The following is a 72089-nucleotide window of genomic DNA, read 5'->3' on the forward strand; positions in this document are numbered from 1 at the left end:
CAAAACCACACTAAAACACTAAAATAATGACAACTTCTAGCAGAAAAACATAAAAGCTTAACTAAATAATCATAAAATAATATTTAGTGCAATCGTATTTAAACAAAACGAGATATAAGCCTTCAAAATGCAATAATCTTACCTTCTATGTTCTGTTCCACAAACGTTTTGGCAGCACAATATTTTTGACATGATGTTTGTGGCTCACGATATTTTTGAAACAATATTTTTGAGGAATACTGTAGGTCAGGGTGTGACTTTCTTTGTGGACATCTGCAAAGTTCAACAGAACAACTATGTGTAGGAACACTGCAGATTAACAAGATCTCATTGTGGAGCACATGGTCATTAGTTTGGCAAATTGCAGTTTAATGGTATCTGCGATTGTGATAACAAAAACCTTAGCAGACAACTTATAAGTATTGTATCGTATCTGTGCAGATATAAACTTTGCAGATCCTTAAAATACCTCCAATTAGTTCTAAAAGTTAATAAATAAGCGTATTTGATCATGAAGATAAATATACTTTCAGTTTAAAACACTTTTGTTTTGCAAAAAGTTGCTGCTGCCTTTTTGCCATTTGTATGATTCTGTGCTTTGAAGCAGAACAATTAACAACTGCACTTTCATCTTAAGAATACTAGGAGAATTGAACTCCCTTCAATCAAAGGCACTGCCATGGTATCAGAGATCTCTCAGAGTATTAGGGACAATGAAAATGATGCTAATACCACTGAGATAACCACTGACTTACCAGCGAGGCCTTTAAATGAGTCAGTCATAAGACGATGTCACCTTTACACGAATGCTCAAACATTAGCCAGCAAATTATGTGACCAAGGGTTAAGCCGTGCTGTTGGTGGCGTATCTTCATTTGGTACCTTGAGCATGAGTAAACATCTATCATCCAAATACATGAATGAGTACACAGAAAGAAGCCAGTACCAGTCTGCAACCCGTAAGAGATGAATTGGAAGACACTGTGCCTCAAAAAGTGACTCAGGCATCAGAAAAGTAAATGACCATCGCATGCTGGAGGTTGCAATGGTCTATGTGCATTGCAAAAAACAGTACATCTGAACAATAAACTATAGGCTATCTTCAGAATGGTTGGATCCAAACTTTAAGCTTTCAATTTAGAGTGTCGCACTCTACCAAACTCCCACTGCGCAGGGCCATTCGCTTTGTGCTGGGGCCTTTGCTCACATAGAGACCAAGCATCGGTCCTGCTGAAGGCCATGCCTGCTCTCAACTTCCACCGCACATGGCCTTTGGCCATGCTCAGTGGTTTGTGTAGACATAGGCCATGCTTTGTGTTTGCTTTTCACTCATCTCTCTCTGTGCAACCAAGGCCATGAGCACAGGGTCAAGCCCACAGGACTGATCAGTGCTCAAACCTGACACTGCACCAACTTTGGAATGAAGATTACTGATAAATAATCAGGTAATTTTCTTCACTATGGGGCCGATTCACAAAACTAATCTGAGATAAAATCCTAAATTTACTAGGAGTTACTGTTGTTAAATGTCTTCTGTGAATACAAAAAGTAGTAAGTTTAGTATTTTATCTCCGTTTAGTAGTAGTAAAGTTAGGAGTCCTAACTTAGGAGTCCTAACTTTACTACTACTAAATGCCTTCTGTGAATATCAAAAGTAGTAAGTTTAGGATTTTATCTCAGATTAGTTCTGTGAATCGGCCCCTATGTGGTTTTGCTGCATTTATGTGCCAACAGTTACACCAGTATGCTGTTTAATCTGCACGGCCTTGGGCCCAGGGCCTTTTTAATAATTGATCCACGTCATCGCATTGAGCCAAACCATGAGCCTGGACATTTTAGGGTGGGGTCATCTGATCCTCCCTTGCTGATGGCACACAATGGTAGAGACATCTTACGTCTACCAAATCTACATTTCTCCTATATGTTAACTAAAATTAAAACACCTTCAAAACAAAAGCCCTAGTACACAAACAGGGATGGCAAAGCAGAAAACATGGGAAAGCACATCACATATAGTTCCCATATCACATCACACTTCAGACGCGCAGGTACAGCAGAGATGAAAAACATGGGAAAACACATCAAAATGAGCTTCACTTATCAAATGGTGCTTTAGATGTGCAGGTACCACACAGTTCACTGTCTGGTTGATCTTGAATGTCCTTTCCTGAGGTCAAAAACACCTTCTGCTCATTCATTACGGTTCGTGGTATTACTTTTGTGATGGCGTGGACTTGACTCTCAAATGGTATCTCTGGGCCTGCACTGGAATTGTTCTAGTCTTTGCGTCTATCTCCATCATGTCACACTGACTAGTTCCTCTCGGGTAGGAGGCTTGTCAAACCATCAGCCTCATCCTTTTTTTCTGAATACACATCCTTGCTCACTTCATTGGGGCTTTCTGTTCTGCCTCTACTTTTTTGGATCACTTTCTTTAAGGTCCTCACTAATTATACCTCCTCCTCAATGGCTAGGGGCCACCGCGGCATCAAGCATCAGCGCCATGTGTTCCGGGACCTAAGCTACCCCGCCCTTTCACTGCTGTTGAACGGGGGTCCAGTCTGTGTGCCACCATGATGTTCTCCATATTTGGAATAGCATCCCCCACGGATGTGGAAGGTACCAATCCAAAACTTCCAGATATTTGGGGAAGTCGTCTATGATGATGAGCATGCAGCATGCAAGTCCCATTTGAGAGGCTGCCGAAGTTGGCACTGACGTGCCACTGGGCTCTTGGGCCTTCTTCTGTGAGCACAAGGGCTAGTGATTCAGGGAGGATGGTTGCTTGGCATGCAGTACGGTTGTCTCTACTGGATGGTCCAACTGTGGGAACCAGATTCTGGCTCTGAGGTAATTCTTTGTTTTCACCACTCTCTGATGGGACATGTGGGCAAGATGGACAGGCCTTAGTTGTAGGCTCTGGGTAGCACTAGCGGTGTAACTCGTAGAAGACAACCTTCGGTAGTGACTGACAACTCTTGTCACACATTGTGGATGGATTTCAACGTCTGCTTTGCTTCTTCGGTCCGGTGGGTGGGTTGAATTGACCAGGAGTAGGTTTTCAGTTAGATGTCTGTATAGCTTTGATACCAAGCTGGAGGCAGTTATCCTGAGCAGTAGCATCTGCGACTTCGATTACTGACATCGGGACAGGTCTTGCCCTCTCCAGCATATGCTTCCATCTTGTGTGCATCTTCTTCTTTCGGCCGGGGTGGCCTGTCTGGCATGTCTTGACAGGAAGTCGGCCTGGTTCTGTGTGCCCGGTCTGTACTCGATATTGAAATTATACTCTGGTAACTGCGGAATCCACTTTTCGATTCATATGCGGGTTTAGATGCTGATCCTTTAAAGAGAAGAAATCAGTGGCTTATGGTTGTTGTGAACTGTTGGACTTGGCCCTGTTTGCAGGGTCACCCCTGAATTTTTTGCCTTCCTCCTAACCTTTTTTCTGACATGGTGTTGGTGGTTTTAGGACTCTGGGCACTTAAGCACTGTTGTCCAGTGTAAAGTGTGTGTGCTCTCTGTGGTAAACATGGTCAGATTGGTCTACACCTGTTTGGCATATTTAATTTACCTTTCAGTACCCTGTAATGTGGTATCTCATATACCCGGGGCCAGTAAATTAAATGCTACTGGTGGGCTTGCAGCGCTGATTGCGCCACACACCAAAATAGCCTTTCAAACCTGTCTCAGGCCTCTGCCATTGCAGGGCCTGTGCACGCAGTGTTACTGCCGCTGTGACGTGACACCTAAAGTGTGTGCCACATCTGTGACCCCCCTTTTACTGCATGTCAGTCATCCCTAAGTTAGGCCCTAGCTAGCCCTATGGTCAGGGTGACTTGTAGGTAAAACGTAGGACATGTACCTTAAGTGTGTGACATGTCCTGGTACTGACAAACAGCCATTTTGGTTTCTCACTGCTGTGAGGCTGCCCTCTCATAGGAATGCATTGGGGATTCCGGATAAGTGTTTCAGTGGTAATTCCTGATACGAGAGAAGCAGCGTGGTCAAGTTTGGTACGTTTGGAATAGTAATAATAAATGCTACGCAATGGTGTGCGCAGATTTATTATCACTATTTTGTAAATGACACTTTTGGAAGTTGGCATTTCTGTGTGCTATGTGTCTCAGCCTGCCTGATGTGTATTGCATGTCTGGCTCTGAAGTGACAGGGGCTGATGAGGTGTGTGGCTCCAGGGAGGGCAGGGTGAGTTAGAGCTAGGCTGAATAGGAGATCTGCATTTGGAGTAGTGGGAGGAGTCGTCCGTCTGCCTGGGTGAATGCTGGCTCCGCGCCCCTGGGGTGTGTCTCATGACAGAGCCCAACCTGACAAAGGAGGGTGGAGCACTGTACACAAAGTGCTCCAGTAGCCCCCAGAACTAGCTGAGACAGGTCCCCCAAGCCCTGTGCAGAACAAAGACCAGCCCTGTATCAGCATTGGGGCTGTGACCCCATGTTGGTGTACTGCTTTGGGGTGCTTGCTGGGCCCTAGGAGGAACTGCCACGAGGAACTGCCCCTCTGCTGGAGGGCCCTGTGAGCTTGCCTGCCTGGGCCCAACTGTGTCCCTCTAAATTCCTGGCTCCTAGTGCCTCGTGGGCGCTACCTCTTCCTCCCAGCTGCTTCAGGACGAGGGAAGTGCTGGTGTCCTGCAGCGTGGTTCTGCAGCGTCTTCAGGAGGAATCCCGGTGTGGGGAATCCCCCATGCTGCTGGGAGGTCAAGTGGGAGCCTATCCCGCATTGAAGTGGAGAGGGAGCCCACCCCGCATTGTGGTGTTCCCCAGAGAAGTGGGAGCCTACCCTGCATTTTGGTGGTGCCAGGAAGTGCAGCAGGAGCCTTCCCTGCATGTTGGTGCTGTAGGAGAAGAACCACGGACTGTGGCGGCTGCAGCCGAAGGTCAGGCAGGGATTGCCTGGATGTGGGCTAGCCGGCAGTGGAGACGGAGCCTAGTAGGCTCTTCCTGCCTCCAAGAGGAAGTCAGGCAACACGGTGCATGATGTGAGGCGGGGCTCCCGTATCAGTGAGGGAAGCCCTGCGTGCCACAGAAGAGTCTGGAGCTGTGTGGGCTCCATTTCTGTCCCCCGTCTCTTTGAGAGAGAGAGAGGTGGGTCCCTGGAGGCTGGAGGGATGAGATGAGGCCCTGGGAGCAGGCACATTGTTGGTGCCTGAGAACCTGCTGAGGCACATTGTTGTGTTGGTGCCTTCCTACTGCCCTATAAGGAGGAGAGATACAGCTCCGGTGAGTGGTGCTCAAATTGGGCATAGTTGATGCCAATGCCATTCTCCTTCCACAGCTGCACCGCAGGAGCGCGGGCAGCTGCAATGTGGGAGACAGTTCTTTTTATGGGAAGGAAGGGGTGAGATGGGCCCCCAGTGCATGACGCACATCTCTTCTGTTGCTTTGGCAGCCAGAGGGCTACTTAGAAGGACCTATAATTGCGAGCCCTGACATTTGGGACAGAGGGCATTTGGGCCCCAGAGAAAGGCGAATTGGCCTGGAGTCATTTTGGTGTGTACTGGTAGGGCACAATGCACTAAAAGAATGCATAATGTGTTTATGCTGAAGGTGATGTATGCACCTGGGGAGTGTTACTACAGGGCACTCCTAGATGTGATTTATGCATAATGTGGTTATGCCTAATGTAATGCATATATAATGCATTTATGTTGCTAGTGATAATGCTGAGTACAGTATTTTGCCAGTAGTAACTGGTTGTTTTATATTTGCTACTTGTGCTTTCTAAAGGTTCTGACAGTGGCCCGATTGGGCCTGTCATGTATGTAATCCCCTGTAAATTATTACCTGGTGACAGTTGACACAGTGTATATGTGTGATTATGATTCTAATGTCTTTTGGATAATACAAAGGCTATTTTTTATTATAACCTTGTGTGGAGTTTCTTTTGTAGTGTGCTTAGTGTGTTGCTGCTGTGTGTGTGTTGCGCAAACACTTTACACATTGTCTCTGGGATAAGCCTGACGTCTCGGGCCAAGCTACCAAGGGGGTGAGCAGGGGTTATCTTCAGCGTGTCACTCCCTTGCCCTGACTAGAGTGGTGCTTTCTGCCTGGCTTAGGCGCATGCCCAAGCCAACCAGAAATCCCATTTCTAACATGAACTATAAAACAGGTTGCCTATGTAGGTACAAATAAAAATGGCGGCATCCCCAGTGCAACACAATGGCATCTTTCTCGATCTGTGACCTTTGTTAATTCAGAGTCAGTGCATGGCTGGTGTGAGCAACTGGGTTCCATTCTCCTCTGACTAGGTGCTATGACAGCACTGCTCCTAACCCTGTGGGGCTGGAATCCACCTCCAGTTCTGACTCTCTTTGGGGGCTAAAGTATGCAGCCATGGTTTCCGCAGATAGTGCTGCTTTGAGTTTCTGGGACGCTATCTCTTGATGTTTGCCCATGACCCAAGGGTTCAAGCCCTTGGTAAGCTCTTGGAGCAGTGTTGTGAGGTCAGTGAGGTTTTGTATGAAATGGCCACAATAAGTGACCATCCCTGGAATTGATGTGGGGGCTAGCGCCTCTCGTATGTCTCACACTTTTTCTGGGTCAGGGGCAACCCCGTCTTTCGAGAATTGGTAGCCAAAAAAAGCGTATGTATTCCGAGATGAATTCACACTTTTCCATTTGGAAGATGAGGCAGTGATCTTGTAACCAGAGGAAGACTGACTGAAGCCGTGTCTGATGGCTCTCAATGGTCGGGGCATGCACCAGGATATTGTTGCTGATTTTCAGAACACTAGAGGGCCCAGAGAGTATTTCTCTTATGATATTCTGAAAAACTTCAGCGGCACTGGAGATCAAAAAATCAGTGCATCGAAAAAATAGTTATGTGTTGTGAGTTGGTGTGAAGGGGTATCTGGTGGTATCCCACCTGCATGTCCATCTTGGAGAACAATTTTGACCTGACTAGTTCCCTGATGATATCATTGATAGTGGGGGGTCAAATGTCTTTCATTTGATTGCAAGGTTGGTTATCCTCATGTCAACACATATTCATACAGTCTCAGGGAGTTTCGGTATTTTGACAACTACAATGGGGGCGGCCGAGGTGTGGGTCCTGTGACTTTCTGCCTCTTCTGTTTGGCTTTGGGGCAGAGGTGGAATGCCGCACTTACTGGCAGAGGGCGACTGGCTTGATTCACTTTTCTATGTGAAGGTGCACCAATTTGTCCTTTAGGCACCAAATTCCTTGAAGCAGCTGGGAGATCTCTTGTAACAACACATCTATCTCAGCTGCATGCACAGAGAAGGTAAACTGGACTAGGCTAAGATCCTGTGCAGTTTAGCAGCTGAGAAGTCAGCCTGTTAATTCTTGTGAGACGTACACCTTAGCTCCTGATTTGGAATCACAATGGCTGAGGTTTGCGTGGAATACTCCCAATATTCACAGAGGTATCACATTTCCAAAAGCGTGGACCCTTGTTCTCATGGCCTAGAGAGCTGGTGGCATTAGCAGTGATTTGTACACTTTTTTGACCATCAGATTGATTGAGGCTCCCAAAGTCAAAGTCATAGTCAAAAGGTTTTATTTGTTAAGGAACTCCTACGGAGGTCCACAAAATGCATCAATACAGTAAAAAAAAACAATTTTAAATACAATACAAAGAATATTTCCCTTTTTTTCCCTAAAATACAACAATAGATTAAAAAGTGTGGCAGAAGGATGAATATGCTTTTTATACAGTAATGGCAACTAATAGCAAGATTTTAAATAAACCCTAATAAATAGCCAAAAAGGTTTTAAAAAATTGGAATATCCTATAACAGACCATTTCATTTGGTGGGGATAAAACAAATATTGAGGCTCCCATATCTATGGGGCCCATCACCGGGCACCCTTGAGATGGAGCTGGCACATGGGGGTCAGAGCCGGATTTGACTTTGTGAATGACATGCACTGTCCCTTGGTACTCATCATCCATATCGCTGTTTTCCAGGGCTTCCGGTGTGGCAATGACTGCTTGTATTTGCTTCTGAGGAGGTGTTGCTGAATTCTGGCTTGAGCAGCACACTTTTGCAAATGGATTTCACTTGACACATGCCATGCCTTTCTTTCCAGTCGCTGGGCATTATCCCAGGCATGGGTATGGACCTCCACACCACTGACAGGAGCGTGCAGTCACAGGTGTCTTGCAGGGGCTGTGCTTGGTTTTTGGGCATCTTTGTAGATTGCATTGACAGGTTTGGTTTTCACAGACAGTTTTAAGACCATTTCCATATGTGACGCGCTGCCCGTGGTCAGCTCTTTTGAACAACCCAATGCGAGTATGTCTTCATTGGCATATTTGAAGTTTGAAGGATCTGCTCTCAGAGTTTGGATGAGGTGCAACCCTGTGTGAATTGAGCATGGATTTCATTGTCTTTATCAGGCAGGGTGCAGATGCTAGCCAATTCTTTAATGACTTGAAGAAGACATTTGTGGACTCCTCTGGACATTGGCGGGTCTGCAGGTGAGGAACCTCTTGTAGGCAGGGTTGCCAGATGGTTCGAAGTAAGCCTTGATGGTGTACTTAAGGGTGCCATGTGTATGGGGATGTCTTGACACTGCAAAGTCCTTTGTGATCTTGTTGATGTCCGCTACCACCAAATGCCGAAGGAGAGATCTTTTTCGCTCCTCAGAGATGACAAGAGCCACAAAGTAGTTCTCCAGAAGTTCAACCTTGCCTTTCCATCAGGCCGCTTGAGAGGTTGGGGGCCCAGTGACTGTAAGATGTGACTGTGCAGGAAGGCATCATTGTTTGGTGGTATCGCCAGTGCTGCAATGCTGCAATGCTGGTGAGGGCAGCACATGGTTATGTGGCGGATGAGGCCTGGGTGTGATATCACAGGTGTCCTCCAAGGCAGATGGGGCAGTGGTTGCTCTTTATGCAGCAGCTAGCAAAGCCCCTCCCCTTAAGCCTAACTGCATGTGTTCAGGATCACAAGTGACCTGGTTGGGGGGCTGTCGGGAGGCAAGCTTGTATATGCCACCACTGTTGGACGAGAAGCCTGTGAGGTGCTGCAGCCTTTGCTCCCCCTTTCAGCGTGGAGTATGCCTGGGAAGCTATCTCATCGAGGAACAATGAGGCCTTGGGATGGGTGGAAGCGAGTGTGGGCACCCACAGTCGTTTGAGATGGGGATGCACGCTGGCCTCCGGGCATCTGGCTGTTAGCTGGCTGGAACAGGCCACCACCTCCAGATTCATGGCAAAACAGGTACTGTGACACTGGTGGACCATGGGGAGGGTGGAGAGTGTTGAGCACATGAAGTGCAGGCCGGGACTCCTCATCACCAGTGTAGCATACTTGCTGGAGAGTAACCGTAACACAAAACACAGTTATACCAGTATCCTTGCTGACACACAATGGGAGAGACATCTTACGTCTCCCAACTCTACACCAGATTCTAGTAACAGCTGTGTGACACAGTTGTGAGGCACTACTCCCCTGCACTCTAAGGTATGCCGTCTATGGCAAAATGGTGTAGGCAGCTGTAACATCCTCCTAGACACATTTCCGCACCTTAATTAAGCCACAATATGTAGGTCCTGAACAGTAGCAGAAAGGTAGGGAAAGAATCAGTTATGGGAACATGGGCAGCAGCCACCCACGTACCGATAAATCAGAAAATATATATTAATGCGAGCAGCAGTGAATTAAAGCTGTCATACTGACAAACATGTGCCCCTTTCTTTCTCAGTAGAGGAAACAGCAAACAATGTGGTCTGATAACAGACGCACTGCCTCTCATTGAGCCCACTGGCCTCAGGAGCACTGTGAGAACACATCAGAACACAGCATCAAAGTATGCTGTTCCAACACACCTGCAGTGCAGCCGCTGCTTTGTGACCGCCTTCTGCCCTCTCAACACAGCCTGAAACTTAGAACTAGAGTATTAAAAATTCTGCTTCACAGCCTTCCTCTAACGTCATCTATGTTTGAAACACACATCTACTTTTCTTTGCTTTTTGTGGTTCATTGGTGGGTAAATATTGACGTTCCCTTTGTTTATTAAGATGGCCTAAATCATCAATTCTAAATCCAATTACTCATTTCTCTTGCTTTTGTCTTCATTGAAAACCCAGGTGCCAGAAAGCTTGCCAGAAAGAACCATGCTTTGATGCTCTGTTATTGAAAATTCATTGTGTTCTTTCCTTCTAGACATTTTCAGTTCTAAGCTTATGTTTAAACTTATGGTTTCCCAATCTAGAATTGCAGCTTGATTTATTTTTTGGTTCTCATTTGTCATTTTTTAAATGTTAGTATTTAGCAACTAAACGTATGCATATGAAAAAAACAGTTTCAAAATTATCCTGCTAGTGTCAATTTTTAACGCAGCATAAAACACATACATAATTTCCGCACTAATACCAATCTCATTGGGTTATAATACCTGATGGCCATTTTAATATCATTAATGTTAGCACATTTTCTACATCAAAGTATGCATCAGTTAAAATAATGTGCATTTTTGAGTTGATAGCAGAGGCAAAACCAGTTCTTTTTTTATGGTGCCCTTTAAATCTGCAGGATATGACACCATCATGGCTTGTGTCCATCAGCAATATTGTGCCTATGATATGGAAACATGGTAATATGTTGTGCAAGATCTCAAATTGAAATATAGTCAAGCAATTGGATGTCACTCTGGATTTGATTCCTAAAGGTTGTTTTCTCTGAGTAGTAGTGTCTGGGATTAATTGTGTTTTACTTCAAGACTAAGACGTATTTACTCAATGGAAATGAAATTAGTGGATGTCCAGTCCATATATCTCAATTCTACCCTCTTCAGTATGAGGTGGGTTACTGCTATGTTTCTGATGGAAGAACCTAACTCAGCTCCACTGTCTGAAATAGCGTCACAATGAGCAAGCAGTGCAGTGGGCAAGACACTGCACATACTGTGCCTCACATGGCACTGGAAGATGTGCCATATTTAGGGCAGGGTTTCTTATGCCCTGGCCACCATGTGTCCTGAAATGGGTCTTTGATGCACATCATGGTAGCACAAGGCAGCTCTGTTGATCTGGTTCCACTTGAAGATCGGTGGAGGTCTTCCAATTTGTTGGCTTGTCCTACCTAGCTTCACCTACCTACTGTGGTCACCTGTTGTGCACCTACACCCATGGTAACACAGCGTAAACAAATGCCTCTTTTTGCATGATCCATTCCATTTGTTTGAACTGATGCTGTTCGCCTTTTTTACTCTCTACACAGGGGCCCTGCTAACCAGGCCTCACTGCATGTCCTCTGACAACTGAATACTTGTTTGTCGAATGGATGAAAAATTCAAATTGGTACATCTAACTTAACTATAAGTCCCTAGTGTATGGTACCCAGTGTAACCAGGGCCTATAACTTAAATGTCACAACTGGACTACAGCACATATTGTGCCACCACTAAAGTGACAACGCAAAGCATATCTTCAGGCCCGTCACTGCAGTCTGAGTGTGCAGTTTTAAAACTGCAAACTCGACCTTGCAAAATAAACATTTTTCCAGGTCAAAGCCTTCCCTTTTAATACTTGTAAGTCATCCCAAAGGTAGGCCCTGAATGGTGATAGGTATCATTAACCCCTTCCATGTGGGGGTAATTCCCCTGCAGTGCGGGGGGAGGGGGACGGCGGCGGTGGCGCTGTGCTCGTGACGAGCCCAGCTCGTCATGAGGCACAGTGGAGCTGTGCTCATGACGAGCTGAGCTCGTCACGACCCCGCCCACTGATTGATTCTCCCGTACAGGCGGGGAATCAACCGCACGTGGGCGGGCCGCGAGGGTTATGACGAGCGCAGCTCGTCATGAGCACAGCTCAACTCTGCCTCATGACGAGCTGGGCACGTCATGAGCACCGAAGCGGTTAATAACAGTGGTTCTCATTGGTATCATCACAATGAAATTCGTCAGCAATTATTGCTGTTCACAGTTAATGCACAAACATAGTAATGTGACCATTACAATGATGAAAGAAAGTCTGCACCTGCTGTTACATCTGTGGAAAGAGACCACAAGGGCAGAACCAGCTTCCACTTGAACCCAGGACTGAGAAGTGCACTCCAAGGGTCAGTTAGCTGACCTCCTGTTAAGCTACAGGGACACAAAAACTACAAGAAGCCCACTTTCTTGAAGAGCTCAGCTGACCAGTTCCAACTAGACTAGCTCTGGAACCTCATGGTGGCTTCCTCTGGAGGGAGTCTGGACCTCCGAGTGGTGTCCCTAATATCGTAGGGCCCTTGAATAAGTATCAGTGTGTAACTCTTCCTGCCTAACTCTAATACCTGACTTAAAATCAATGTCAAGACTTTTTGCTTGGAGAATTGACGAAAGACTGGGACTACCTGACAAGTCAATCGGATGAAGATGAGTTGCAAAGTCCCATTTGAGAGGCTGCCGAAGTTGGCACTGACGTGTCACTGGGCTCTTGGGCCTTCTTCTGTGAGCACAAGGGCTAGTGATTCAGGGAGGATGGTTGCGTGGCATGCAGTACGGTTGTCTCTACTGGATTATCCACCTGTGGGAACCAGATTCTGGCTCTGAGGTAATTCTTTGTTTTCACCACTCTCTGATGGGACATGTGGGCAAGATGGACAGGCCTTAGTTGTAGACTCTGGGTAGCACTAGCGGTGTACCTCGTAGAAGACAACCTTCGGTAGTGACTGACAACTCTTGTCACACATTGTAGATGGACTTCAACGTATGCTTTGCTTCTTCGGTCCGGTGGGTTGAATTGACCAGGAGTAGGTTTCCAGTTAGATGTCTGTATAGCTTGATACCAAGCTGGAGGCAGTTATCCTGAGCAGTAGCATCTGCTACTTCGATTACTGACATCGGGACAGGTCTTGCCCTCTCCAGCATATGCTTCCATCTTGTGTGCATCTTCTTTTTCGGCCGGGGTGGCCTGTCTGGCATGTCTTGACAGGAAGTCGGCCTGGTTCTGTGTGCCCGGTCTGTACTCGATATTGAAATTATACTCTGGTAACTGCAGAATCCACTTTTCGATTCATATGCGGGTTTAGATGCTGATCCTTTAAAGAGAAGAAATCAGTGGCTTATGGTTGTTGTGAACTGTTGGACTTGGCCCTGTTTGAATTGTTTGCCTTCCTCCTAGCCTTTTTTCTGACATGGTGTTGGTGGTTTTAGGACTCTGGGCACTTTAGCACTGCTGTCCAGTGTAAAGTGCGTGGGCTCTCTGTGGTAAACAAGGTCAGATTGGTCTACACCTGTTTGGCATATTTAATTTACCTTTCAGTACCCAGTAATGTGGTATCTCATATACCCGGGGCCAGTAAATTAAATGCTACTGGTGGGCTTGCAGCGCTGATTGCGCCACACACCAAAGTAGCCTTTCAAACCTGTCTCAGGCCTCTGCCATTGCAGGGCCTGTGAACGCAGTGTTACTGCCGCTGTGACGTGACACCTAAAGTGTGTGCCACATCTGTGACCCCCCATTTACTGCATGTCAGTCATCCCTAAGGTAGGCCCTAGCTAGCCCTATGGGCAGGGTGCCTTGTAGGTAAAAGGTCGGACATGTACCTTAAGTGTGTGACATGTCCTGGTACTGACAAACAGCCATTTTGGTTTCTCACAGCTGTGAGGCTGCCCTCTCATAGGAATGCATTGGGGATTCCGGATAAGTGTTTCAGTGGTAATTCCTGATACGAGAGGAGCAGCGTGGTCAAGTTTGGTATGTTTGGAATAGTAATAATAAATGCTATGCAATGGTGTGCGCAGATTTATTATCACTATTTTAGAAATGCCACTTTTGGAAGTTGGCATTACTGTGTGCTATGTGTCTCAGCCTGCCTGATGTGTATTGCATGTCTGGCTCTGAAGGGACAGGGCTGATGAGGTGTGTGGCTCCAGGGAGGGCAGGTCGAGTTAGAGCTAGGCTGAATAGGAGATCTTTATTTGGAGTAGTGGGAGGAGTCGACCGTCTGCCTGGGTAAATGCTGGCTCCGCCCCCCTGGGGTGTGTCTCATGACAGAGCCCAACCTGACAAAGGAGGGTGGAGCACTGTACACAAAATGCTCCAGTACTCCCCAGAACTAGTAGAGACAGGTTCCCCAGGCCCTGTGCAGAACAAAGACCAGCCCTGTATAAGTATTGGGGCTGTGACCCCATGTTGGTGTACTGCTTTGGGGTGCTTGCTGGGCCCCAGAAGGAACCGCCACGAGGAACTGCCCCTCTGCTGGAGGGCCCTGTGAGGTGGCCTGCCTGGGCCCAACTGTGCCCCTCTAAATTCCTGGCTCCTAGTGCCTCGTGGGCGCTACTTCTTCCTCCCAGCTGCTTCAGGACGAGGGAAGTGCTGGTGCCCTGCAGCGTGGTTCTGCAGCGTCTTCAGGAGGAATCCCGGTGTGGGGACTCCCCCATGCTGCTGGGAGGTCAAGTGGGAGCCTACCCCGCATTGAAGTGGAGAGGGAGCCCACCCCGCATTGTGGTGTTCCCCAGAGAAGTGGGAGCCTACCCTGCATTTTGGTGGTGCCAGGAAGTGCAGCAGGAGCATACCCTGCATGTTGGTGCTGTATGAGAAGAGCCACGGGCTGTGGCGGCTGCAGCCGAAGGTCAGGCAGGGACTGCCTGGATTTGGGCTAGCCAGCAGTGGAGACGGAGCCTCGTGGGCTCTTCCTGCCTCCAAGAGGAAGTCAGGCAACACGGTGCATGATGTGAGGCGGGGCTCCCGTATACGTGAGGGAAGCCCCGCATGCCACAGAAGAGTCTGGAGCTGTGTGGGCTCCATTTCTGTCCCCCATCTCGTTGAGAGAGAGAGAGAGAGAGAGAGAGAGAGAGGTGGGTCCCTGGAGGCTGGAGGGATGAGAAGAGGCCCTGGGAGCTGGCACATTGTTGGTGCCTGAGAACCTGCTGAGGCACATTGTTGTGTTGGTGCCTTCCTACTGCCCTATAAGGAGGAGAGATACAGCCCCGGTGAGTGGCGCTCAAATTGGGCATAGTTGATGCCAATGCCATTCTCCTTCCACAGCTGCACCGCAGGTGCGAGGGCAGCTGCAACGTGGGAGACATTTCTTTTTATGGGAAGGAAGAGGTGAGATGCACCCCTTGGCCCCCAGTGCATGACGCACATCTCTTCTGTTGCTTTGGCAGCCAGAGGGCTACTTGGAAGGACCTATAATTGCGAGCCCTGACATTTGGGACATAGGGCATTTGGGCCCCAGAAAAATGCGAATTGGCCTGTGTTGGAGGGAGGACCACCGGGGAGTCGGAGGGACTACTCCGGGCCCCTTCCTACCGCCAAGTTATAGCCGAGCGCCGCTGAGAAGCCTCCTAGGAGAGGTCCTTCTCCTATAATCGTACTAGGCCCAGTAACACCACCACACAGGACTCCGTATCAGTTGCTTATCTTGGTTCTTTATATATAAAAAAAGGAGAACGTTCAATATGTACAGTGGGATCGAGAGATCCAGCAAGAGTCTCAATGTCTTGGAAGGAATAGGGTAGCGGGACAGTCTTAGTACCCCAGGTACGGGAGGGCTCTGCGCCAGACCTTGGATGCTGGTCTCAGAGCGGCTCGGACGTGGAGAGCTGCGACGGCGTCAGCAGGGCTTGGGTGGTAGTTCCGCTTGGGTCGAGCCGCGACACAGTCAGCAGGGCTCCGGTGGTAGGTCCGCTTCGGTCGAGCCGCGACGAGGTCAGCTGGGCTCTGATGGTCTGTTGCAACAAGGTCGGGCCGCGACGGCGTCAGCAGGGCCCCAAAGGTTCGTGAAGGTCTTGTAAGCACGAAGGAGCCGCGACGTCATCAGCAGGGCTCAGCAGGTAGTTTCAGGAAGAGTCTTTTCTCCGTAGGGTCAGCCGCGATCCGATCAGCAGGGCTCTTGACTCCAGGATACAACTGACATCTTGTTGTCGGGTCGCCCCAGATATAGGTCTTGAGCCCTTTGATGTCCGGACCCTTGCGCCCAGGAGGGCGGAGAGGCCGGGTAGGGCGCGGCCAGACGCCCAGCAGGAGAGGCGCCAGGCCCCAGAGAGCTGTGGGGCGGTCGCACCTAGGTGTGGAAGGACGGTTGGGGGTCCCATCGATACTGCCCTCCGCCGGGAGTGGGAAGGGCTCACGTGGTATCCCCCGGGCCAGGGGTGGGTGCCTCGATGTCGGGCCTCGCTGGGACCGAGGCCGGGTAGAGCAGGGTCACGGAGGTGGTCACGTGGGGTGACGTGTAATCCAAGATGGAGGAGCCCCGAGGTGCATGGGACCTCGTGCAGCTGAGCGAGGGGGAACAGGACCACGCCACGAGGCCGGCTCCAACACGTGTCCCCCCCAGCTGAAGGCAGGGAGAGTCACCCATCTTCTTGGGGGTTCTCCTCGCCGAGGCGGAAGAATCGGGACAGGCCGTCAGCGTTGGCGTGGTCGTTGCCGGGCCGGTGTTCCACGGTGAAGTCCATCCCTTGCAACGAGATGGACCATCGCAACAGCTTGGGGTTCTCGCCCCGCATTTGCATGAGCCACCGCAAGGGCCGGTGGTCAGTCTGGACCCTGAAGTGGGTGCCGAACAGGTAGGGCCGGAGTTTCTTGAGAGCCCATACCACAGCGAAGGCCTCCCGCTCGATGGTGCTCCACCTCTGTTCTCGTGGCAGCAGTCGGCGGCTGATAAAGGCCACAGGTCGGTCGAGGCCCTCGGCGTCCATCTGGGAGAGGACCGCCCCGACCCCGTACTCGGATGCGTCGGTCTGCACCACAAATTCCTTGCTGTAGTCAGGGGCCTGTAGCACAGGGGCAGCGCACATGGCCGCCTTGAGGGCTTCAAAAGCGGTCTGGCAGCGGGGCGCCCAGTGCACCACCTTGGGCTGTTTCTTGGAAGTGAGCTCCGTAAGGGGGCCCACAATGCTGCCATAATCTTTAATGAATCGCCGGTAGTAGCCTGTGAGGCCTAAGAAGGCCCGGACAGCGGTCTGGGTTGCGGGGGGCTCCCACGCCTGGATGGCATCGACCTTCAACTGGAGGGGCGCTACCTGGCCACTCCCCACCTGGTGGCCCAGATAGGTCACAGATCCCTGACCGATCTGGCATTTGCTGGCCTTAATTGTGAGCCCGGCCCTTTGGAGAGCGGCCAGGACCTTGCCGAGGTGTCCCCAGTGTGCGGCCCAATGGTCGCTGAAGACTGCAATGTCGTCGAGGTAGGCCGCGCTGAAGGTTTCTAGCCCGGCCAGGACCTTGTTTACCAGCCTCTGAAAGGTCGCTGGGGCGTTCTTCATACCGAAGGGCATCACCCGAAAGTGGTAGTTCCCATCGGGGGTGGAAAAGGCGGATCGTTCCTGGGCGCCGGGAGTGAGCTTGATCTGCCAGTACCCAGCGGTGAGATCAAAGGTGCTTAGGTAGCGGGTGGCCCCTAAGCGATCGATCAGCTCGCCTGCCCGGGGCAGGGGGTGGGCGTCGGTCTTGGTGACTGCGTTCAGGCCCCGGTAATCTACACAAAATTGGAGTTCCGAAGAAGTACCGGGGGCGGCGGCCTTCGGCACCAAGACCACCGGGCTGGCCCACGGGCTGTCGGAGGGCTCAATGACTCCGAGGGCGAGCATCTTGGTGACCTCGGTCTATATGCAGGCCCGGACTCGGTCAGGTACTTTGTATGCGCGATGTCGCACAGGGGGGCTGTCCCCGGTATCCACGTCGTGTACGCACCAGGGGGTCACCCCGGGCGTGAGAGAGAAGAGGGCAGCGAAGGGTTGCAGCAGCTTCCGGCAGTCATGGCACTGTTCTGGGGTCAGTGTGTCGGAGAGGCGGACTCCCTCCAAGGAACCGTCTTGGCCCGAGGACCCCAGGAGGTCGGGCAGGGGCTCGGAGTCGCTTTCGCCCCCATCATCAGTAGCCAGCAGCAGGCTTAGTTCAGTTTGGGCAAAGTGGGGCTTGAGCCGGTTGGCGTGCAGGACCCGGAGGGGGTTCCTCGGGGACTCCATGTCGACTAGGTAGGTGACGGGGCTCTTCCTCTCAACCACCTTGAAGGGCCCGGTCCAATTGTCCTGCAGGGCGCAGGGGTCCACGGGTGACATGACCCAGACTTGCTGGCCTGGCTCGAACTCGATGGTCGAGGCGTTTGCGTCATACCAGCGCTTCATGTCTTCTTGGCTGGCTTCGAGGTTGGCTTCTGCCAGGGCCCAGAACTTCCGAGTCTGGTTCCGCAGGGTCAGGAGGTACCGGTAGACGTCGGGGGGGGCGTCTGGGACGTTCGCCTCCCAGCCCTCCTTGACCAGGCTGAGGGGCCCTCGGACGGGGTGCCCATACAATAGTTCGAAGGGGCTGAAGCCCAGGGATTTCTGCGGTACCTCTCGATAAGCGAACAGGAGGCAGGGCAGCAGGACATCCCACCTCCTCCGCATGGGCTCTTCCAGACCCTGGATCATCCCTTTCAAGGTTCTGTTAAACCGCTCGACCAGTCCGTTCCCCTGGGGGTGGTAAGGGGTAGTGAATCTGTAGGTGACCCCACATTGTTGCCAGAGAGATTTCATGTACTTTGAAATAAAGTTCGTACCCCTGTCGCTCACCACTTCTCGGGGGAACCCCACCCTGGAGAAGATGCCCATCAGGGCCCGGCCCACCACTGGAGCTGTCACAGTGCGGAGTGGGATGGCCTCCGGGTATCGGGTGGCGTGGTCGACCAGTACCAGGATGAAGCAGTGTCCTAGGGCGGTTCGGGGGTCGAGGGGCCCCACGATGTCGATCCCCACTCGTTCGAACGGGGTGTGGACGGCTGGAAATGGTTGGAGGGGGGCTTTAACTCGACCCCCAGTCTTCCCGCTAGCCTGGCAGGTCTGGCAGGACCGGCAGTGGTGGTCCACGTCTCTCCTCATTCGGGGCCAATAGAAATGGGTCACTAGACGGCTGTAAGTCTTGTCCCGCCCGAAGTGTCCGGCGAGAGGCACGTCATGTGCCAGGTTCAGGAGGAACTCCCGGAACCGGAGGGGAACCACCAACACCCGGCCGGCTCCCAGCTCGGCGACTTTCTGCTCGCTGTATAGTAAGTCATTGTCCCAATAGACCCAGTGAGTTCCCGTGGGGTCCCCCGAGGCCTGGGCGGCCGCTTGCTGTCGGGCCCCCTCGAGGGACGGGCAGGCCTTCTGTTCCTGCTGGAACTGTTCGCGGGTGGGGCCCCCATCGTGGCGCCACTGAGCCAGCTCGGGGATCTCGCTGAGGGAGGCGGCCGGGTCGGGAGACAGTTCGCACGGCCCGGCCTCATCGTCGGGTTCCTCCGCGCCGGAGGAGGGGGATAGTTCTGGGCCCGTAGGCTGGTCGGTGGCCGCGGCAGCGGCGGGTGGGGCGGTCATGGACCGGGTGGTGGCGCAGGCCCACTCAGGCAGCCCTAGCATCCCCAGATGCTCTCGGCGCTCCACCTGGGCCCAGGGGGAGCTCTCTAGGTCATTCCCCAGGAGGCAGTCCACGGGGGCGTCGTCGCGGACAGTCACTTTTAGGGTGCCGGACACTCCTCCCCACTCGAAGGGGATCCTGGCCATCCGGCACATGCTTTTGGTGTTGTCCGCGGTCCGGACCGGGCATAGGACATGTGGCAGGATTTGTTCGGGGGTCACTAGGTGGCAGCGGACAGCGGTCACGCTAGCCCCAGTGTCCCGGAGGGCTTCGGCCCGTCGTCCGTTGATGGTGACCCACTGCTGGTACTTCTGGGTGTTGCTTGGGATGGCCGCTCGGGGCACCATTTCTCGGGAGCCCAGGCAGACGAGCGACATGGCAGCTGATTCCCACTCGGGGGACCCGTCCTCGTGGTTTTCCTCCTCTTCTTCTCCTTCCCCCAGGGCAGCGGCGGCTATTTGTCGGGGAGGGGGCCCAGCGGTCCCGTTTCGTCGGTTCACGGGGCAGGCCGGATCGCTCGCATAGTGGCCGGTCTGCTGGCAGCCGAAGCAGGTCACTGGTGGTCGGGGTCCCGGTCGGGCGATGGGGGTCCCCCTTCGGCCCAGGGTCGGGGACGTGTGGTTGCCGGTTTGGCCTCGTGGCGGGCTTCTGGGCGGTCCGGCCGGGAAGTCTCGGCTGCGGTGGGACCCCCCTCCTCCGCCCCGCTGGCGAGGGGGTCCCGTGGTACTCCGTTGGTCGTCCCCCACGGGGTTCCGGGGGACCCTTGTGTTGACCCATCGGTCTGCTTCGGCAGCGAGCTTCCGGGGCTCGGTCAACTTACTGTCCAGGAGGTGTTGCCTTAGTTCTACAAAGCAGTTGTTGGCGAGGTGCTCCCAGACAACGAGGTCGAACAGTTCGTTGTACGAGGTGACCTTGCTCCCTTTTATCCACCCTTCAAAAGCCCGGCTGAAGAAGTCCACGTACTCAACCCAGGTGGTACCGGGGAGCTTCTTGCAGTCCCGGAAGCGCTGCCGGTACATCTCGGCTGATAGTCCGTAGCGGGTGAGTAGGGCTTCCTTCATGTGATCGTAGGAGGTCATCACTGCGTCGGGGAGTTGCAGCAGGGTATCACGGCCCTCGCTGAGGAACCTCCCCCATAGGCCGGCACCCCAATCCTTCCGGGGTACCCGATGGGAGGTCATGGCTACCTCGTAGGCTCGGAACCACTGCTGGATGTCGTCGTTCTTGTAGTACTCTTTGACGACATCCTTGGGGATATGAACCTTTGGCTCGGTCAGTGGTAGGGCGTCCCGGGCCCCGGGGGTGCTGGTCTCCCCCGTTTTGGATTTCAGTTCGAGTTCTTTGAGGCTCCTCTCGTGCTCGAGGGTTAGCCGTCTCTCTTCGAGCTCCCGATGCCGTTTCTTTTCCTCGATTTCCTCTTGCAGCCGTAGTTGCTCCTGGGCTATTTTCTTCTCCGCTAGCTGGAGCTCACCGTCCAGCCGGAGTCGTGCGAGGTCCATTTCGTGTGCCCGGACCCTCTCCCGTTCTCGTATTTCTTCGTGGGATAGGCGGGCTTCGGGGATGCCTTGCCCCCCATCTGTCGGGGTTGTGGTCGGCAGGTTTTCGTCCCGGGCCGAGGTCCCTTCGGTGCGGGGTGGAGTGGCCTCGGCTTCGGCCCAGGCTTTCAGGGCTTTCTGCATTTCTTCCTTGGTGCCCAATCCTGTGGTTGGGATCCCTTTGTCTTTGCAGAATTGTTTTAGTTCTTTGTGGGTGTATTCTTCCAGCTTTTCCAGCTGGAAGGTTGCGGCCACGGTTGCTTCTTGGCCGTCCATGGTTCCCTTTTTCTTTTTCCGTCTGGTTAGGTAGTGGGTGCGTTACTTGCTTTGTACGATTGCGTCTGGCTCGGATCCCGTCGCTGGCCACCAAATGTTGGAGGGAGGACCACCGGGGAGTCGGAGGGACTACTCCGGGCCCCTTCCTACCGCCAAGTTATAGCCGAGCGCCGCTGAGAAGCCTCCTAGGAGAGGTCCTTCTCCTATAATCGTACTAGGCCCAGTAACACCACCACACAGGACTCCGTATCAGTTGCTTATCTTGGTTCTTTATATATAAAAAAAGGAGCACGTTCAATATGTACAGTGGGATCGAGAGATCCAGCAAGAGTCTCAATGTCTTGGAAGGAATAGGGTAGCGGGACAGTCTTAGTACCCCAGGTACGGGAGGGCTCTGCGCCAGACCTTGGATGCTGGTCTCAGAGCGGCTCGGACGTGGAGAGCCACGACGGCATCAGCAGGGCTCGGGTGGTAGTTCCGCTTGGGTCGAGCCGCGACACAGTCAGCAGGGCTCCGGTGGTAGGTCCGCTTCGGTCGAGCCGCGACGAGGTCAGCTGGGCTCTGATGGTCTGTTGCAACAAGGTCGGGCCGCGACGGCGTCAGCAGGGCCCCAAAGGTTCGTGAAGGTCTTGTAAGCACGAAGGAGCCGCGACGTCGTCAGCAGGGCTCAGCAGGTAGTTTCAGGAAGAGTCTTTTCTCCGTAGGGTCAGCCGCGATCCGATCAGCAGGGCTCTTGACTCCAGGATACAACTGACATCTTGTTGTCGGGTCGCCCCAGATATATGTCTTGAGCCCTTTGATGTCCGGACCCTTGCGCCCAGGAGGGCGGAGAGGCCGGGTAGGGCGTGGCCAGACGCCCAGCAGGAGAGGCGCCAGGCCCCAGAGAGCTGTGGGGCGGTCGCACCTAGGTGTGGAAGGACGGTTGGGGGTCCCATCGATACTGCCCTCCGCCGGGAGTGGGAAGGGCTCATGTGGTATCCCCCGGGCCAGGGGTGGGCTCCTCGATGTCGGGCCTCGCTGGGACCGAGGCCGGGTAGAGCAGGGTCACGGAGGTGGTCACGTGGGGTGACGTGTAATCCAAGATGGAGGAGCCCCGAGGTGCAAGGGACCTCGTGCAGCTGAGCGAGGGGGAACAGGACCACGCCACGAGGCCGGCTCCAACAGCCTGGGGTCATTTTGGTGTGTACTGGTAGGGCACAAGGCCCTAAAAGAATGCATAATGTGTTTATGCTGAAGGTGATGTATGCACCTGGGGAGTGTTACTACAGGGCACTCCTAGATGTGATTTATGCATAATGTGGTTATGCCTAATGTGATGCATATATAATGCATTTATGTTGCTAGTGATAATGCTGAGTACAGTATTTTGCCAGAAGTAACTGGTTGTTTTATATTTGCTACTTGTGCTTTCTAAAGGTTCAGACAGTGGCCCGATTGCCCCTGTCATGTATGTAATCCCCTGTAAATTATTACCTAGTGACAGTTGACACAGTGTATATGTGTGATTATGATTCTAATGTGTTTTGGATAATACAAAGGCTATTTTTTATTATAACCTTGTGTGGAGTTTCTCTTGTAGTGTGCTTAGTGTGTTGCTGCTGTGTGTGTTGCGCAAACGCTTTACACATTGTCTCTGGGATAAGCCTGACGTCTCGGGCCAAGCTACCAAGGGGGTGAGCAGGGGTTATCTTCAGCGTGTTACTCCCTTGCCCTGACTAGAGTGGTGGTTTCTGCCTGGCTTAGGCGCATGCCCTAGCCAACCAGAAATCCCATTTCTAACATGAACTATAAAACAGGTTGCCTATGTAGGTACAAATAAAAATGGCGGCATTCCCAGTGCAACGCAATGGCCTCTTTCTTGATCTGTGACCTTTGTTAATTCAGAGTCAGTGCATGGCTGGTGTAAGCAACTGGGTTCCATTCTCCTCTGACTTGGTGCTATGACAGCACTCCTCCTAACCCTGTGGGGCTGGCATTCACCTCCAGTTCTGACTCTCTTTGGGGGTTAAAGTATGCAGCCATGGTTTCCACAGATAGTGCTGCTTTGAGTTTCTGGGACGCTATCTCTTGATGTTTGCCCCTGACCCAAGGGTTCTCTTGGAGCAGTGTTGTGAGGTCAGCGAGGTTTTGTATGAAATGGCCACAATAAGCGACCATCCCTGGCACTGATGTGGGGGCTAGCGCCTCTCGTATGTCTCACACTTTTTCTGGGTCAGGGGCAACCCCGTCTTTCGAGAATTGGTAGCCAAAAAAAGCGTATGTATTCCCAGATGAATTCACACATTTCCATTTGGAAGATGAGGCAGTGATCTTGTAACCAGAGGAAGAATGACTGCAGCCGTGTCTGATGGCTCTCAATGGTCGGGGCATGCAGCAGGATATTGTTGCTGACTTTCAGAACACTAGAGGGCCCAGAGAGTATTTCTCTTATGATATTCTGAAAAACTTCGGCGGCACTGGAGATCAAAAAATCAGTGCATCGAAAAAATAGTTATGTGTTGTGAGTTGGTGTGAAGGGGTATCTGGTGGTATCCCACCTGCATGTCCATCTTGGAGAATAATTTTGACCTGACTAGTTCCCTGATGATATCATTGATAGTGGGGGGTCAAATGTCTTTCATTTGATTGCAAGGTTGGTTATCCTCATGTCAACACATATTCATACAGTCTCAGGGAGTGTCGGTATTTTGACAACTACAATGGGGGCGGCCGAGGTGTGGATCCTGTGACTTTCTCAATAATTCCTGCCTCTTTGAGTTGTCTTAACTTCTGTTTGGCTTTGGGGCAGAGGTGGAATACCGCACTTACTGGCAGAGGGCGACTGGCTTGATTCACTTTTCTATGTGAAGGTGCACCAATTTGTCCTTTAGGCACCAAATTCCTTGAAGCAGCTGGGAGATCTCTTGCAACAACACATCTATCTCAGCTGCATGCACAGAGAAGGTAAACTGGACTAGGCTGAGATCCTGTGTAGTTTAGCAGCTGAGAAGTCAGCCTGTTAATTCTTGTGAGACGTACACCTTAGCTCCTGATTTGGAATGACAATGGCCGAGGTTTGCGTGGAATACTCCCAATATTCACAGAGGTATCACATTTCCAAAAGTGTGGACCCTTGTTCTCATGGCCTAGAGAGCTGGTGGCATTAGCAGTGATTTGTACACTTTTTTGACCATCAGATTGATTGAGGCTCCCAAAGTCAAAGTCAAAGTCAAAAGGTTTTATTTGTTAAGGAACTCCTACGGAGGTCCACAAAATGCATCAATACAGTAAAAAAGACAATTTTAAATACATTACAAAGAATATTTCCCTTTTTTTTCCTAAAATACAACAATAGATTAAAAAGTGTGGCAGAAGGATGAATATACTTTTTATACAGTAATGGCAACTAATCGCAAGATTTTAAATAAACGCTAATAAATAGCCAAAAAGGTTTTAAAAAATTGGAATATCCTATAATAGGCCATTTCATTTGGTGGGGATAAAACAAATATTGAGGCTCCCATATCTATGGGGCCCATCACCGGGCACCCTTGAGATGGAGCTGGCACATGGGGGTCAGAGACGGATTTGACTTTGTGAATGACATGCACTGTCCCTTGGTACTCATCATCCATATCGCTGTTTTCCAGGGCTTCCGGTGTGGCATTGACTGCTTGTATTTGCTTCTGAGGAGGTGTTGCTGAATTCTGGCTTGAGCAGCACACTTTTGCAAATGGATTTCACTTGACACATGCCATGCCTTTCTTTCCAGTCGCTGGGCATTACCCCAGGCATGGGTATGGACCTCCACACCACTGACAGGAGCGTGCAGTCACAGGTGTCTTGCAGGGGCTGTGCTTGGTTTTTGGGCATCTTTGTGGATTGCATTGACTGGTTTGGTTTTCACAGACAGTTTTAAGACCATTTCCATATGTGACGCGCTGCCCGTGGTCAGCTCTTTTGAACAACCCAATGCGAGTATGTCTTCCTTGGCATGTTTGAAGTTTGAAGGATCTGCACTCAGAGTTTGGATGAGGTGCAACCCTGTGTGAATTGAGCCTGGATTTCATTGTCTTTATCAGGCAGGGTGCAGATGCTATCCAATTCTTTAATGACTCGAAGAAGACATTTGTGGACTCCTCTGGACTTTGGCGGGCCTGCAGGTGAGGAACCTCTTGTAGGCAGGTTTGCCGGATGGTTCGAAGTAAGCCTTGATGGTGTACTTAAGGGTGCCATGTGTATGGGGATGTCTTGGCACTGCAGAGTCCTTTGTGATCTTGTTGATGTCCGCTACCACCAAATGCCGAAGGAGAGATCTTTTTCGCTCCTCAGAGATGACAAGAGCCACAAAGTAGTTCTCCAGAAGGTCAACCTAGCCTTTTCATCAGGCCGCTTGAGAGGTTGGGGGCCCAGTGACTGTAAGATGTGACTGTGCAGGAAGGCATCATTGTTTGGTGGTATCACGAGTGCTGCAATGCTGCAATGCTGGTGAGGGCAGCACATGGTTATGTGGCGGATGAGGCCTGGGTGTGATATCACAGGTGCCCTCCATGGCAGATGGGGCAGTGGTTGCTCTTTATGCAGCAGCTAGCAAGGCCCCTCCCCTTAAGCCTAACTGCATGTGTTAAGGATCACAAGTGACCTGGTTGGGTGGCTGTTGGGAGGCAAGCTTGTATATGCCACCACTGTTGGAAGAGCAGCCTGTAAGGTGCTGCAGCCTTTGCTCCCCCTTTCAGCGTGGAGTATGCCTGGGAAGCTATCTCATCGAGGAACAATGAGGCCTTGGGGATGGGTGGAAGCGAGTGTGGGCACCCGCAGTCGTTTGAGATGGGGATGCACGCTGGCCTCCGGGCATCTGGCTGCCAGCTGGCTGGAACAGGCCACCACCTCCAGATTCATGGCAAAACAGGTACTGTGACACTGGTGGACCATGGGGAGGGTGGAGAGTGTTGAGCACATGAAGTGCAGGCCGGGCCTCCTCATCACCAGTGTAGCATACTTGCTGAAGAGTAAGCGCAACACAAAACACAGTTACACCAGTATCCTTGCTGACACACAATGGGAGAGACATCTTACGTCTCCCAACTCTACACCAGATTCTAGTAACAGCTGTGTGACACAGTTGTGAGGCACCACTCCCCTGCACTCTAAGGTATGCCGTCTATGGCAAAATGGTGTAGGCAGCTGTAACATCCTCCTAGACACATTTCCGCACCTTAATTAGGCCACAATATGTAGGTCCTGAACAGTAGCAGAAAGGTAGGGAAAGAATCAGTTATGGGAACATGGGCAGCAGCCACCCACGTACCGATAATTCAGAAAATCTATATTAATGCGAGCAGCAGTGAATTAAAGCTGTCATACTGACAAACATGTGCCCCTTTCTTTCTCAGTAGAGGAAACAGCAAACAATGTGGTCTGATAACAGACACACTGCCTTTCATTGGGCCCACTGGCCTCAGGAGCACTGTGAGAACACATCAGAACACAGCATCAAAGTATGCTGTTCCAACACACCTGCAGTGCAGCCGCTGCTTTGTGACCGCCTTCTGCCCTCTCAACACAGCCTGAAACTTAGAACTAGTGTATTAAAAATTCTTCTTCACAGCCTTCCTCTAACGTCATCTTTGTTTGAAACACACATCTACTTTTCTTTGCTTTTTGTGGTTCATTGGTGGGTAAATATTGACGTTCCCTTTGTTCATTAAGATGGCCTAAATCATCAATTCTAAATCCAATTACTCATTTCTCTTGATTTTGTCTTCATGGGAAACCCAGGTGCCAGAAAGCTTACCAGAATGAACCATGTTTTGATGCTCTGTTATTTAAAATTCATTGTGTTCTTTCCTTCTAGACATTTTCAGTTCTAAGCTTATGTTTAAACTTATGGTGTCCCAATCTAGAATTGCAGCTTGATTTTGTTCTCATTTGTCATTTTTTAAATGTTAGTATTTAGCAACTTAACGTATGCATATGAAAAAAAACACAGTTTCAAAATTATCCTGCTAGTGTCAATTTTTAACGCAGCATAAAACACATACATAATTTCCGCACTAATACCAATCTCATTGGGTTATAATTAGGGCTCCCGGTTTTATGGTATTTATTTTTTCAACATTTCCGTCTGTATTTATCCATATTTATTTTTTGCACATTTATTCTGTATTTATCCATTTTTATTTTGTATTTTCTGTATATATTAAGCTGCAATGGGTATTTTTCCACATTTATTTAACTGATAAATGTATACTCGCATTTGAATGTCCAGGAGGTTTCAGCAGTATACAGTGCAATAGCATTATCTGAGAACACTTGCATTTTAGAATAGCATGAATAACTGCAGATCTGCACTTAATAAGCTTAATTATGGAATCTACTGTCTTGTATTAATCTGCCCCACCTCTCAATCTGTACACCTAGTGACTTGGCACTCATTGACAGTAGAAAAAATATCCAAAAAAGGCCTATTTTCCACATTTTTCTGTATTTAAAAATAAATACAGACAGGAATCTAAATAGTTTTCTGTCTGTATTTATCTGTAAAAATCAGTAAAAACGGAAAACTGGGAGCCCTAGTTATAATACCTGATGGCCATTTTAATATCATTAATGTTAGCACATTTTCTACATCAAAGTATGCATCAGTTAAAATAATGTGCATTTTTGAGTTGATAGCATAGGCAAAACCAGTTCTTTTTTTATGGTGCCCTTTAAATCTGCAGGATATGACACCATCATGGCTTGTGTCCATCAGCAATATTGTACCTATGATATGGAAACATGGTAATATGTTGTGCAAGATCTCAAATTGAAATATAGTCAAGCAATTGGATGTCACTCTGGATTTGATTCCTAAAGGTTGTTTTCTCTGTGTAGTAGTGCCTGGGATTAATTGTGTTTTACTTCAAGACTAAGACGTACTTACTCAATGGAAATGAAATTAGTGGATGTCCAGTCCATATATCTCAATTCTACCCGCCTCATTATGAGGTGGGTTACTGCTATGTTTCTGATGGAAGAACCTAACTCAGCTCCACTGTCTGAAATAGCGTCACAATGAGCAAGCAGTGCAGTGGGCAAGACACTGCACATACTGTGCCTCACATGGCACTGGAAGATGTGCCATATTTAGGGCAGGGTTTCTTATGCCCTGGCCACCATGTGTCCTGAAATGGGTCTTTGATGCACATCATGGTAGCACAAGGCAGCTCTGTTGATCTGGTTCCACTTGAAGATCGGTGGAGGTCTTCCAATGTGTTGGCTTGTCCTACCTAGCTTCACCTACCTACTGTGGTCACCTGTTGTGCACCTACACCCATGGTAACACAGCGTAAACAAATGCCTCTTTTTGCATGATCCATTCCATTTGTTTGAACTGATGCTGTTCGCCTTTTTTACTCTCTACACAGGGGCCCTGCTAACCAGGCCTCACTGCATGTCCTCTGACCACTGAATACTTGTTTGTCGAATGGATGAAAAATTCAAATTGGTACATCTAACTTAACTATAAGTCCCTAGTGTATGGTACCCAGTGTAACCAGGGCGTATAACTTAAATGTCACAACTGGACTACAGCACATATTGTGCCACCACTAAAGTGACAACGCAAAGCATATCTTCAGGCCCGTCACTGCAGTCTGAGTGTGCAGTTTTAAAACTGCAAACTCGACCTTGCAAAATAAACATTTTTCCAGGTCAAAGCCTTCCCTTTTAATACTTGAAAGTCATCCCAAAGGTAGGCCCTGAATCGTGATAGGTATCATTAACCCCTTCCATGTGGGGGTAATTCCCCTGCAGTGCGGGGGGAGGGGGACGGCGGCGGTGGCGCTGTGCTCGTGACGAGCCCAGCTCGTCATGAGGCACAGTGGAGCTGTGCTCATGACGAGCTGAGCTCGTCACGACCCCGCCCACTGATTGATTCTCCCGTACAGGCGGGGAATCAACCGCACGTGGGCGGGCAGCGAGGGTTATGACGAGCCCAGCTCGTCATGAGCACAGCTCAACTGTGCCTCGTGACGAGCTGGGCACGTCATGAGCACCGAAGCGGTTAATAACAGTGGTTCTCATTGGTATCATCACAATGAAATTCGTCAGCAATTATTGCTGTTCACAGTTAATGCACAAACATAGTAATGTGACCATTACAATGATGAAAGAAGGTCTGCACCTGCTGTTACATCTGTGGAAAGAGACCACAAGGGCAGAACCAGCTTCCACTTGAACCCAGGACTGAGAAGTGCACTCCAAGGGTCAGTTAGCTGACCTCCTGTTAAGCTACAGGGACACAAAAACTACAAGAAGCCCACTTTCTTGAAGAGCTCAGCTGACCAGTTCCAACTAGACTAGCTCTGGAACCTCATGGTGGCTTCCTCTGGAGGGAGTCTGGACCTCCGAGTGGTGTCCCTAATATCGTAGGGCCCTTGAATAAGTATCAGTGTGTAACTCTTCCTGCCTAACTCTAAAACCTGACTTAAAATCAATGTCAAGACTTTTTGCTTGGAGAATTGACGAAAGACTGGGACTACCTGACAAGTCAATCGGATGAAGATGAGTTGCTGGGCCAAAGATTCAGGTTGTTCCCCTCTGAGCTTTTCTGCAGCAGCAAATCGGTTTCAGTGGGACATCATAGAGGAAGTATATGGCCTTGGGAATCCCTGTTCGGTTAAAGCTTGCAGCCTTGCCTGGTACAGGAATCCAAATTCCTAAAATATGACTAAATCCGAAGTTAGAAATCTTCATCAGGCAATGGCACCTTCCTTGGGCACAATTTTTTGATTTCTCCCGCTCTGAGTTTTCTAGCCAAATGTCAACGGCTTCACTGGGACTTTGCCTGAAGTCTTTCCGGCCTCATGGAACCCATCTCTGCCATAGGTTACTTATTTCCTTGCCCTGCAGAGGATTTTTGGCTTCCATTTCAGAGACTAAGTCAGAAGTTAAACCTCCGACCGGGTTGAACATGGTTGATGTATCCAACCTGAGCTTTATCGCAGTCAGCATCAACTTTGACTTTGACCCATTCTGACGCAACCAGTTGACTGCGGTTGGTGCTTTATGCTTTTTGGCACTAAAACCTAGTCTAGACCTTCAAAATTCATATCCCCCTTTTTTTGTTTTTGTTTAAGTCCACATTAAAATGTTCTCTATTTGTAAAAATTGGAATGTTATTTTTATTGTGTTGTATTTTCTACTTTGAACTATTTTAGTCCTGATAAATGTTTTACTCATTTCGTCTAAATTAGGCCTGTCTGCTTTCTGCTACAGTTACCAAGGACTGAGCTCAGGTTTAAACTATTGTGATTTAGCTGGAGCTAATACCGAATTGTGACATTATCTCTCGGTGAGGGCTTCCATCCCCTCCAACTAATAGTCCTCATTCTAACACATAGCATCAACAGGTGTTTGTCACCCTGCTCTAGAAGGGTTTCATGAATACTTCCACTGCCACCAGTCTCTGATCCTACTATTTAGAATTTCTTCCTGCAATTCAAGTTCTGAAATTCAGGTGATTGAAAGGCATTATGTTGTGCTTTGAGTTTGGTCTACAAGGTGATCTTTGGGAGCATAAGAGGGAGCGTAAAGACTCCTTTCCTTCATTGATGAGCCATTTTGGAGTCTCCTTTAGAGTACAGGACAGACTCTGTTTCATGTACAGGAAACCAGAATCTGGACTAGCCACCTCTGCCCTACAACTGGCTGTCCACATCCCCCTCAATGTTGAAACTCGCTTAAGATAACTCTTGTTTCTGTCCAAAAAGATGCTAGTTGGCTCCACAGTTTCTACTGATGCAGCAATTATCCTAAGGTATATAAGAATGGTTCCTTTCCATAGGGGAACAGTGAGCAATGTACTGGTGAATTGAAATTAAATGTGCCCCAAAGTAATCATCGGTGGCCGAAATTAATTCAAGCATTGACCTCTTCACCTTTTTGCTTTTCTGCATGTATTCCGGGGAAATTTGGTTAGCTGCAGCAAGTATCACCCAAACGTGCAGATACAATGCACCTGGATCTATCTTGCTTGCAAGAGGCCCGCCAATGAAGCAATGACCAGGATGAACACCCAAGAGAACTTCTGTAGTTCAAATGGGAGGTCTTGGAACTGATAATGCATGTCAGCTTCTGAAGTCCTGAAAACTGCTGGCACGTCTTTCTGGTGGAAATAAGGAAGAAGTAGTCCTTCAGATCTAAGAATGAGGGACACCTACCAGAGGACAACATCTGTGCCTTCGACTAAATTAAATTCATGTTGAAGAACATCGTCCAGAAAAATCTCCCTATCTTTAACAGGTCTTTTTGGGGGTGATGAATCCTGATATTTTTAAGATAAAAACAAATATAAAAAAACAAGTCACCTGTCCTGTGCAATTACCTTGATTACTGCATCCTCCTCCGACAAGTCCTTGACCAAAAGTGAGGTACTCTTCAATCATTCAAGATTAGAGAAAATGAACCGTTTTTTATGATGATAAAATGCACGTCCATCAACCAATGCCATTTTTTCAGTGATACTCAAGGATCCACGACTCCTTGACAGACCATGCAGTATGCTAATGGCTGGACTTCCTGTTAAAGAATCTATAGTTTATAGGGGCGGAGATCCAAAATACTAAACACTATCAAAAGGACATTTAATGCATGTTAAAATAACTGTGTAGGAGCCATCTGTGCTCATATCCGAGTTTGAAATTTTTAAACAGTGAAATCTGTTCTTGAGGTATAGAAGGTATCTGTGAAACTGAGCCAAAATTCAACAGTTCCCAATCAGGAGGTCACAATAATACATATGAAAAATATAAGTCAGCGTGAAACTTTTTTGTATACATCTGCAAAGTTCATCTGAAGTAGTAACCACATGTGCATGAACAATATGCAGATTATTAAGAAAACAGATTGGAGCTCATGGATTTCTTGCGGAAAACCACCTGGCTAATGGTATCTGAGATTTTAACTTTAGGAGGCCTCTCATGTGTACTGTACCTATATATTCCACACCTGTGAGGAGTCGGACTAAAACTCTGTAGAACCTTAAAATATCTGCAAATAGTTCTGAAATAAAAAAATACGTTGCTTGAATCCCAGCCACTTGTATTACTCTGGGCCGATAATTGACTGAGAAAGAGTTTTATGACGGAACAACGCAGTGAAATACTTTGCATGCATTTTGTAGCCTGCGTTTTTTTAGAACGCATATGCTTTTACAACGCATGCCATTACCATGCAATGTTTATATATAAAGAAAACAATACATTTGTGGGAGGAGACCCCCACACCCTACAACTTACCTTAAATGCGTGGTAAAGGCATGCATTGTAAAGGCATCTACGTGGTAAAAACATGTGTGGTAAAAAATGCATGGTAAAGGCACAACATGGTAAAAACGTCATTGTGAGAGGCCGGCTTGTTCTATGATGCACCTTTATGTAAGTGGGCACCCTGCACCAATCCAGACAACTCTTATGGTGATTTTACTGGTCTTAGACAACCTTAGAAAGCTCTCTAAGTGATAGCTGTGGAGAGCAGCCTTCAGGTTTAGTTCAGAAGTAGTATAAAGCTGCTTGTTTTACCAGAATATAATCTTAATGGTATAGATTAAGAGAAAAAGAACTACACCGTGTAAATATAAAAATATGTATTTATTATGAGACATTCACTAACACATACAGATATCTCCTAGCGGAGATATACACAATGCACACAAAACGTTTTCAATAAAAACAGGTAAGTAGCACAGAATACACAGTGGTCAAAAGGCGGGACCAAACAATATACTAAAATAGTGGTATGCGAACCACGATTTGAGTCTAGACTCTACCCAGAGGATGTAGAAGTGTCAGGGACCCAAGGAACCACCCAAGGTGAGTATCTAGGAGCCCCACGGAGGTCATGTGCAGTGTGGGACCATGACCTCTTTCTCCGTACAAATCACCGTGTTAGTCGGGGTTGCAATTTTAAAGAAGAAGGACCATTTCCAGTGGACCCTGAAGAAACCCCATGGAAGATAAGAGGTTGAAGTGCCACCCCACCTGTGGATACCCTAGGAACCGGATACCTACACCAGGGAAGTCGGGTGAATAGGTGTGAAGTGGCATCGGAAACCGTCATCCAACTCAATGGTAGACTTCAGGAAGATGCCGCTGTTGGAGAAGGTGAAAGTGTCCGGTGGAGCCCAAAGGTGGATTCAAGGTGAGGAGTACCTGCAAGCAGGAGGGACGGAGTCTAGGTCACTCAGTAGTGACCAGGGGGCACGGAAGACGAGTGCCCACCAATGTCAGTTGTTGCAGGGAAGATGACAGTGACCTTGGAGCTGCAGCTGTGAGACCAGGCGACTCTGTGGAAGACAGGAGCCATTCATGAGCTGTGCCATCTTGTATGTCGAGAGTTGGACGGTTGGTGTCCGTCAGCAGCACCAACAAGCCTTGGCAACTGCAAACAACGTAGAAGGCTAAGAAGGTGCAGTGTTGGGACCAGCAAAGTTCAGGTGACTCACAACAAACAGGGGGGTCATTGCAGGCCCTGAAAAATCAGGGAAGCCCACAGAAATCAAAGGGGGGCCTCAACAGGACCCACAGGCCGGAGGCACTGGAGTCGCAAGAGGACCTTGAGCAGCTCACTAAAGATGCAGGCCCATTGTGCAAGTGATGCAGTGAGGACGAAAATCATGGTCACAGGAGGTTTGAGGTGGGGGATACTTGGAGCCCGAAGATCCTGATGGAAGGAAGCCAACAAGCCTTTACAACTGAAGAAACACCACCTATGTTGCTGAGCCTTTCGGAGTCCGTGGATCAGCAGACTGGTCAGCTTAGTTGTGGTGCCTGCAGATGCAGGGAAGTGACTCCTTAACTTCAATGTAGATTCCTTCATGGTTCTCGGATGCCCACAGGCCTTGGAAGGTTCCTGTATGGAGCACAGACATGGTTGTTGCAGCAGATGAGCAGGGCGACGAGATCAGGATTGGCAGGAGTCTTCCCGGTTGCAGCCTTGACACCCAGAGCAAATTCCAGCAAAGTCCAGAGCGCCCAGATGGTCGAAGTTGAAGTGGTGTCTTGAAATTAATCCTGTCCCATTACGAATCTAGGGACCCAACCTCAGGTAAGCCCTTAAGTACCCTAAGGAAAGGGTCGGGCAGATTCATGGTTCCGTCCCAGGGGAGGAGTCAGACAGTGGGGAGGATACTCCCATGTCTTTTCTCCATTTTCGTACCAGAGCGGGAGCCAAAGGCTCTCTGAGCTTGTTTGAACTGAACTATGCAAGGAGGGCACCAAATGTGGCTTTCAAGCATACTGAGTGGTGCTGGCAAGAGCTCCCACCCGGCCCCAATATACTAAACCCTGTCTGGGAGTTAGTCACACCTCCCTGTGACAGGATACCTATTGTTCTGCCTTACCCAGCTCGAGCTTGGCTCAGCAGCAGGAGGGCAGAATCGTGTCTTTGGTCGGCAGCAGCCATGTTGTGCTGTCCAGGTCTAGAAGACTGGTCCCGGGAGCATTGAGGGCCTCCCAGAGGAGCTTTGCAGTGCAAGGATACCAAACATGATAGGGTTTGTTACATCCAGTTTCGAGATGGTCATCGTGTAATGACACGGTGCCCCTCTATATGTTATATGGCTGTCTGACTTACAACCTGGGAGAATGGACTCCGAATGCTGTAGGGGTGTCCTGCTCATGCAGGGGCACCCTCACACTTAGATCCGAGCACCCTGTCTTCAAGATTGAAAAGGCCTGCTTGAGGGGTGACTTATCGGTTTTAAGTGCAGTGACCATCGATATAGGGAAACCTATATTTTTCATAAGTAGTGCTAGCACCAGCTTACACAGGCTGCAATGGCAGGCGTGTATTTACAGTTTGAGTGGTCCCTCAAGGGTGGCATAATACATGCTTCATCCCATGGGGAACCCCTGGTGTACCTATGCCCTGGTTACCTTAGTACCATATGCTAGGGACTGATAAGGGTACACCGGTGCCCAATCTGGGATGTACCTAAGTACTTGTTATACCAGTTTTGGTGATAAAGTAGAGAGGCTGTGGTCCTGATTAGCAGGATCTCAGTCAGACTAGTCAGAAACAGTATAGCACCAAGCAAAAAGTGGTGGTAACCATAAAAGCAGATCCTACTTTCCTACTCCCCCAAACGTAAGGAGATGAGACTAACCTTGCCCAGTTGAGTCTTAATTTTCTAAGTGGAAATATCTGGAGAGTCCATCTGCATTGACACGGTTACTCCCAGCTCCCAGCGCCAGGACATCTCCAGGTAACAGTGCGCTTTATAAATGTGAAAAATAAATAAATAAATATGTTCCACTCTATAGTCCATCCCCTGTAGGGAAATGGACCACTTAAAAAAAAATAGTTTTTCACCCTTCATCTGTTTAAGCCATAAGAGGGGCTTGTGGCCTGTCTCAACAATGAAGTGAGTGTCAAAAAGGTATGGCCTCAGCTTCTTCAGGGCCCAGACCACAGCAAAGGCTTCCCTCTCAATGGCTGGCCAACGTTTCTCCCTTGGGGTCAACCTTCTGCTGTTAAAACTAGTGGTTGATCCTGGCCCTCTGCATTATGCGGTGATAACACAGCCCCTACCCCTATCTCAGATGCATCTGTCTGGACAATGAAAGTTTTGGAGTAGTCAGGACTTTGCAAGATGGGAGCAGTGCACATGGCCAGCTTCAGGTCATCAAATGCCTTTTGACAGCTGACTGTCCACAGGACGCTAGGGGCATTGTCGACATCTTTAGGTTAGCATGAGCCCTGAAGCCATGATGCTCCTTTTGCACCCGGTACTACATGCCTTTATTTTTGTAAGGTTCTGTTTATGCCTTTCACATGAGAACTCTCTGCTGTGCTCGTTCTCTGCCGATTACTGGAGTTTAGTCAAAATATTGGGAGCAGTCGATAAACACTGCCTCTTGTTATTCTGTTCTGGTCAGGCCCTAGTACCTAAGCAAAACATGCCAATGCAGCTAGTTTTGCTGGACTCTCGTACTTTGATATTATGGGGATGCATGCTTAGGTAACACACACTTGGAGAGGGACCTTTCCAGGGAGAAGAGCAGCATACACCTGTGATGTAGAAATACGATCTATGGACTGAGGAATGGGGTCTGCTGACAAAACCCAGAGATCTTCTATTATATAATAATACTTCTTTTTGCCAAGGGGAGTGAGCATAGGCACTGTAGTCCTTTCTCAATAGTCTTTGTATAATGACGTCTCCCTTTATGATATATGGGCTTACTGCAATGCTAAAATTATTGGTGTTAAACATCTTTATGTTTGTTGTGGCACATATACTGCATTTTAGAGCATGTTAGTTAAACTAAATACTTTAAACTATCTTCGTGTCTCTGTCAGATCTTATTGTGGACAAGTATGAGAATGTGAGCGAAAAAGTGTGTCTTGTTACCGCAATTCCTGAGAGATCTGTGAATGTTGTATTCTGGGGTGTCTAATCATTTGTTTCTCCATTTGTGAGTAGGAGAGCGAGTGAGACATTATAGCTAGTCGGTCCTGGGCTCGTGGGCACTAAGGGGGTAGGAAGGCACAGCCCCTCTGCACCGAGGTCCCATAATCCTGCTCATAGTTCTTTGTATGTACAGAATCCCTGCAACAGATTTTCTTGGGCATTTTCTTTGATGTAAGATCATTCAGGGGAGTCACAATAGACCCATATCCCTTTAAAAATCTTCTATAGTACCCAGTCAGGCCCAAGAAAGCTCTGGCCTGAGTCTGGGCAGTGGGAGTAATCCAGTCCACAATGATCTGAATTGTGCTCTCCAGTGGTGAACCTGGCCTCCACCTACTAGGTGGCCCAAGTACACAGCCTTGCTCTGCCCTATCTTGATAGTGAGGCCTGCCTTTTGCAGGGCCTCCAGAACATTTCTGAGGTGGTCCAGGTGATCTTCCCAGGCACTGCTAAAGACAGCTATATTTCATCATTTAGTCTTTATTCGATTAAAAATCATAAAAGACACAGCATCACAAATATATAAGCCACATCAATAAATTAAGTAAAAAAGCATTAAATACACCAAGACTAAGATAATAACAGTGAATCAATAATAACAATATGATCTCATAACCCAGTAATAGCTTTTACATTTGCAGATGATTCAGATGATTCCTCCGTATGGCCCAGCACATGGACCAGAACTTCGCCATAGCAACCACAATCACCTCCTTAGTATCACACTTAAAAATACGCAGGGCTGTTTACGCTGAGCTTATGCCAAACTGTTTACACAGAGGCTTGATCCATTTCATACGGGGGGCTCTATATGCTGGGCATACAAATAACACATGTGGAATAGTTTCAGATAACCCAGGGCAACAATGACAGGAGGGATCCGCATTTGAAGCCTGATTGTTTCCCCATTTTTTAGTAAAAGATTTTAGGGGCAAACATCCAACTCTAAATTGATAGTACAACTTCCTGTCAATGGTTCCAATGATAATGTCCCAGTAAGGTTCCAATAAATAATCGACCTTATGGACCATAAAGAGATCAGATAATGAATCCCTGGAAGTCTGGGCAAGGGACCTAAATTGGAGCATCTCAACATACAATCTCTTAAGTTCACTCTTCGACGGAAAGGGAGTTCCTTCTGGATCTGACCAAAGATGGCCTAAGTTCAAAGCCGTAAGGACTACTCTAATGTTATGTAACCAAGAAATTTGACGGGACTTGTCCACCCCTATGAGATATTTAAGGGCCAAAGCGTAGGGAGCTAACTCTGGGGTGGTCCACAAGCGTCTCCAGTATGCCAATGGTCTAAACCCTGCTATCTCTTCGAAGGACACACACCCCAAATCCTGCAACAATGGTTTTAAAGGTGTGGATTGGGGTAAACCAGTGAGAGATCGCAAAAACTTGTTTTGGGCCAGTACCAGAGAACGCAAGTTTTCAAAACCCCAGAGTTCCGCACCATATTGACGCTCTAACCTTCCCATGATACAGCTTCATAACTGGAGCTATAGGTTTTGTTAGGGAGGATCTATGTTCTTTTAAAAGAGCTCCCGCCAGTTGATTATGTTTGATTATTGAGAGATCCAACTGATGGTTCCAATTTAGTCTCCGCCCCAGAGTCACCCCTAGGTATGCGAAAAAATCAGTTTGCTCAATAGGGGCAATATTCATTCTAAGTGTAGTTCTGATTTTTTTCTTCTTATGAAGAACCATAAATTTTGTCTTCCCGACATTAACCTCCAACTCATTATCACTACAAAAGAGTTGGAAGCGATCCAGAGCACGTTGAAGGCCGGGTTTAGTTTTAGACAATAAAAGGGTATCATCTGCAAACATTAAAATCGGGATTCTTAATCCATCAAGTGTGGGGGCATCAGTAGGAAAATCAGTAAAATAGGGAACGACATTGTTAATAAAAAGGGAGAATAAAGTGGGTGCTAGGACGCACCCCTGGCGCACACCTTTGGCGACTTTAAAGCTATTAGTGGTCTCCCCTTGCCCTCCCCATCTCACACAAGCAGAGTTATTTCCATGGAGCCTTACAATAAATGATAAAATCCCTAGTGGCATCCCAGCCCTTTCCAGAGATTCCCAGAGCTTGTTACGTGGAACTAGGTCGAAGGCGGATTTAAGATCCACAAAAGCTGCATATAGGACACCACCGCCCAGCACTACTGTGTTCCAGTACAGCATCATAAATCTAAGACAGCTATATCATCTAGATATGCTGCACTATAGGCTTCCAGACCTGTTAAGTCTTTGTTCACCAGCCTCTGAAATGTGGCAGGTGCATTCTTCAGACCAAAGGGCACCACAATAAATTGATAATGCCCACTAGGGGTTGGGAATGCTGTTTTTTGCTTGGCATCCTCAGCTAGTCTGATTTGCCAGTAGCCAGCTGTCAGGTCAAATGTACTCAGATACTTGGCTGAGGCCAAAGTATCTATGAGTTCACAAAACCTAATCTCTCTTTTTCCACCCTTGCTGCGATGTTTTGGCACAAGGACCACTGGACTAGCCCAAAGGCTAGCTGAAGGCTCAATGACCCCCAATTCTAGCATCCTTTGGACCTCTGTCCTGATGCAATCCCTGACATGATCAGGCTGTCTGTAGGTGTTACTCTTTACAGGCAGACTGTCACCTGTGTCCACTTTTTGGGTACACCAGGTGGTTTGACTGGGTGTCTGGGAGAACATATGTCTGTACTGATTGAGGACTTGCCTGCAATCAGCTTGCTGCTGGTCAGTGAGGCTGCCTACCAAGGCTACTCCATCTACTGACCCTTCATCAGGGTTCTGAGAGAGGGTCACTCTCTTCCTCCTGTCCCTCATCAGTTGCCATGAGCAAGCCAATGTCCGCCCTGTCCACAAAAGGTTTCAGGTGGTTCACATTAAGTACCTATGGGGACTTCTTGGAGTGCCTAGGTCCACCAAGTAGGTGACCTCACCCTTTTGCTCAAGTATAGTGTGGGGGTGGTGGACATCCGGAGGAACATGGCGGCGGGCTGACGCCGGCTGCAGGAGCGCTGTCCCGGACCGCGTGAGGCATAATGATGCGGTGAGAGTACGGAGCTTTCCGCATTAAAAAATTAAGCAGAACTATGTGCTTACTTTGGTTTCTTTTTTCCTTTCTCCGGAAAACTTCCGCGACGCTTCTGGCTTTTCCCTCGCTGTTTCGCCGCTGAGCTTGGAGCCTGGAGACCGGAGACCGGAGATCAGAGGATCAAGGAGGAGTTGTCAATGGGCGTTGAGACCCGGCCGTCGCCAGCGAGAGAGGACTGGCCTGGAGCAAGCCTGGGAGCCGGTGTCTGTAGTAGGCGAGGGGCAAGGCTCTGGGGTAGAGCTCGCGCAGCTGTGAGAAGGTTTGATTTTCGGTTTCGGTGCGGCGCTGTGGGCTGTTTCAAACCCGGTGCTGGATTGGAGCCGGGATCGCTGACAACAGAATCAAGGTTGGTGTGGAGGGGGGAGGAGATAGCCGTCTTCGGAGAGGGGAGGGGAGACTGCCGAGGAGGTAACATTTTTGTGTCTGATGTGCCTAATAGGCCCAGGAGGAGGGCTGGAGGGGTGAGAGTGAGAAATCAGGGAGGTAGAGGAATGGACTTGTTGACAGTCCAGCCCCAATTGATCTCCCCCAAAGAGCAAGTCGTGGAGCATACATCATACCTGGGAGGGACAGCGGATGAGGTTGGGGAAGGAGCCTGCATAGGCAATACACAGAAGCAGCCACCTCTCCCCCGAGTAGCTCCATTGGAAGCAAGAAATAGATACTCACTTCGTTCTCAACCTGAGAAGGACTTGTTAAACCCCCACTCGGGGGGACCTATCCTTATCCCTATTATTCCTCATCAGAAAAAGAGTCAAAAGAGTGAAAAGAGCAAGGCTGGTGAGGTAAAGAGATCGAAAGTCCGTCCAAATACAGTTAAGCCCACACCGTCGCTTAAATCGTATTTCAGGATAATGGAAAAAATGACGACTTTGAAGACCCCTGTAAACACCAAACCCAATACCAATCCCAACACTGCTACCTGCAGAAGTAAGATGGCTAAGACAGGCAACCAGACTCTCCCTCCCATAACTCAGCCCCTAACTCAGCCCCCGGGTATTCAGGTCACCAACCAAAATAGATATTCCCCACTGCTTTCGGACCCAGAGACAGACCTCGGTGCAACAGAAATAGTGTCTCCGTCCGCAGTAGTAGAGGATTCAAGTTTATTGCTGGGGGCCAGCCTAGCCCCGGATATCCCATCATCATCCATCCAAGAGACCCATGGTGCGGAAGAAGGAACCAGTCAATCCCAGCTCGAGCTGCTCCTTCAGTCCTTACGGGAAGATCTTCTCTCAAAACTATTGCCCAGATTTGAAATCTCGGAGGCTAATCAGAGAGAGATCAATGAGAAATGTTCTAACTTGGAGAGTAAATTAGATGATATTTGCTCTCGTACAGAGGCCTTGGAGGGGGAGGTGGCTGTTCTTACCCAAGCTTCCCAGGATCAAAAAAGAGACATATCGGAGTTGAGAGCTCAGAACAGGTCTCTACAGATGGATATGGAAAGATTGGAGATTCATGCCAGGCGGAACAACTTAAGATTCCTAAAAATCCCTGCGGGGGCGGAAAACGGCGATGTAAAGTCTCTAATATGTAGACTATTGAGAGAGGGAGTATTGAAAGATATGCCTCAGTTAGATATTGAGAAAGAAATACAGCGAGCACATAGAGACCCGTTTAGACAGCACCCAGATAGGAAAGCGCCTAGAAGGATATTGGTGAACTTTCAGACTTATGCAGTGAAGGAGCTGATATTGACTAGGGCACTTACAGATACTTCCTTGCAGATAGAGTCCACCAAGTACCTTATACGCTCCGATGTAGGTAGAGTCACATCACAGAGACAGTGGGAACTGGGATCACGAATGGCCGATATAAGAAGTTTAGGAGGACAGGTAGCAATGAAATTTCCAGCGGCACTGAGGGTGGTTTGGAGGAATAAAACGTATAACTTCACTTCACCTCAGGAGGTAGATATTTTTTTGGCTGGTATGAAGAAGTCCCAGTGATAGCCTCTTTTTGGATGAATGTTGTAATGAATGGTGTGACTTCATTTGGGAATTTGGGAAGAGAAAGGTAGGAAGGAGGAGAAGGGAAAGGAGAAAAAAAAATAAAAAAAATAAAAAATATATATATAATAAATAAATAAATAAATAAATAAAAAAGAGCACATATACACGTGGGGGTTACAGAAAGCTGACGGAAAGCCTAATTATTGTTTAGTTATCTATCTCCCACTCTCACTTAGAATGGGTAGAGGTAGAGCACGCGTATGGGACTTGGGCTCCTAAACGGCGATATGTTCGCCAAGGTTCACAAGGGAGGGTTCCTCAAGGGTGGGGGGAGGGGACAAGGGGGGGGGGGTGGGAAAAAATAAAAAACATTCCTCATATAACCTCGTCCTACGGGAATAACTCCTCGGTAGTAAAAAGTTATGGGCCGTATATGACCCTTTTACCCAAGAATCTTATCCGAAATGACGGATTTGGCTAGAAAAATATTAAAAATAGTAAATTTGAATGTAAATGGATTAAGGGAAAGGAGGAAACTATTTAGGATCTGTGAATTTTTAAATAAATCAAAGGCAGACATATGCCTTCTAGAAGAAACCCATCTGGACCAACAGGAATGTAGGATAGCATTTACGGGACAAAGATGGATACAGGAACTTCTTTGTTCCAACCAGAGCGGAAATACTAGGGGAGTGGCAATTTTAGTACGAGCAAATAGTGGGATTAGGGTGGAGAAGTCTGAAACTGATTGCTCAGGTAGATGGCTGACCGCATCCTTTGCAGTAGATAGGTCACGATTCACCTGCGCAGTATATTACGGTCCCAATTCTGATTCTCCAGGGGCTCTATCTAGCTTAAAAATGAGTCTTTTAAATTACGAAACACCTGTTATCTTAGGAGGGGATTTTAACCTAATCCTCAATGAGGATCTGGATCGTACCTCAAGAGTTAAATTCACCCCCCCACGTAAAACACAAACAGAGCTTAAAAATATTATGAAGGATTTGAATTTACATGACATTTGGAGGGTCAGAAATGGCAGCAGTAGGGAGTACTTGTTCTATAGTCATAGATATAGACATCACTCTAGAATAGATTTTTTTTTGTTAGATCAAACATTAATATCGGGGGTCGTCACCGCATCCTATATTCCTGCCATACTTTCAGACCATTCCATGGTTGAGCTAAAGGTTAAGCTTGGACAGGAAGACCAAGTGAGGAGGTGGACCTTAGACAGGTCAATACTTTTAAAAGAGGAAATGAGAATAGAGTTGGTGGCCGAAGTCGCTGAATTTTTTAAGGCAAATAGTGGTACTGCAACAGATCAATTGGTCTGGGAAACCTTTAAGGCGTGGTTGAGAGGGTATTTAACCTCCTTTATGATTAGGAGAAATAAGCTACGAAGAAGAGAGGAAGAAGATCACCTTACAAAAAATTAAACTAAAAGAACAACAGCTGCAGAAGGCTTCACTAGACCTTCAGCCTAATATAGCCACTATACAGAACGAATTTGATGCTCTGAAAGCCGAATATCAGGCTAGGATAGACAAAATAGTTAAAGACAGATGGGACGCTAGTAACTTACAAAACTTTTCGTATGGGGAGAAATGTGGCCGATTACTCGCCTGGAAGGCTAGATCAGACCGCGCTAGGAATATGATTAAGGGATTAACCATAGGTGACACTGGGGCCATCTCCCATGACAATGATATAATCTCCGGGGAGGCAAAACGGTTTATGCAGGACCTATATACTGAAGAGAGCGGCTCCCCAGTACACGATGCAGAGCATTGGTTGAATCAGCTCGAACTACCACAACTATCAGAGGCTGACAGAAGATTTCTGAGCTCTGAAATACAAGAGGGCGAAGTTTGTACTCAGATTAAAAAAATGAAAAAAGGGAAAGCAGCGGGTCCGGATGGACTCCCTGTAGAGATTTACCATCTGGGATTGGATAAGGTTGCCCCGATCCTCACTACACTGTTTAATAAGATACTGATATCGGGTGAGGCAATTCCACAAACCTGGTCAGAGGCAACAGTTACGCTGATCTTAAAACCCGATAAGGACCCTGCAAGGGTTGAGTCATATAGGCCAATCTCACTACTGAACGTAGACTACAAGATTTTTGCAGGGGTCCTGGCGGCTAGAATGGCTAAAGTTATAAAATCTATAGTACATGGAGACCAGAGAGGTTTTATCCCCGGTAGGCAGCTAAATGAACTAACATTCCAGGCTATCGCTGCTATAGATGTAGCTACAGATAAAAAATCTCCTCTGACTATTGTGGCAATCGATGCTGCCAAGGCCTTTGACCAAGTGAATTGGTCATACTTATGGTTGGCTCTGTCCAGGTTTGGAATCCCGGAAAATTATGTAACAGCAGTCAGATCGCTTTATCTTTCTCCTAGGGCAAAAACTCTGATAAATGGGTCACTTACGGATTGGGTCTATATTTTACGTGGAACAAGACAGGGGTGCCCCCTCTCTCCCCTGTTGTTCAATCTCTACATCGAGCCTTTTGCTTGTCAGCTGAGAGACGACCAGGCAATTAAACCTTTCAATATATCAGACTTTACGTTAAAATTGGCCTTATATGCTGATGATCTTTTATTGTTCACATCTAATCCGGCAGAAGCCATTCCTAGGCTATTCGCTCAGGCAGAGTCTTTTGGGAAGATCTCGGGATATAAGATCAATAGGGAAAAGACCGAGATCATGCAATGGAATCAGGTGGTGGCAGCTCCTGATGTAAAACTCCGCATGAGATATCTTGGTATTCATTTAGCTCAAGATATTATGGAGATATCGAAAGTAAATCTGAGTAGAGTCCATAAGGAGGTGTGTAACCTTCTATCACGGTGGTCAGGCCTCCAGCTGAACATATTTGGGAGAGTAAATTTAATTAAAATGATCATACTACCCAAAATCACTTTCCTATTCAATTCCATTCCACTAATGTTTAACTCATCAGATCTAGCCAAACTTCAGGGGAAAATAGGCTCCTTTATTTGGAATACGAAGACCTCAAGAATTTCTTGGAAGAAAATGAGGAGAACCCTGAAAATGGGTGGGTTAGCTTTACCAGATTTACTTATATATTGCCACTCCTTTCATTTTAAAAACTTCAGACTCCTGGCTGATAAGATAGATGCCTCCTCTTTTGGCCTTCTGTTTCGGGCACTTCTCCACGGTATCCCACAGGGACAGGAATATTTTCTGTTTAAATTTGGAGATTCAAAATACTACAAGAGGGTGAGACTAAAAAATCTAAATACGGCTTTAAAAAATTGGATGTTCATTAGGAAAAGATTGGGCATCCCCTATTATGCCCCTAATGCCCCGATATGGGACTCACCAGGGACTCCGGACTGTCTTAAAGACACCCTTTCATCCCCACTTAAAACAGCAGGATTAGCATTCTGGAGGGATCTACAGAGAGATTCGGAGCTCCTGGATTGGAATTCCCTGTCGAGTCTGACCGGGGGAACACTCACCAGATTTAAATATTATCAGCTTTCGGGGTGGTGGGCTACCATTCCATGGAATATTAACATCCCAAACCCAAAGTTTGATCTGGTTAATAAAAAGGGTAGATGGCCAAAAGAACTTCCTTACTGGTATTGGGCCTTGATAGAGGTGGAGGATGTAACTGAGCCTGAACTCCAAAAGCTGTGGGGTAATGTTATTGGTACAGGCGTAAATCTGCGAGATTTGTGGGTGGACTCTTTTGCAATGCTTTATACAGTGGTTAAGCCTGCCCCCTTAAAAAGAAATCACCTTTTTACAGTGTATAGAGTATACATCTCACCTAAAAAATTAGTCAAAATAACTAGTTTAGATTACTATTGCCCGAGATGTAAACTGTTAGCCGCAGACGATTTGCATATGTTTGTAGAGTGCCCAATGTTAACAAACTACTGGCAGTACAAGGGTTCTTGGCTGAGGTTCTAGGCAGACAATTAGAAGTGACTACTAGGATGATCATGTTTGGAGTAACATCGTACGCTGAACAGAATGATCTGGCTTCTAAATTTATCTTTTATGTTATCATCCTAGCACGACGAGAAATATGTAAAGCATGGAAGAGTGAAAATGCCCCAAACTTTGCAGACTGTCTGAAGTACCTTATATATATAAGTGAATTTGATATGGCATGTGATAGTACCAGCCAAGATAAGATCTGGGCGGCCCTTGTGGCATGGCGGAACAGATGAGCATATTCCAATGATTTTCACCTGGGCACTGTTGGTTCTTTGCCTTCAAAACATTGGGTCAAATGGCCTGAATGGAATGGAGTGGAATAAGAAAACAGTTGCTACTAGAGGGGTATTTCCTTCCCATCTCTCCTCAGACCCTTAAACATCGAGATTGGAATAACGCGGGAAGAGGAGAGGTGGTGGGTTTCCCCATTTGGAATGCCCACCTTGGTATATGAGGAATATGTAAAAAAAAAAAAAAAAAAAAAAAAGTATAGTGTGGGGTCCCCTCCACTTGTCTTAGAGAGCTGCTGTGGCCACAGGCTCCAACACCAACACTTTCTGGCCTGGCTGGTAACCAGTCAATACAGCCTTTTGGTCATGCCAAGCTTTATGAAGTTCTTGGCAGGCCTCCAGGTTTTGCTGGCCTTCTTCATGTACTCAGCCATGTGAGAACACAGGCCAACGACATAGTCCACAATATCCTGTTTAGTAGGTTTGAGAGGTTGCTCCCAACCTTCCTTTGCTAGACACAATGGACCCCTAACTGGATGTCCAACAGAAGCTCAAATGGGCTGTAGTCAAAACCCTTCTGAGGAACCTCTCTGTAGGCAAAGAGAAGGCAGGGTAGTAAGACATCCCATTTTTGCCTAAGCTTTTCTGGGATTCTCATGATCATTCCCTTGAGGGTCTTGTTGAACCTCTCAACAAGCCCATTGCACTGTGGATGGTAGGATGTGGTGAACTTGTAGTTCACTCCACACTCTTTCCACATGGCAGTGTTATAACTAAACATGAGGTGTGTACCTCTGTCTGTTAAAATCTCCTTAGGGAAGCCCACTCTGGAAAAGATTCCCAGGAGGGCCCTGGCCAATACAGGAGCTGTAGTGGTTCTAATGCGAATTGGTTCTGGGTACCTAGTGGCATGGTCCACCGCCACTAGTATGTAACTGTGCCCAGATGCAGTTGGAGGTTTCAAGGGACCAACAATGGCAATCCCTACCCTCTCAAAGGGGACCCCAACTACTGGAAGTGGAATGAAGGGAGACTTTGTGGTGCCACCTTACTTACCACTGGCTTGGCAAGTGGCACAGGTGCGATAAAACTCCTTGGTGTCTTCAGACATTTGGGGCCAGTGTAAGTGAGGGACAAGCCTGTCCCAAGTCTTGCTTTGCTCTAAGTGTCCTGCAAGAGGAATATCGTGTGCCAGGGAGAGTAGGAAACCTCTGAACCTCTGGGGTATCACCGACCTCCTGGTGGCACCAGACTTGGGGTCTACCTTCAGAATGTAGAAGTCCATCCTCCCAATAGAGGATATTCCCTGCTTCCTCAGCAGCAGTTTGCTGTCTAAGGGGTTCAAGAGAGGGGCAGGTCTGCTGCTCCAAACTCAAGGCTGCCCTAGAAGGGCCCCCTGTCCCCAAGAACTCCGCCTTGTCAGGCCCAAGTTCCTCTGGGACAGTTCCTTCACACAGGCTGAGATCATCTCCATCAGGAGGCTGATCTTCACTTGGGAGGTTGTGAGGTGGGCAATTCCACACCCTTCCTGCTACTTCTCCTGGGAAGCACTTGGTCCATTTTTCCAGGATCCAGTGCTTTGTCAGTGCTGAGCTGTTTAGCCTGAGCCCTGGTAACAGCAAATACACTGGCAGGTATGTCCATCATCTCTACATGAGTCCTGAACTCCACTTCAGCCCAAGCTGAAGTTTGTAGATCATTGCCCAACAATCTACAGGTAGGTATCAAATGGGAAACAAGACATACATGGCCCATATCATTTTGAACATCTCTTGGACTCGAGGGAGTTCATGATGCCTGAATAAATGATTACGTTGGCCTTTATCGCTGGACTATATTCCTGGACATGCGACTCCTGTAAATGTATAGTCCAGGTCCATAAGGAAGACGTGACCCATTCAATTATTGAAGGAAGACAATAAACATAGGTATTTGCCTTTTTTGGATGACGCTGTACACCATCCTAAAAACTTATTATGACTTAATAGTCTTGCCCTGATGAAGCCCTGCTTAGGGTGAAACGCATTGGCTGCACAAGTATTGGATTAAGAATATTAAAGAAGAATACAGATATATGATTGAAGTCTCAAGAACCTCTTTCTTATTTATGATTAATTATTCTTGTTGCCTCTGTTTTTGTCATTGCAGGTCTGGAGATACCACAACCTTCTTAGGTCCAGTTACCCCCTCCCCAGCTGAGGTTCTCAATTGCCAAGGTCAGTCCTGACATTGCTAGCATTGGTGACTTGATACATTTGTCCAAGTATAATCTGATCAGGAGACACAAGTTTCTCTGTCACCATTGTGACACTGGCCTCTGTGTCCCTGTAAGTCATTGCTTCTTTTCTTGCCCAAGGTAGTGGGAGTGAACAGTAGGGTGGCAAGATCTATGCCACCATCACAGACTAAAACAGCCTGAGCTGGATTAAGTCAGAACCTACTTCAGAAACCAAGGTTAACCCCACTAATCCATTGTTTTCTGTACTACCACTTGTGCTTGTGCTAGGGAGAGCAGGTGCCTTAGAGGCAGTGGTAGTAGTAGTATAAGTCTCCTTGGCCTTTGGACAATCAGAATCCCTTGCCCAATGGGTCTTCACCTTGCAAAGGTAACACCAAGGTTTCTTTTGCCTTTCTTGGTAGTTTGGGACCCTCAGATGCAGGTTTTTGGGGCCCTTGTGAACACTCTTCCTTGTCTTTAGCCTTTTTCCCACCCTCATCCTGAGATTTAGAAGAATCTTGCTTCTTCTGGTCACCTCCATTACCATGTTTTTTCTGCTTAACCCTGGTGTGAAGTCATTTGTTTGCCTCTTTCCCAATTCACGGGGAGAGGTCATATCAGAGTCCAGCAGGTACTGATGCAAAAGCTGGTTCTGACAATTATTAAGGATATATACCCACCTAATCAAATTGTACAGTCCTTCGTAGTCCCGTGCCTTGCTTCCATGAAGCCAGCCTTCCAGAGCCTTAATAGCACTGTCTACACAATCTACCCAGTCCTGGGTGTGTGCCTTCTGGGTGCCTCTGAACTGAATCCTATACTGTTCAATGGTTAAGCCAAACAATGAGAGCACTCTTGAGTACTGGATAATTGTCAGCATCCTCTTCTCTAACAGTGAGGAGCTTATCTTTGCCTTTGTTAGCAAAGGAGAGCCACAGGATAGCTGCCCACTGCTCTTGAGGTACCTTCTGAACTTTACAGGCCCTCTCCAAAGCAGTGATCCATTTATCAATATCATCCCCCTCCTGGTAAGAACGGGCTATCCTGCTCAGGTTCCAATTGTCAAGAGGCATTTCTCTGATTCTAGGGACACTGATGCTTCCACCATGGGACTCTAGTCCCAATTTCTTCCTAGTTTATGGACTTCTAGGGACTCTTTGTCAATGGCCAACTGATCTTTCCCGAGCCTAAGCCTTGCTTTCTCAACTTCAAGTACTTGGAACTCCCTGTCCAAAGAGCTGTCCCTCTTACTAGATGTGGAGGTCCCTATGAAATGTCCTAAATCATTGGATTCTCTAGAGGAGGATCTAGACCTCCTTGGTCTACTCTGGACCCTCCCAGGAAGAACTAAGGGAGACCCACTCCTGGAGGCACCCTCTGTGCTATCTGCACTATCCTCTGGGGGATCTGAGTTCTCCAGGTAAGAGTCAGGTGACTCCTCCTAGTCAGAGTTAGAATCTAGGTCAAAGAGGTGGTTCCCTCTTCTGTCCCCTGCCTACAAACTAGGTCCTGTGATTCTGACCCACTAGCTTTCTGTAGGTCATCCTACAGTAACTCCTCTAGGAGACATTGAATATTAGGGCCTTTCCCTGACTTGAGCTTCCTAGAGGAACACAGGGCCCTCAGTTACTGGAACTCTTAGCGACTGTATCTAGAAGGCAGAGACCAACTGGCTTCTCCTGTAGAAGACATACTAGGTGTAGTGAGGTGTTGCATCTACCTAACCTAGTGGGAACTAAACTCTCTGAGGTTGGAGAAAGGATTGTGTTAGACCCTTAACTACCTAACCCTAAATTCAGTAGAAATTGCTAATTCTAAGCTGCATTATATGTGCCTAATATTAGTGATGGTTTTTCAATTAATCCACACCAAGATTATCTGGTAAAACAATGCAGGCTTGAATCCCAACTGCTGCACACCAATGTGAGAGGCCGGATTGGTATATGATGCACACTTATGTAAGTGGGCATCCTGCACTAATCCAGACAACCCTATGGTGATTTTAGTGTTCTTAGACATCCTTATAAAGCTCTCTAAGTGGTAGCTGTGGAGAGCAGCCTTCAGGTTTAGTCCAGAAGGAGTGTAAAGCAGCTTGTTTTAGCAGAATATAATCTTATTATTATAGATTAAGAGAAAAAGAACCACACAGTGTATTTATAAAAATATGTATTTATTATAAGACTTTGAATTGAATTGAATTGGCACTTACATAGCGCATGGCTACCCGGGAGCATCCCAGCACTGAAGCTGTAACTAGAGGACAGATACCCTAGGGGAAAAGCCAGGTCTTTAGTTGTTTTTGGAACTTCAAGTGATTTGGTTCCCTACGGAGGTTCAACGGAAGGGCATTCCAGAGTCTGGGGGCATTGAATGAAAAAAGCCGTCCCCCACTTCTGGCTTTCTTAATCCTAGGGATCACAGCAAGATGAAGATCATCTGAGCGAAGTTTCCTGTTTGCCCTGTAGGGGCAAATCATGGCTTTGTTAATGGGAGGTCCACGCCCATCCAGCGACTTATGGGCTATGCAGAGAGCCTTAAAGTTGATTCTCTCTTGCACCGGGAGCCAGTGGAGAGAGCGTAGTGCGGGCCTTGCTGAGCATCGACAGGGGGTCTCGGTAAGTAGCTCGCTGCACAATTTTGTATGACCTGCAGTTTCGCGGTCACTGAGTTCAGAGCCCCCAAATAAAGGGCATTTCCGGAATCTATCCTCAACAAGATTAGAGCCTGGATCAGTAGTTTTTTTACTTGGAATGGTAGAAGAGGGAGGATTTTGCGGATCATTCTCAGCAGGCCGTAACATGTGGCAACAGTCTTCCTGGCCTGAACTATAAAGGTAAGGTCCTGATCTAGCCAAATTACCAGATTTTTAATCTCTGTCTTGGGAACTGGCACAGGACCCATAGAGGTAGGCCATATGGTGCTTGGATGCAGACTTCGAGAATTACCAAGGATCATGAGCTTGGTCTTTTCCCCATTGAGTTTCAAGTGGGAAAGGCTCATCCACTTGATGACTTCCTCAAGGCAGGAATGAAGGTCATTGGTCTGCTGGTTGGGATGGCTCAGAACGACGACCAGCTGTGTGTCGTCGGCGCATGTCACCACATGAATCCCAAAGGGGGCTATAACATCCGCCAGCAGGGCCATGTAAACATTAAAAAGAGTAGTACTCAAAGAAGAGCCCTGAGGGACTCCACACTGTAGGGGAATGGGTTGTGATTTAGCGCCGCCTTCAAAGACCTGGAAAAATCTTCCTTCTAGGAAGGATTGTAGCCATAATAGGGCTGTTCCAGTTACTCCTATACTCCTGAGGCTGTGAACCAGGACACGGTGGTTCACCGTGTCGAAGGCCATACTCAGGTCGAGGAGGATTATGGCTGCTGCCCCTCCCACATCAAGAAAGATTCTGGTTTCTTCCACCACTGATAGAATGGCGGTTTCCGTCCCTTGACCAGGGCGGAAACCAGTTTGGGAGGAGTAGAGAACATGGTTGGTTTCAAGAAACTCAGAGAGAGTATGGTTGCTGTGTTTCTCCGCTATCTTGCTGATTCCAGGAAGGAGCGAAATAGGGTGATAGTTGCCCAGATAGACTGGATCCAGGTTAGGTTTTTTTAACATCGCTTTTAATATTGCCATTTTCCACTCAGGAGGGACCATGCCCATTGCGAATGAGGCATTGATCATGCAGGAGGCAGTGGGGGCGATTGTTGGTCCGACCAATTTCAGGATGTTGGGAGGTTCGGGGTCTGGTGGCGGCCCACTTTTTACTGATGATAGGGTGGCTAGGAATGACTCCTGAGTCATCGTGGGGAAAATCTCCAGTTCATGATCCACTGGATGCCCACCACTATTCGTATGCTTGATTAAGATGTTGCTATCTTTTTGAGGGAGATGGTTGAGAATATTTTGCACTGACTAACACAGATATCTCTTAGCCAGAGACATACACAATGCACACAATGCTGTTCAATAGAAACAGGTAAGTAGCACGGAATACACAGTATTCACCAGGGGGAATCAAACCATATACTAAAATAGTGGTACGCGAACCACGACTCGAGTCAAGACTATACCCAGAGGACGTAGAAGTGTTGGGGACCCAAGGAACCACCCAAAGTGAGTATCTAGGTGTTTCGAATCGAAAAATTAATGTGTGCACATTGTTCTATGTATGTTAGCATTCGTGGCACCATTTTCTTTGTGGGCGCTATTTTGTGTTATAATCAAAACTTATACTTCGCTATTTCCAAGAAAAGGCCTCTGCTAGCTTATGTTTAGGCTCTCCAGATTTAGGTTTAAACCTAAAATTACTGATAAAACCCCACCGAAAGGGAAATAGCCCTCACCAATGTACATATATAAACACTGAAAAAACACCTGCATACCACAAACTAAATGTCATTCAAAGAAAGGAAAAGGACAGTGAAAGAGTCATTTTCTTTCTTCCTGAAGGGGCCAATACAATGTAAATTTTTTATACAAGCTAGCAGCAAGAAATACTGGGCTAACATTATTCTGCTTGAGTTTTGTTGTTTAGACATGTCACTAAAATATTGTTTCTTCTTCCTTTTAATTTTTTCAGTTTTGTGGTCTTTGGTCTAAAGATGCAGGGTTTAGAAGCATGTTTTAGGTCTTGTTTAATTATTTATAAACTGTATAGAATCAGGAAACATCAAAATCATATTTGATATTTTAGCTGTGTTTGATTCTTCCACTGATAGGTAAAATGGCTGGTTTCATAAGAATCTTTACAATATCTGCCATCTCATTTACTCACAGAGAATGGGTAAAAACCCTTGATACATCAGCCCCCATTTTCTAGTGAGTCAGTGTTGATGGTAGGTGAATTGCCAACACCTCAGGCTTTAAACATTCAATGCAAGGTATAGTAACAAATATATGTGAAAAGAGGGCTATCACCAAGCATCTGGGACAGTGTTGAAAACATGACACCAGACTTTTGGAAAACATGGAACACTGTGTTACTTGAAATGCTGCTGCAAAAAGGCTCTTTTCCAAGTTCAACAAAGATTGGAGTGATATTGCTTGTATTTGCAGTGATTCAGCTACGTATATGAAAAAGTTGTGTGATGACCTGTCAAAATCGATACCTGAGCTGAAGTGCTTCACTATAAGAGATCCTTGCCACTTGTTAGATGGTATGCTGATAGCATCTTTAAAATCTTCAGAGTTAATGAAGAATGCTATTGACTTTTTAGTCCATTTTGATGCACTGTTTTGTTATGCGCTAGAACTAAAACACAAATATTTCTCATTTTGTGCCTTGTGTGGCATCAAAGAAAGAGTCATCCCAACTGTGTCACTTTGCAGATGGTTCTCAGTCCAAGGGAAGGGTCTGTGAATGTTATATTATCCATGTGGCAACCGTTTGCAGAATTTTGGCTGAGTGATGATGCCACAGGCAAGACATGTGAGGATCTTTGGTCGCATATTGATAGTGATGTGAAACAAAACCTCTACTGCATTCTTAAATTTTTACAGGAAAACATAACTGCTGTAGTGGACATAATAAAAAAACTAGTCTGAAAACACCCTTGTCTGCCAAGTGTTCAGCATAATTGGTGAGGATGTGAAACATCTTCTTGAGAGTAGGCTGGGCGACACCTTTAGTGAATTTCTTAATGCAACATGTTCCATGTTAGAGTGCTTGGCACTTGGTAAGCAAATCAATGTTGAAGAGCAATTCAGGAGCTTTTATTTTACAATGTATGAGAAATGGCTAGCAAAGATGCATAGAAATGTCTCTTCACCAACAGTTTGAAATGCATTGGGTTGTTTTGACAATGCCGGCTTAATGGAATGTTGTAAGCACGTGTCTTTGTTTAAGCTTGTTTGGCAGCAAAAGACATTTGAAAATGCAATATAAAATAAAACATTCTAAGTCATCATCGCTGATTCCGCAGAGATTAAAAGAAGGATGAATGAATTATTGATTAATGTTGTGGATTGCTACAGATTATTTTGGACTACTTGGTAAAAAGTGGTGAACTTGGTTTACTTCAAGAGGGGAGTATCCTCATTATAGCAGTGCAGCAGCAGGGGGCGCAAAGGTCACCCGTTCTGGCAATATCTTTGATATGCTGTGAGGGACGTTCACAGCGCTGTGATGCACGCATGTATTTGGCAATTTAAGCATAAAATTAATTCAAAAGAAGAGAAGGTGTGCACTCGCTATTTCACATTCATTTGCTTCACCAACCATGGCATTTGAAGTCAATGAAACCTCACTGTGGTACTCTGCACAAGTCCTAGATCCCTTCCATAAAGGGAATCTTCTCTGTAGTTTCAACAGTGCTGCTTCATTTTCGACCACTTCAATAGCTCTGAGGGCATAAGCCCCCCGTTCAACGCAAATATTGCAGAACCTGCCCAGAGAATCACAATCTTCAAGTGCACCAGTATTGGCACTGAAAGCTATGTCAGTGACCAGAGTTAGCAAATTGTGTACTGGCTGTTTTGGCATTGCCCGTCTCAATTTCCAATGTTGAGAGTGCCTTTTCATAGAAAAAAGTTTACATGGGAGTGAAAAGAGCAAGCGCACATGACCAAACACTCACTGAAGAAGTGTTGTATGGTGTACTACAATAAGTTTGATTTGCAAAAATGTATTTGGACCTCGTATACAATTTACGTACACTGTCTATATACCATGCACTGTCAGTGCAGAAAGCAAGCAATAATACAAGCAAAACGTTCCATAAACACTGGAAAAACACTGCTCTGTTGTTATTAATGGTGTGAAAATTTGTACCACTGATAACCACTGTTTTTTTAAGGTATTGAAATAACTTGAAAACACTGAAAAAACCCCACCAGAATTTACCAAATATAGTAACTGAAAACAGGAAAGCCTAGTTATGTTTCTCCAAGGCCAGGTTTTGCTTTGCTAATGAATACACTGTTCTTATTAGTGCATACCTTTCTCTTTAGGTAGAGTCATTCTCCTACTTGTCTAGTGGCAGGCACGAGCAGAGTGACCTTGAGTAATAGATAGTGTGTCCCCGGCCTCAGAATCGAAACTTATTCTTTGTACTTCACTATTTTGCTGTATGTGCTTTGAAAATTCCACAATGGGTGTGTCTTCATTGGTTTTGAGATGTACATAATGTATCTTTATGCTTGATGATGTCCTGAATATTCAGATATTGGTTTGTATTCTGTACTGTCTGACCGACATCATTTTGTATGGAAGGCTGAGAGGAGGTTGTGAGTGACCTGGGTGACCCTAATTGGGCCACTTCGCTCATAGGCGCCCCACGTAGGTCATGTGCAGTGTGGGAACACAACCACGTTCTCCATACAAATCAATGTGTAAGTCACAGTTGCAATTTTAAAGAAGAAGGACCCTTCCCAGTGGACCTTGAAGAAACCCTGTGGAAGACAAGAGGTTGGAGCCACCCCACCCGTGGATACCCTAGGAACTGGGATAGCTACACCAGGGAAGCCGGGTGCATAGGTGTGAAGTGGCGTCGGAAACCGTAATCAAACTCAATGGGAGACTTCAGGAAGATGCCGCTACTGAAGAAGGTGAAAGTGTACTTTGGAACGTAAAGGTGGATTCAAGGCGAAGAGTACCTGCAAGCAGAGGGGACAGAATCTAGGTCACTCAGGAGTGACCAAGGGGCACAGAAAACGAGTGTCCACTGATGTTGGGTGTTGCAGGGGAGATGGCGGTGACCTTGGAGCTGCAGCTGTGAGGACCAGGCAACACTGTGGAAAACCAGAGCCAATCTCAAGCTGTCCCATGTCAGATGTCGAGAATTGAGGAGTCGGTGTCGGTCGGGAGCATCAACACGTCTTGGCAACTGCAAACAACGTGGAAAGTGAAGAAGGTGCAGTGTCGGGACCAGCAAGATCCAGGTGACTCGCCACAAAGTAGGGGAGTCAAGGCAGGCCCGAGCAATCAGGGGAGCCCTCAGAAATCAAATGGGGGGCCTCAACAGGACCAGCAGGCCATAGGCACTGGAGTCGCACAAGGACCTTGAGCAGCTCACCAAAGATGCAGGACCACGGTGCAAGTGATGGGGTGAGGACAGCATTTTTTTTCACAGGAGATGCTTGAGGTGGGGGCTACTTGGAGCCTGAAGATCTTGATGGAAGGAAGCAAACATGCCTTTACAACGGCAAGTTGATGCGGTGCACAGGGGTTCGGTTCCTGCGGCTCCGAAGAGGGATACTGGCCTCAAAGTTAGTGAGAGGACAGGGCAGGTCTCGAAGGATGTGAAGAACTGCCACCTGTGTTGCTGAGCCTTTCGGAGTCTGTGGGAGCCCAGGATCAGCAGACCAGTCAGCTTAATTGCGGTGACTGCAGATGCAGAGACGTGACTCCTTCACTTCAAGGGAGATTCCCTCTGGTTTCTCGGATGCCCGCAGGCCTCGGAAGGTTCCTGTATGGAGCACAGGCATGGACGTTGCAGTAGAAGAGAAGGAGAATGAGATCAGGAGCACCAGGAGTCTTCCTGGTTGCAGCCTTGATGGCCAGAGCAAAGTCCAGCGAAATCCAGAGTATCCAGACGGTCGAAGTTGAAGTGGTATCTTGAAATGAATCTTGTCCCACGACGAATTTAGGGACCCACCCTCAGGTAAGCCCTTAAGTACCCTAAGGAAAGGGTTGGGATGATTTATGGTTCCCTTCCAGGGGAGGGGTTGGACAGTTGGGAGGATACTCCCATGTCCTTTGTCCAGTTTCGCGCCAGAGCGGGAGCCAATGGCTCCCTGAGTTGGTTTGCACTGAACTATGCAAGGGCGGTAACAAATGTGCCCTTCAAGAATACTGAGTGGCACTGGCAAGCACTCCCACCCGGCCCCAATACTCTAAACCCTGTCTGGGAGGTGGTCACACCTCCCTGTGACAGGATACCTATTGTTCTGCCTTCCCCTGCTCGAGCTTGGCTCAGCAGCAGGAGGGCAGAATTGTGTCTCTGGTCGGCAGCAGCCATGTTGTGCTGTCCGGGTCTAAAAGACTGGTATCGGGAGCACTGAGGGCCTCCCGGAGGAGATCTACAGTGCATGGAATCATACCTCTCACACAGTTTACAGTGTGGGGGAATGATTTCAAGATGTTTGATACCAAACACGATAGGGTTCGTTACAGCTTGTTTTGAGATGGTCATCGTGTAATGACACGGTGCCCCTCTATATGTTATATGGCTGTCTCACTTACAACCCGAGAGAATGGACTACACAGGCTGTAGGGATGTCCTGCTCATGCAGGGGCACCCTCACACTTAGAACAGAGCACCCTGCCTTCGGGATTGAAAAGGCCTACTTTAGGGGTGACTTATTGGTTTTAAGTGCAGTGACCTTAGATATAGGGAAACCTATATCTTTCGTAAGCGGTGCTAGCACCAGCTTACACAGGCTGCAATGGCAGACCTGTAGTTACAGTCTGAGTGATCCCTCATGGGTGGCATAATGCATGCTTCAGCCATGGGGTACCCCTGGTGTACCTATGCCCTGGGTACCTTAGTACCATATACTAGGGTCTGATAAGGGTACACAAGAGTCTAATCTGGGATGTCCCTAAGTACTTACCATACCAATTTAGGGGTGAAAACAGAGAGACTGGGGTCCTGATTAGCATGATCCCAGTCAGACGAATATAGCTGTTTACAACGAATGCGTTGTTCAGGCATTCCTTTACAACGCGGTTGTTGCAATGACCGCATTGTTACCACTCGAACCATTAAATCGCAAGTTGTTTCAACGACTTGCTGTAGGGGGCACGCTGGACTTAGGAATTGTATTATTTACTATTCCTACTCCAGTTTGTGCAACAGCAGGGAAGGCAGTGGCGGTTACTGCACTAGGTCGCAGGGGCGGCACCCACGCTATTCCAGGCATTTAATAATATTTCCATTACCTTGCACTTACGCAATTCGTAAGTGCAAGGCTGCTTAATACTTGCTCGGATCCTGGACGTCACCAAAGATATTTCGGTAATCTCAATGCACATCAAGTACTTGAGTCTCTCACGCAGGGCTTACCTCTGAGCAGCCCTTAATTTTCATAATAAGTGTGCCCCAGCAGTGACGTAGCCTGCAGCCCATGAAATCCTTACCCACAGGGCGATGCAGACTGAAGCCCTGTATGATGATGTAAGGCCTTTCATGTCAATCGTCATAGAAAATGATACCTTTTAGAGCAGTCCTTCTTCAATGTTTCTGCTAGGATCGGATGTCTAGTGTTTATTAAGTTGCATCCCGCAAGCACAAATCCAAGTTTATCCATTTAAAAATTACAACGAGGTCCTGGAAAAATGACTTTAATTATCCAAAGACAAAATGTGCTTGTGTAGGTATCCTGCGAACAGATAAGAAGGGGTTTATCACCAGCATCCACCATTTTGGAATAGACTACTACAGTTTCGCATCTCTTCACTACTTGTTTTCGGGGTAACAAGAATCTACCGTTCTCTGCCAGGCCTTTAGTGACCCTCGGAGGTCAGTGTTGCAGTTTCTATTGGCACCCTGCTGGGGCATGCCTGCTGGCTCTGCCCGGCCCCGTGGTTGCCCCCTTTGGGAGCCCTGCCCGAGGTGATAGCGTAGTCCCGGAGAGTCAGGTCGGCAGAGGCAGCGGGAGCCTTTTCATCGCACTGAAAGTGTCATAAGTGTGCCTGCGTGGACTTTAAAAGATCTAACAGAAATGGGATTATACACAGACCCAAAAACAAGCTACACTTTCCATCTGAAACTAGGTGTTTGCTGTAAACCTCTAGGTTCCATGCATTTTCCCAGCACTGATTCATATATGGCCGTGGGCTGTGCTCCAGCTGCTACCGGTGCCCAAGGGTAAGCTGTAGGTCACTGGTTCGGTTCCCAGGAACATAGTTAAACGGTGGTGTATTTTGGCACAGCTGTTGGATGCCAGTGATTTTTAAACTTCCGTAAAGGCTTCCGTAGTATGCACTTTATTTAAGATGCTGGAATTCGTGCTTTACAATTTAGATTCACACAGAAATACATCACTACCGTTTTTACAAATGAAAAATGCTGGACTGCTTTGAATAAGTATACCTAATGGAGAAGTGTTAGAATATAACTCATTCTACATTAGTAGGTACTTATTTCTCATGCACATGTGTATTTGAAAACGGATACTGCACTGCAGGCATTTGAGTGAACAGCGCCACCTTCTGAAATGGTTCAACTGTCGGTTAAAGTATTTAAAACGTAAAGAAATCCTCTTTGCCTCTACCGATAATTGTGAAGTGATGGCATGCAGCATTGCACTGTGTTTTTATTCAATGTACAGCATGGAGTAAGTTGTGTAAACTTGAGGAAGAATGTAAACGGGATTCTGGATTGGTTATGGGCTTTGGTGGATCGTTTGTAGTACATTTTTGACTTACTGATTGGGAACAAGGGATCGGGGATAGGAGGGAAATAGTGGTTCAGCAAGTGGTGATGGTTTCTGGAAGTAGATCGGATGAGCCAGTGGAAAATGAGCATTTCTGGATGGGGCGATGCTGTGTGAAACTCTCCTTTGGCCACATCTCTTTGGCAGAGGTTAACATATCCTGTACTTGGAAAATTATTTTATCACCTCTTATATCTTTACTAAAACATTTAACAGGATAATAACAGTAGCTGTTCCTAAGATTAATAATACTGAGCATATTGTATGTGAAGTCTTAATTCTAAACTCTTTTCACGCCTATGGATAAACTTTCCCTCACCAAGCACTATATCTTGGCTCTTTCTGCCTCACCACTCTCAAATGTCACCACTCTCAAATTTCACCAGCCGCCACTGATGGACGGTGTTGGATTCTAAATCCAACAACAGCGCGCCCTCTACAGCAAGTCATAGAAACGACTTGCGATGTTTCGATGTAATGGCACGCATGGTAACAACGCGGTCGTTGTAATGACCGCGTTCTAATGGTACCGCATTGTGGAGACAACTTTGTAAACGCGGTTTCTTCAGTCAGACTATTCAGAAACAGCATAGCACCAAAGTAAAAGTGGGGGTAGCCATTAGAGCAGATCCTACTTTCCCACACTCATTGTAAAGGCTATTTCCCCTGAAGCAGAAGAAAATAAAAAGGAGATTGCATTGTTCTACGTGTGCTGTAAGAAAATCCTATGATCTGAAGAATTTAGTGTGGACTTTTCTTCAGACATTTTGGATAAACACTTCAAGTTTTCCAGAAGCATTTATTGTAGAGAGTGCCCTTCTAGCAAACTCCCACTTAGCATGGCTGAAGGTAATCTGCTGTGGCCTCTGTTGACATAGAGGTAAGGAACAGGGCCTACAGAAGGCTTGATCCAGCTCACACTTCCATTGCTCACGCACAGCATTTGGCCCTGCTCAGTGGGTTATGTATATACAGGCCAGGCTCTGTGTCTAAACCTGAGGATGAAGGGTGGTGGTAGTCATCCTACAGTGTCGAGTAGTTCCTATATTACACATACAGGATCTGCACGTTTGGATAACATAAACTGTAGGACAGGTTTCAGACTGACTCTGAGCACCATTAGCCTCTCTGTTTTAGCTAGCTCACAGTGCCACTAGACTCTCCTCTTATTGGAGAGAGAATCATTTTTGGCAACCTCAGAACATGACAACCCTGATCCCTCAGAATCGTTGAAACAATGTACTACCATCCGCTCAGCCACTCGTGCTCACTTATTCGGTCTCAGAGAGATACACAGAAGAAACAGTCGGGCGTGTTACAATAAGAATTTATTGCACAGTTCTTCTAGTGTAGAATAGATTTGCTGCAAGAACCATTAGACAGTGGCAGATATATATGATTAGCAGTACAGTGAAAATAAAAGGATAGTACAGTTCTACCATCTTGCAATAATCATGAATACATACATGAATATAAGATGCATGATAAAAGTGCGTGTACTCCTACGATGCCTATCTAGATGTACATAAGTGTACCTAGCATGTGGGTAGGTGTGAAGCCAAGAATCCCTCTAGGATTTAGTCCAACCCCATTACCTGAAGTGAGAGGGTGTGGGACCCCATCCTGGTCTCGAGTTAGACACCCCGCGAGTAATGTGTTAGACCACTATCAGCTGAAGCGTCTGCATGCAGGAGCCTCAGTGTCTCTGGTCAGTGTGTCGGGCTGGAAGTCTCGGTCTCCTCTTCCAACCCTAGCAAGATGTGCTGTATTTATACAGAAAGTATCTAGGGTTTCTTCGTCCCTTGTTTCATGTATTAGCCATTGTTGGATTTGAGGATGACGTATGGGATGAACCTTGTACGTAGATATTATGCAGGTGGTGTAGCCTCTGCCTGGTTTCCAAGAACCCTTATGAATATTCATTTGTACTGTATGAGTCTATTGATGAAGTTATAGGACGCTATTGTTTAAGGAAAAACCCTCCTTCTGCGCCCAGGACTAGAATTAGGTAACGGTTCAATCCTAAAGGCTTGTTACTGTGTAGTATAAGGGAGATAATGTAGGTGAAGGTGTATGATATTACCCAGGCCTATATTAGGGTACCTATATGAAACATAACACTAGCACTCCATTTCACTCTTCTCTCTCTGTGCTCAAACAAAGACCATGGAAAGCAAGTTATGGCCACACAGCTTTTCAGTACTCAAACCTGAGAGTGCAACAACTTTGTAATGAAGATTATTGATAAGTAATCTGGGCACGCTCTTCCCTCTGCATTTTTGTCCAGCACCGGTAATAAAATATCTATTAATAATAGCCCCATAATACAATTGTGATGCAATTCTCTCTTGTGCCCTATGGTATGCTATCGCAACAAAAGTGTAGGCAGCTATATCACCCTCCAGGGTACAATTGCACACCTAAATCATGGCTGCACTTTATATAAGTACCTAACAGCAGCAAAAAGGCAGGGAAAAAAATCAATTGTGGGAACATGGGCAGCAGCCACCCACGTCCTTATAAATGAGAAAATCTATATTAACGCAAGCAGCAGTAAATTCAAGCTGTCCCAAGGACGAACATTCACCTCCTATTTACACTGTGGAGAGGAGAGCGCTAGTGGATGGGATGGAGTCTGAAAATAGTTCTCCTGGCAAGCCATTCCCCATTGTGGCCTAGGGCACTCTGGTGCTCTGTGAAGTCCATAAGGACAGCACCAAAACATACTGTTACAAAACCACCTCAGAGAAGCCGCGGCACTGTGCCTGCTCGCCAACTCCCTCAGCACAGCCTGAACTTAGATTGATTGAAATATTCCTCATTCATGTCTCCTTCTGAAAGCATTCGTGTTTGAAACACGTATCTATTTTCCTTTGTTTTTTTGTTTTTTATTGATGTTTAAACATACACTCTTTCTTGACTTATTTAGAGGCACTTGTGCTTAAATCATTCATTCTTAATCAAACTACTCAGTGCTTTTGCTATTGTCTGCTTGGAGGACACAGGTGCCAAACAGCTATGTGCTTTGCCCCAGGCTTGGATGTGCTGTTCTTTAAAATTCAGTGCCTTCTTCTTTTCTTCAAGGCACTTTCAGTTCAAAGCTACTCTTCAAGTATAGCCTTCCAAGCTAACATTGCTGTTTGCATTCTTTTCTTCATACTCTTGTGATTCTTTTTAATCTACTACTTTTGATCACTAAATTGATGCAATATGACAAACACAGTTTAAAAAAGACCTGCTAGTGCTAATATTTAACCCAGAACGTGTGCATAATTCTGACACTAATACCAACTTGACCAGGGTTGTACAATTAGTGGTGTGCGAAATTAGTGTCATTTACACTACCAGTAATTATACGAAATTCCCAAAGCAATTATACAAAATTATGCATAATTACAAGAAATGCAGCTCCTTGTCTCTCTTGCTAAAAAAATATGTAAAGCTGCATGACATGGCTATTTTGGAAAAGAGGTTGTGAAAACTGTGTTATTGGTTGGGGGCGAGGGGGTAACCCATACTCAAGCAACAGCCACAATCCCTGTCATGGTGAACCAGTAAAAGTCATTAAATTAACCTGCGCTCCACCCTGCGATAGCTTGGCACAAAAGCAGTCAGGCTGGACTTAGAAGCAATGGGTAAAGTATTTAATCAACACTCAAACAACAATAAAGTGAAAACACCACGCAAGAAAAATCTAACAACAATTTAGTAAAATAGAGAAACATTTGATTAATTATTTGACACAAAACTGATAAAAATCCAATCAGTAGGACTGGAGATATGCAATTTCAAAGATTTAAGGTAAACATAGCGCTAAAACCCCAATGCATCCACTTGTGTCTATCTGGTCATGCGAGACCAGGTGAAAGTCACAAGTTCAAGAAGACTGCGATGGAAGGCAGGATGGATACAGGGATTAAGTTAGTCCAGCTGAAAAAGTTACCTTCTAAAGTCTAAAGCAGAAAGTTACATTTGCGGTGGACGAGGCCGCAAGGAGCAGGGAAAAAACGTCACAGATGGTCATCATTGTAGGACAAAGAGCAGGTCAGGCATTACGGAAAGTCGCCACTGTAGAGCAAAGACTCTGTCGGGCATCGTAGATGGGCATTGATGGAGTTTTGTGTTGCCAGTCAAGGCACATTGTCGATGCTGGTCAGCTGGGGAGTCCTCTGGAGCTTGTTGTGTCTCTGTAACTTAGACAAGGAGGTCAGTCATCTAATCCTTGGAGTCATTTCAACCTGGGAGGGAGGGTGCAGGTCCAGTTTTCCTTCTCAGACAGGAGGGTAGGCCTTAAGCGGCAGGGCATCCTTCTTCTGTAGTACCCTCAAGTCCAGGAGTGTACTGAAGAGTGGGTCTGAGAGTCCCATTTTAATACCTGGTGCCCACTTTAAAGTGGGGAAGCTTTTGGAGTTTCCCTCTGCAGAGGTGTCTGGAATTTCCTGGCTCCCTGCCCTGGTTGCAGTCTTTAAAATCTGACTTTCCCATTAAAGAGGGTTTCAAATTACAATTCCTCAGCCACCAAACATGACTTTCATACCAGCACCAGCTTAATTAGTTATCACGTATTCAATGTAATAATGTAACACATTATTATCCCATGGGAGATGTAGGCCTCCCAGTAGTGAAAAACGAATGTAGGAGTTTTTCACTAACAGGACATGTAAAACTCAAAAGTACAAGCCCAACTTTGTAAGTGCACTGCACCCTGCTCTTTTGGCTGGCTAAGGCCTACCCTAGGGTTGACATATGCATTAAAAACTGGAGGTTGAGGCCTGGCAATAGGTTTCTTTTGCAAGGTCAAAATGAAAGGTAAAACTACACACAGGCTACAGTGGCAGGCCTGGGACATGTTTTAAAAAGCTACTTAAGTGGGTGGCATTATCAGTGCTGAAGGCCCACTAGTGGCATTTAACTTACAGGTCCTGGGTGCCTGTATTAACCCTTTACTATGGACTTACAAGTAAATTAAATGTGGCAATTGGGTGTAAACCCATTGTACCATGTTTAAAGGAGAAAGCACAAGCACTTTAGCACTGGATAGCAGTGGTAAAGTGTGCAGAGTCCTAAGACCAACAAAAACAAATCCTGCAAAACAGGAGGAGTGAAAGCAAAATGTTTTGAAAAGACCACTCTAAGGGTGACAGGTCTGTCAGTAGTCCTGACTATAACTACCCACGGGGGACTGCCACTGGGTAATCAATATCTATATCTATTTCGATATCGATATCTATATCTATATATCTGTTCCACATCTATTTGTATATTACCTACTGGCGGTAGTTATATTTAGGGCCTTGTTTCCATAGGGATAGTGTTTTCTGTTTTGCCAACAACTTTGGCACCGTTTCATGAATCTTTGCAACATTTTCAAAAATTGTACTTAATTCATTCAGCTGTTGTCTTGAAAGTCTTGGGGTGATTTGCCATGCGGAAGGTGAGAAAAGGGGGGGGGGGGGGGGTCCCAAAATGCATTTTCCCAATGCAATTTCATATAGGAATTTTGAACACAACTACAGCCCAAACCGCTGGACGGAATTACACCAAATTTGGCAGAAAGCTTGATTTTTGTTATTTGGTGTGAAGGTTTTCAGTAGTTCTTGAGATTTTAAATTTGTTATACCTTGGGACCTGGATCCTCTCGGAATTTTGCCGATCTTATGCAGATATCTGATTGGCTGCATACACTCTAACCAAGAAGTTTTGGCAGCCATCTTGGAACTTGGCCACAGCTGAGTCCCAAAAAAATGTAAAAATAAAGAAAAGAGGGCAAGGTAGAAATACCCTACCCCGCTAGTCCTGGTGCTGGGGTCCCCAGGGGCCCCACCAGGGCAAAAAAAGCATTTAAAAAAACGTATTGCTGCACAATTGCAATGATTTGCAAATTTATGGACAGAGGCTGCTGCCATCGATTTCTGCAGTTGTTGGCTCCGAACAGCCCTGAAAGGAAAAACTGCAATAGAGCATAACAGGGCTCTGAGATATTTAATTAAATAATAACAGCATGCAATGTCATCTTCTTGGGCCCACTGGAAGGCTTAATTGAACGACATTGGGCAGCAAAGTCCCACAATGCAACTGAACTGCAAGCCCATTCGAGCTGCCCACTGGAGGTACAAAAACAATAAATTAAGCAACTGAATTAGCTACCCTTTTGCAGTGTTGCTGGATTGCCTCTAATCACCTGTGAATAAGGTCACTCCAGACCGAAACGTGTCAGGTATTGCAGCCGAGAGTGAAACATCATTAGCGGCTTGGTTCTACCATGGAGTACAGCACCACCATAACAAGAGCGCCACTTTGCCCGCCAGAACCAACATTTCAAGTGCATGATAAGCATTTATGGGCAGAGGCTGCCACTTCAGACTGCTGCGGTTGGTGAATCCAGAGAGCCTGAAAAGAGGGTCTGCAATGGAACAAAAGAGGTCTTTTTGTACAATTCAATTAAACAATAATGCCATGCAATGGCACCTTCTTGTGCCCTTTGGAGGGCTTAATTGGACTGCATTGGACCGCTAGTCCCACAATGCAACTGAGCTGCAAGCCCATTCGGGAGACTCACTGGAGGGCCAAAAACAATGAATTAAGCAAGTGGATTAGCGAGCCCAAAGCAGTTTTGATGGATTGCCTCTAATCACTTTTGAACAAGGCCACTCTTGACCAAAATGTGTAGGTGTTGCAGCCAAGATTGAAACATCATTAAAGCTGACATTGCCATATTGGAGTGTGACTCGGTTTTTAACAGGAGGAAGAGGAATCGGATGTTAATAACAGCTTGATCTATCGCGGAGTACAGCACCACCACAACAAGAGCGCCCATTTGCCCACCAGAACCAGCATTTTAAGTAGGCTGCTGCCGTGGACTGCTGCGGTTGGTAGGTCCAGAGAGAGCTGAAAAGAAGGACTGCAATGGAAAATAAGAGTTCTTTGTTAAATGTAATTAAACAATAGCACCATGCAATGGCACCTTCTTGTGCCCACTTGAGGACTTAATTGAAATGCATTGGAGCGCTGTTTCCACATTGCAACTGAGCTTCAAGCCCATACAGGCGGCCTACTGGAGGGCCAAAAACAATCAATGAAGCAACTGGATTAGCGACCCTAAAGCAGTGTTGATGGATTGCCTCTAATCACCTGTGAACAAGGTCACTCTTGACCAAAATGCGTAGCCGAGAGTGAATCATCATTAAAGCTCACATTTCTCTATGGGAGTGCAACTCAGTTTTTACCATGAGGAAGAGGAAGAGGAATCTGATGTTAATAACAGCTTGATCTACCGCAGAGTACAGCACCACCACAACAAGAACACCACATTGCACACCAGGACTAGTATTTCAAGTATATGATAAGCGTTTATGGACAGAGCCTGCTGCCTCAGATTGCTACGGTTGTCTGGTTTGCACAGCCCAGAAAATGAGGACTGCAATGGAACATAAGAGGTCTTTGTGAAAGGTATTTAAAAAATAATGCCATGCAATGGCATCGTCTTGTGCCCAGTGGAAGGCTTAATTGACTGAATTGGACCACTGTTTCCACAATGCAACTGGGCTTCAAGTCCATGCAGGCGGCCTACTGGAGGGCCAAAAACAATAAATGAAGCAACTGGATTAGCGACCCTAAAGCAGTGTTGATGGAATGCCTCTAATCACCTGTGAACAAGGCCAATCCAGACTGAAATGCATCAAGTTTTGCAGCCAAGAGTAAAACATCATAAAAGCCCACATTGCTATATGGGAGAGTAACTCAGTTTTTCCATAAGGAAGAATAATCGGATGGTAATCGAGGTTCGGTTCTACCGTGGAGTACAGTGACATCACAGCAAGGGTGCCCCTTGTCCACCAGGAACCGGCATTTGAAGTATGTGGTAAGCATTTATGGGCAGAGGCTCCCGCCGCGGATTGTTTTGGTTGGTGGGTCCTCACAGGCTATGATCAAATTCTAACTGTTGTGATAAACATATGCGTTAAAAATAAAGCTTTTATACAAGAGCTATGCTCTATGTTAGTACTACACAGGCAGCCACTAGTGCAGTTACCTTGCAGACAACAGGTTCATGATTTGAATGGTGCTGCAGGTGCAGTTGTACCGGCCCCAAAAGTAGTCAGAACTCCTCTAAACACCAAATATTGCTATAGTTTATTATTATACAGGCAGTCACAATTGCAGTTAGGGTGCTTGATTTAAATGATGCAGCAAGTTTAGTAGCACCGGGGCCAAAAGTTGTCATAACTCCACTAAACACCAAATATTGCTATATTTTACTACTAAACAGGCAGTCACAAGTGCAATTATCTTGCAGGCCACAGGGTCATTTTTTGAATGGTGCTGCAGCTGCGGTGGCACTGTGTCCAAAAGTTGTCAGAACTCCTATCAACACCTAATATTGCTATATTTTACAACTAAACAGGCAGTCATTAATGCAGTTAACTAGCAAGCACTAGAGGCATGATTTCAATAGCGCAGCAGGTGCTGTGGTACTGGAAGGCAGGAGGGAGAAAAGAAAACTGACTTGCTAAATTGGAGAAGGAGTAGGCTTTGGAAGGGAAAAAGCTGGTCATGAAGAGAGAAAAATAGCCCATGAGCTCAGAATGAAAGAGCTGGACAAACAGGCCTATGAATGGGGTCCAGCGATAGCAATTGTGGCAGCATACCAAATCCGCAGGAGACCAGGCAGCCGTGGGACTTCAAGGAACCTGTCCCCAGAGGAGCTGGCAGACGCAAGGGAGGAGAGAAACTGAAATCAAATCTTGCCAAATTAGACAAAGAGCAGGCCCATGCCAAATTAGAGGAGGAGCTGTTTCTTGAGGAGAAAAAGCTGGCTATGGAAGAGAGAAAAATGTCACATTGGATTATGCCTGTTCGCTGTATTTAGGGGCAAAGAAGGCCGAGATTGCTCGGCTACAACAGGTTCAGAACGCAGCAGCCATATCATTGATTGGCTTGCGCAGGTTCTGCCTGGTGTCACCTACAATCCACCAGCTTCACTGGCCCACATCACTAGGCACATGGCCCACATCACTAGGCACAGCCCCGGAACCCACGGACCACGCACGCAACCTGGGGGTCATCCTCGACTCCACTCTCTGCATGACCAGGAAGGTCAACGCCATCTCCGCGTCCTGCTTCAACACCCTCCGTATGCTCCGTATGCTCCGCAGGATCTTCAAATGGATCCCCCTCGACACGAGAAAAACCGTTACCCAGGCCCTCATCCCCAACAGACTCGACTACGGGAACACCCTCTACTCAGGAACTACAAACAAGCTCCTGAGACGGCTCCAACGCATCCAGAACACCTCGGCCCGACTCATCCTCGACGTCCCCCGCCGCAGCCACATCACACTCCACCGGAGAGGCCTGCACTGGCTCCCCGTCAACAAAAGGATCACCTTCAAGCTCCTGATCCACGCACACAAAGCACTGCACAACACCGGACCCACCTACCTCAACAACCAACTCAGCTTCCACACCCCCACCCGAAGCCTCCGCTCAGCCAACCTCGCCCTCGCCACAGTCCCTCGCATCCGAAAAACCACCGGCGGCGGCAGATCCTTCTCCTACCTCGCCGCCAAGACCTGGAACATTCTCCCCACCATCCTACGACAGACCCAGGACCTGCTGGCCTTCAGAAGACTCCTCAAGACCTGGCTCTTCGACCAGTAGCACCACCCCTCTCCAGCGCCTTGAGACCCTCTCGGGTATGTAGCGCGCTTTACAAATGCAGTGATTGATTGGTTGATTGATTGACTGGTTGCCGGTGGCCAGGAGAGTTGAATTTAAGGCCCTTTGTATTACTTTTAAGGCCCTGAAATTCAACACTACTGGTATTCTGGCCAACCTAGTTACGCCCTATGTTCCTACACGCCAGCTCCGGTCACTTGGCCAGCACTTGGTGAGGGTCCCTAGGTTCCAGAGAGTGCGGCAGGAGGCCGTTCCTTCCGCAGCAGGGCAGCCCTCCTTTGGAACTCACTGCCCACTCACATTCGAAGCCATACTAGCTATTTGACATTCAGGAAGGCCATAAAAACACACTTATTTCCCATTGTGTAGTTCCTGTCTCCTTCCGTGTTAGTCACCTTGCTGACAGCGCCGGGACGCCCCTTTGCTGGGGCAGCTGTTGCACTATACAAATGGCAGTAACATAACATAACATAACACAACATAACATAACATAACATAACATAGCATAACATGAACTTAGCATGAAAGAGCTGGGCATAAGAGCACCAGAAATGGGGTCTAGCAACAGCAATGGTGGCATCATACCTGCAGAGTCCACTGGTGGGTCCAGAGTCACAATATCCAATGATTTAGTGCCCAGTTATGTGGGGGGATGAAGTAGACAAATGCTCTGTAGCCTATGAAGTGGTTCTAAGAGTGCACAAGGTCCCCAGAGAAGTTCTAGGGTGGTAGTGTATGGAAATATATGCCCACAGTCGGAAGGGACACACTCCTTACACTAGGGGTAGAGGACCAGACATATTACACTGCTATAAAGGCCATCCTAATCAGTATGTTTGGACTGACCCCTGAGAGGTATAGGCTCAGATTCAGGGGCAGCCACAAGATCTCATCACAAACAAATGTGGATTTCCTTGATCATGCCAGCAAGGCCCTGAAGGGCTGGGTGCGAGACAGCATTGCTGATGATTATTAAGGGCTGTACAACTTAATTTTAAAAGAGCAAATGTTTGATATTTGTTTTCCAGAGCTGCACCAACACCTGCATGATAGCAAGATAAATGACCCCAGGGAACTTGCTGAGGTGGTGGACATCTGGGTCAGCATCAGAGTGTCAAGAAGGCATCTGGGAGGACTCCCAAAAGGATTGTCACGGTTCCCACCACAGCAAGGAGGGGGAGAAAAAATACAGAGTTCTCTATAGGCCTCCAAAATAACTCACAGAGGAAAGGGTCTGGTTCTAATTCCCAACTGCTCACCAGTAGAAAAACTACACTGACAAAGCCCAGCAGTTCAAAAGTCCCAAATACTATGAGAGCTTTGAGTAGGGACACTACAATCTCAAGTGTCCAAAAAGAACACAACCTCCAACTGGAGAAAAAGTTTCAGGAGTGGATAGTGCAGAGCTGGGGGAGAGCTTGTCCCAGTTAATGGGGGGAATTTAGGGGTGTTACCCTAGTGTCCCTGGGTGACAGTGAGATGGCTCTTAGGTCTATACGCCCTCAATAAAACAAAGTTTAGGCAATGGGTCACTATGAATGGGCATGGTGTTGAGACCTGTCTGAACTTGCTGGATGGCATGTGAAGGGAGAATCCACCAAAGAAGAGTTCTGTAGGTCAGAGATGGAGTGCTCAACCCTTGTGGGACTGATGCAAAAGCTGAAGCCCAAGCAGCAGATGATGCCTCTGAGAGTCATCACATTTGTGTGTGGAGACAATCTTCTTTACACTGAGCCTAAGGCTGCTGTGCATGGGACACCAAAGGTTATGGTGGTCCCCTAATGCTACAGGGCCTTCCTACTAGAGCTGGCTCACGAAATCCCCCTGGCAGGACACCTGAGCCAAGACAAGACCTTTGCAAGGCTTGCCCCCCACTTTTTTAGCCCTAGGATCAAGAACTCCTCCGATGCATTCTGTAGGACTTGCATGACCTGCCACTTCAGTGAAAAGACGGGACAGGGGCTTAAAGGCCCCCTTACACTTTGCCTGTCATTGCCTGTCATTGGCACATACTTTAAGCGGGTAGCCATTGACATTGTTTGGCATATGGATCCCCAGATTGCTTCAGGCAACAGGTACATCCTGGTTCTAGTGGCTCATGCCTCTAGGTACGTTGCCAGGGGCAATCCCTCTGAGGACCATTACTGCACCTGCAGTGGAAAAGGCCATGATGGGGATTTTATCTGAGTGGATTTGCCCAAGGAAGCTGTATCTGACAGAGGCACAAACTTCATGTCTGTATACATTCAGTCAATGTGGAAAGAGTATGTGGTAACCTATAAGCTTTCTTCCTCTTACCATCCACAAACAAACGCGCTTGTTGAGAGATTCAACAAGACCCTGAAGGGCATGATTAGAGGCCTGACTGAGGCCCTAAGGAATAAAAAGGACATCACCTTGCCATGCCTGTTGTTTACCTACAGTGAGGTACCACAGAAGGGAGTGGGCTTCAGCCCCATTGAGCTGCTGTAAGGGCACCCTGTTAAAGGACCTGATGAAAGAGGGGTGAGAGCAAGCTGCCAGGAATATTTCCCAGAATGTAGTGAGCTACATGCTGGCCTTCAGATGCCAAAAGGCTAAGTTGTGGAAGCATATTCTGATACCTTGAAAGCAGCCAGGAGGCAATGAAGCAGTAGTATGACCAAACTTCTACCACAGTGGAATTAACCCCTGGACAGAAAGTGTAGGTGATGAAACCGGTGGAGCTCAGGGCACTCCAGGACCGATGGACTGGGCCCTATGAGGTGATTGAGAGGATGTGTTAGACCACTTACTTGGTAGACCTCAAAATGGCTAGGCCCACAGTGCTCTACATCAATCAACTCAAACCCCATTTCAAGACGTCTGAGCTCACCATGCTGTTAGTGATGGACGGAAAAGAGAAGGTGGAGAATAAACCTCTCCCTCAACTCTTGGACACCAAGGAGAAAGATGGGTCAATGGAGGGAGTAATTATTTTCCCCATTCTGACTCCCGAACAGCAGAGAGACTGACAAGTGTTGGGA

Source organism: Triturus cristatus, chromosome 9, assembly GCF_964204655.1.
Source record: "Triturus cristatus chromosome 9, aTriCri1.1, whole genome shotgun sequence".
NCBI lineage: Eukaryota > Metazoa > Chordata > Amphibia > Caudata > Salamandridae > Triturus > Triturus cristatus.